The sequence below is a fragment of the Gossypium hirsutum genome, chromosome D08 (assembly GCF_007990345.1).
Source record: "Gossypium hirsutum isolate 1008001.06 chromosome D08, Gossypium_hirsutum_v2.1, whole genome shotgun sequence".
NCBI lineage: Eukaryota > Viridiplantae > Streptophyta > Magnoliopsida > Malvales > Malvaceae > Gossypium > Gossypium hirsutum.
The window spans coordinates 13,014,737-13,086,825 of record NC_053444.1 but is presented as its reverse complement, the minus strand read 5'-3'; the positions used below and the strand labels follow the sequence as shown (position 1 = coordinate 13,086,825).

The 72,089-nt window shown below is 34.6% G+C and overlaps 4 protein-coding genes and 1 long non-coding RNA gene across 7 annotated transcripts; 4 read left to right on the top strand and 1 right to left on the bottom strand.

Annotated features, from left to right (window-relative positions):
* Positions 1–6,851: 6,851 nt before the first annotated feature.
* On the top strand, positions 6,852–9,313 carry LOC107913820 (epoxide hydrolase A). The gene is made up of 3 exons (XM_016842469.2): positions 6,852–7,531; positions 8,535–8,773; positions 8,907–9,313. The coding sequence occupies exons 1-3, from the start codon at positions 7,067–7,069 to the stop codon at positions 9,151–9,153; spliced, it is 951 nt and encodes a 316-aa protein (XP_016697958.2). The 5' UTR covers positions 6,852–7,066; the 3' UTR covers positions 9,154–9,313.
* Positions 9,314–9,324: 11 nt separating this feature from the next.
* Positions 9,325–11,357, bottom strand: LOC107913831 (60S ribosomal protein L18-2). Its single transcript, XM_016842480.2, has 5 exons — positions 11,153–11,357; positions 10,971–11,060; positions 10,748–10,876; positions 10,462–10,644; positions 9,325–9,711 (listed from the first exon to the last, which is right to left on the bottom strand). The coding sequence occupies exons 1-5, from the start codon at positions 11,153–11,155 to the stop codon at positions 9,553–9,555; spliced, it is 564 nt and encodes a 187-aa protein (XP_016697969.1). The 5' UTR covers positions 11,156–11,357; the 3' UTR covers positions 9,325–9,552.
* Positions 11,358–44,530: 33,173 nt separating this feature from the next.
* LOC107913800 (uncharacterized) lies at positions 44,531–49,129 on the top strand. 3 transcript variants are annotated; one of them, XR_001688644.2, is made up of 4 exons: positions 44,531–44,678; positions 46,462–46,643; positions 48,596–48,654; positions 48,777–49,055. It is a non-coding gene; the product is annotated as an uncharacterized lncRNA (long non-coding RNA). The 3 variants fall into 3 exon arrangements; XR_005917519.1 differs by having other exon boundaries at positions 46,462–48,654; positions 48,777–49,129; XR_001688642.2 differs by lacking the exon at positions 48,596–48,654 and having other exon boundaries at positions 48,777–49,124.
* A 917-nt stretch (positions 49,130–50,046) lies between these two features.
* LOC107913791 (uncharacterized protein At5g01610) lies at positions 50,047–50,868 on the top strand. The gene has a single exon (XM_016842427.2). The coding sequence runs from the start codon at positions 50,235–50,237 to the stop codon at positions 50,709–50,711; it is 477 nt and encodes a 158-aa protein (XP_016697916.1). The 5' UTR covers positions 50,047–50,234; the 3' UTR covers positions 50,712–50,868.
* Positions 50,869–54,968: 4,100 nt separating this feature from the next.
* On the top strand, positions 54,969–56,477 carry LOC107913782 (uncharacterized). Its single transcript, XM_016842416.2, has one exon. It carries the CDS (start codon positions 55,807–55,809, stop codon positions 56,329–56,331), a length of 525 nt encoding a protein of 174 aa, XP_016697905.1. The 5' UTR covers positions 54,969–55,806; the 3' UTR covers positions 56,332–56,477.
* The last annotated feature ends 15,612 nt before the right edge of the window (positions 56,478–72,089 follow it).

Below are 72,089 nucleotides of genomic sequence, written 5' to 3'. Positions count from 1 at the left end.
GGCCTTGGTAGTTTTGTTGGCTTATCGAGCTCTTTCTCTCATAGCCCACTTATCCTTCCTTGTATTCTTGGACCTCAATTGGCATCCTACACACTTAAATAGCTCATTAGTCACTCACGAGGCCTGAGTCGACCTTATGAGTCATCGAAATAATAGAAAATGCTTGAAAATGTTTATGTTATTAATCTTTTATTCCTAACCTACTAATACCAAAAATGCAATAATTAATTATAAAATGCCTAGAAAAAAAGCTCGTTAAGTATAGAAATGACCTAAAATAACTATTACAAGTGATGTTAGGTCATTGATCTAAGAGGTGTTGATGCTCTTGTTGTTCTTGGAATTAGCATTACTTAGCCAAGAGTTGTTCTTCCATGTAATGCATTTTTTCCTATATCTCAAGAACATGGTGTTGACGCATTCACCCTTAAGCCTGAATGGTTGGTTCCGTTTGAGGTGGAACGAGTGGTCATGCTTAGTAAATCCATGCTGAATTAACAATGCCTCTTAGGTTGACACGTGTCCTCTTGGCTGAGGGATATAACAGTATTCTTAGTTCAAATATGAAACCAAATCTATTAATATAGTTAATTTTAGGATAAATTTTTATGTAATTGAAACCAATCCAATCCAAAAATATAAAACTTAATATATCTTTTTATAATATAAATGCTAAACATGGGCTAGTGTGTCTAGGGTTTTAATTTTGTTCAAGGTTAGGCGAAGGAAACAAAGAAAAAGATAAGCTTTTTTAGGGTTCATTCTCTATTATTGTTGCAGTTGCGATTGCGATTGCGATTGCGATTGCAGTTGGAAAGTCTTTTTTAGAAGTGCTTTTAAAAATTGTTGTGAAAAAGTGTGGTTTGTTAGTGTTCTCTATTGCTACCAAAAATTATGGTTGAAGATTAAAATATCCTTTTTAGAAATGATAGTAGAAAGTAAAAAATTAGTTAAGTTATATAATATTTGAATAATTTAATATAATGATAAATAAAATATAAAATTTAAATACCTTTTATGTAATTAATATAAATTATTTTTAAAATTAGTTATATATAAAATATTTTAAAAAAATAAAAAATGTTAAATAAAATTTAAATAATTTAATATAATTATACATGAAATAATTAAATAATTTAAGATAACGATATATAAAAGATAAATAAATCTAATTATTATATACTTTTTAAATAATTAATATAAATAAGGTTATTTTGATAATTTTCTCTCAAACGTAGAAGCCAAAAAGCACTTAAATCCACACCCTTTAATCTTTTTCAATCTAACTTGATATTTTCGTTGGTTTTAAAGGGTAAAAATTATTGAAATTACATAAAGGACAAATTTGTGTTAGACTAAAAATTACACTTGGATTTTAAGTTTACCTAAGAAAAATGTGGTATTAAGATTACCCTATATATTTTTATATAGGCATAACATTGTTAGGAATGTAAGTTCATCAACTTAGAGTAATTTTAATTTTAAATCTCAAAATAATACGAAATCATACATCATCCTTAAAAATGTGAGATTATTGAAACCAAACACTCTTTTAAAAAATAGGACAAAGCCTTTAACTTCGGGTAGATAGACAAATTTGTATGTAGGTTTATATTGTACCTGTCGAAACCATTTTTTGAAAAAAACAAAATTTTTAGGTTGTCGACTTTAAAAAATGAAAATTGGGAGTCGCCACCAATATTTTATTATGGTGTGATTGGATCACCTAAAATGATTTTGATCTACGAGTTTTAGAAAAACAGGTTCGGGAGTCAATTACATACGATGAAGGATTAGCACCCTCATAACGCCCAAAATTTGGTACCAAGTTGATTAATTAGTGTCTTAAGGTCGAAAAATTTTTAAAAATATAATCTTTAAAAAAACTTAATGCGTTGCGTATTAAGACCCTTCTCAATTTAGAGAAGCAAAAATGTCACACCCAATACGTTAGGGCACAACATTCTAATTTCCTCCAAAATGAATTGGGCCAAAATACTAGTGCAATAAAACTTTAAAAGAATATCCACTTATACAAGATTTAAGAAATCACACCCAATACGTTAGGGCACGATTCCTCTAAAATCCCAAACTTGGAATATTTCCTTTACTTTAAAAGAACATCCACTTATCCAAGATTTAAGAAATCACACCCAATACGTTAGGGCACGATTCCTCTAGAATCCCAAACTCGGAATATTTCCTTTATTATTTTTTAGAAAAAATCTTCATTTCGAGAAATCAATGCGTCACATCCAATACGTTAGAACACAACGTGTTGAATTCCCAATAATGAGTTCTTATTTTAGTTGGTTTAACGAGCAATCCTCGATCATTAGATTTTCAATAAAATCGGAACCCAATACGTTAGGGCTCAATTTCCTTAAGAAATCCTAAATAAAAGTATTATCTCTATTTTGAAAATTTTGATTTTAAGAAAATTGAGTAAAAAATGTAATGTTATGCCACTTTAAATATATAATGCAATAATAAATATTATGATAGCATAGAATTAATACAAATATATAAACAAATAAGTACAATAATGGCATGCAAAATATCAAATAAATGGACAAGATAATAAAAATATGTAAACCTAAATCAATGGACAAATAATTGAAATAAAAAATGTATACATATACACATAGAAATATATAGGTTTAAAATAATTAAATAATATCTACATTATCGAAGTTAATAAATAAAATAAATACATATACACATGAAAAAATATTAGTTGCAAAAATATATATATATAAAATATACATATATATAGGTTTTTTTTAGGAAAAAAAAGTAATATAAGGAAACATTATTATTAATTGATAAATAAAAAATAATGATAAAAAAACTAAATTGAATTGCAGTTTTAAAAAATGGGTAAAATCCGCAAATAGTAAAAATCAAAGGACTAAATTAAACGCGCGAATTACATAGAGGGGCTGGAAGGAAAATTTTCCCTTCTCCTCTAAAACGACGCCGTTCAGAGAGGACTAAATTAAAATTAAAAACAAATTAAAGATGAATTTTAGAAAAGCAAATAAACTTAATTGCAAACATATTAAAAGGCGGAGGGGCCAAAAGCGCAATTTACCCCTCCGCATGAAAAACGCGCGGATCCTTGGTCCGGGTCAGGTCGACACGCGGATCCTCCCCTCAAAACGGTGCTGTTTTCAATTGGTTATTTAAGCCAAAAATAAAACAAAATTTTTATTTCAAAATATTTAAAAAACAAACCAAATTCTTCTAAAAAAAACACTTTCAACCCTTCAGTCCTCCGACCCTCGGTCGGTCATCGGATAGTCCTTGGCCACCGTTCCGGCCGCCGTTCTCCGGCGTCGGCACCGCCGTATACTGTTACCGAAAAAAATTCTCAGATCTGGTTCCCTCTAGGCCTCTAAGCGTAAATCCAGGCACAAAACCCTCCAAATATTCGTGGAATCGCCTTAAAAGCCCGAGAGACTTTCTGATTTCTGACCATCTTTCCTCGGAGACGATTCCTCGGCCGTTCACGGCGGTTAGGGCTTCAAACCCAGGTTCTTTCTTTCCTCTTGTATTATTTATAAATAAGCGATAAAAATAAATACATATAACAGAAAAAAATGCAAGTAACAACCTTTGATTCGGTTTTTTTGGTTCTCTATATTGCGTAAGTAGAAGTCTTTTTTATTTCTAATTTCGAAATCGGCCCCCATTACAGTGTGTTCGATGTCCTCTTATAATCGAATGAAAATAAAACAATAATAGAAACAAGGAATCTGCTTGATTTGGATCTGATTTGATTTGATTTTCTTTCCTTTCTTGTGTTTGTAGGTGAAGATCACGGAGATTCGGGGCGAGGCTTGGTTTGCGGCGCTGTTGCCCCCTGGAAACCCTAGGGTTTCCTGAATCAGTTTTGGGCCCCTAAGCTTCGGGCCCCATTGCTGTATTTCGGGTTTTGGGCCTTGTGGCCTGTTATTTGTACCCGGGCAAAATCTGTTATTACAATAACTTCAATCTCGCCCAAACCCAACATGTAATGCACAAAATATTTTTTCGTTTTTCATTAAAATAAGTAGTTATTATTTAAGAATTTTAGCCACTGAAAACAACATTTTGGCAATGTTAAACACGACACGTGAAAACTAAAATATCAAACAAAATATGATGAATGCAAAAAATTAAATTAGCATAACTTTATCACACAAAGTGAAACTCTACTAAATACAATGATGTGAATCTCACATCCGTAAAACCAAGCAACAATAGTTGAGAATCAACCTCAAGATCATCCAAGATTAAGCTACAAATACATGAATTATTGACATGTTACTTATAAAGAAACAAAAATCAATAATTTCAATCTAAATAGAATATTGACTTGTTGAAGAATGAATAAAAAATTACTATTATTAATAGCTCAAAATTCACAAATATTCACCTTTGAAATTGTAAGAGTTCACTCAATATGAAAATTTGATAAACTCTCACAAATTTTTAACTCAGGTATTCTAATTCCATGATTACAAAAAAAGGGTTATACACCTATTTAAAAGAAAAACTAAAGTTTCTACTACAAGTCTAACTTCATAAAATACAAGCCTAATTAAATGTTCTAATTAAAAAAGTAGCAATGAAAATGTCATGGCATTAGAGCAAAGATCTTATTTTGGTCTACCTACAATTTAAAAGGTTGGTGACACTAGAGACAAAAAACCAGAATCATAAAAGATTGGAGTGAAAGGACTAGCTTTGATGAAGCATGCCCGATGAAAAATGGAAAAATATATATATGCTAGAGTTAAAGGACTGGTTCAGTGGAGCATGCCCTAAAAAGCATCTAACCTAAGATTCTTCATTGGAGCAACATAATGCTTTACGTTAAAAGCACGCGACCAAGATCATGAAAAAGATCTTTATGTCACAATATTCTTCCTTGAACTTGCAAGGTGTTGACCACTTTGGTTCCATGACCTAATTAATCCAAGTGACTTCGTCTCCAAAAATTTGTAACATCAAGCAAGAGATTGCTTTATGTATCTTCCTAACTTCTTTTGTATTTGAACATGTTGGTAGTACAAGTCTTTATCATTATCACTAAGCTTGGCTACATCCTCAAGCTCATTTGTATTGGGCTTTTGATCACTAGCGGGATTGTATCGATTTATATGGTGCTCACTCCTTTTGTTACTCATTGAAACATTGATTATTTACTTTCATTCCGTCATTAAAATTTTTAAAAATTTCAACCAAATGTTTGCTTTAAGATGCACTTCAACAACATAGATTAACTATTTTTTCCTTTTTACTACACCATTACAACATGATGGAAAATTTACAAAATTAATAAGCTAACAAACTCCAAAAGGATGTAGGTTTAAACCCTACCAAGCTAACAATGAATAAACCCCAATGGAATAAGAAATCAAATAAAAATTTGAAAACGATGTGCAAACCCCGTATACTTTCTATGAAGCCTAGAAACAATGATTGGAAATCAACCCTCACTTCATCTAATAACGAGTTACAAAGAGAGATTATTGACTCATTTTATCTAGAGAAGAATCAACAATATCAATTGAAACAAAATATTAAAAAATCATGACCCAATATTATCCAAGGATCAAAGTTGATAAGATTTCAGCCTTGGATAATTCAATATTATCCTAAGATGAATATAAGAAAATTATCTCTTTAATTCAATATTCAAAGTTTATAATTACAAAAAAGGGTTATATGCCTATCTAAAAGAAAATTTTGGGTTGTATTTTTTAGGAAAAAACTCCAATTCAAATCTTGAAGGTGACACTCTTGAGAGAGACAACTATGAACCTCGAATAAATTAGTCTTTATAAACTGTAAAACAGTCCTAGAAGATACATTGGTTAAAAAAAGTGAAAATACTTAAAGCTTACAAGCTTAACTTTAAAAAGTTTAAATCTAATTAAAAGTTTTAATTAAAAATAAAATAACAATTAAAATGTCATCACACTGGGGCAGACATCTTCTTCTAGATCCACCCACAGTTTAAATTGTTGGTGGCACTGGAGCGAAAAAATGGTACGATGGAGCGTGGTTGAATAACTTAAAAATCAGAAAAGATTTTGGTAGAGCAGAAGGATTGGTCTCAGTGAAGCATGTCCAGATCAAAGATAAGAAAAGATTTCAGTGATGTAAAAAGACTGGTTCAATGGAGCATGTTTTGAGAAGCATTTAAATCGAGCTTCTTTCGTTGAAGCATGCGACTAAGATCATGTATAAAATCTTTATGTGGCAATCTTCTCCTTCACCTCGATTCCATGACCCTATTCATCCAAATAACTCCATCTCTTAGAATTCCTAATATTAAGTAAGAAATTATTTATTGTATTTTTCTAGTTGATATATGTTTAACCCACGCACTCTTACATGAGTATTGCACTGGCTAATATTTATATATATGTTACAAACTTCTTAAAAATAAATATATATTTTTAATAAAATGATATCATAATTTAGCTCAAACATATTAAACTTAGGGAAAATATTTACTACATTGTTAGTGGAATTTTTAAACTCCACAAATAGAATGAGAGAATTGACAAACGTATTATAATAGTTTTAAAAAAAGTAAGCATTTAAAAAAACATATGACAAATTTTTAAAATTATTTGTGGAATAAAAAAATACGTGAATATTTTTTTGGTTAAATACCAAACATGACAAATAAGGTGATATCAATTTGTAATAAAGTTATTGCCCAAATTAACTTTTTTTTTTTGGTTGAATACCAAATTAACACATCAACTTAACAAATAAGGTATTACATTTAATTTGTAATAAAGTTTTTGTTTTGAAATAATAATAACAATTTTCAATCTTATCCTCATTTTGTAATTCTGTTTTTAGTGAAAGAGGTGTGAACACTACAATGTATCAAAATTTGGATTTTCCATCATCTTTCACTCTCTTTTTTACTTATTTTATATCCAAAGCGTAAATCATAAGTAACAGTCAAAATCCCAAAACCAAAAACTCTATCTGAAGTTAAAACACACACACCACTCCAACCTTTGAGGTCAAAGCTATATCGGATCTCCCATTCAACATGGAGAAGATAGAGCACACCACGGTGACCACCAACGGCATAAAGATGCATGTGGCATCCATCGGTTCCGGCCCAATAATCCTTTTCTTACACGGCTTCCCTGAGCTTTGGTACACCTGGCGCCACCAGCTTCTTTCGCTCTCATCCCTTGGCTACCGTTGCGTCGCTCCCGATCTCCGTGGCTACGGTGACAGCGACGCCCCTCCATCGCCCGAGTCATACACTGTTTTTCACATTGTGGGGGATCTCGTAGGCCTCCTCGACGCCCTTGGTGTTGACAAGGTGTTCTTGGTGGGGCATGATTGGGGTGCGATGATTGCTTGGAATTTTTGCTTGTTCAGGCCTGATAGAATCAAGGCTTTGGTCAACTTGAGCATTCCTTATCATCCTAGGAACCCCAAGGTGAAGACTGTGGATGCGTATAGAGCTTTGTTTGGTGACGATTTTTATATTTGCAGGTTTCAGGTGAATCACTTAACCTAGTTTATCATTTCTCTTCTATCTTCTGTATTGTCAATTTTTACAATGATGGGGAAGTGCAAAACTGCAACTATGTTCAAAAAAATTTTAATAACCATCATCACAAATTACAGCTATCCAATCTATTTCCCCCTCTTTTTTAAGCCATGTTTGATTGTTCTGCATGAGAGACTTGTTTTTGACTCACTTGGAATATGTACATTTTGGGATAGTTAAGAAGCATAGATTTTGTGATTTGGGAATTATTGTGGCCCCTTATCTCTATTTTTGTGTAATGGGTTTTTAGCATTTAAGTTTCCTGCCTCACCCTCTGCTGTTCCAATTAATTTGGTCTCAGCATTTTAAGTTCATTTTGTTTTTCTATGGTTTTTTTTTTTTTGGAATAATTGCTAATCGAATTTAACATGATATCAGAACTCTCGAGTTCAAATCTTAACAATATCCGGTGAATCTCGTTCATCATTCCTCCGACTTATATGTTAGGGGACTTGTTGAAACTTTTTTAATAACAAGTAGACATAGAGGTTGTCTAAGGATTGAACCCATGACTGGTTCACCGAGACTTGAACACAGATTCTTTGTCACTCCATCAATGCTTCATTCGACGGGGACTTGTTGCAACTTAAATATGATAGTTGGGTCTTTGTCTTAGCCTAAGCTTTTGGGAGCATTGATAACAAATTCTAGTGTCTTGTTATCTCATCTACTAATATATAAATAGACAAACTTCTGCCTTCTCCTATCCCTTTTCTGAGCTTTTATGATGAACAATTATTTCCCACAAATGGTTGGTGTGATTAATGAATGTAGCTATAGACTATACCGAACTCTGTTTGATCCAAAAATAAGATGATAGTGAAAGGAAGTTTGCATGATTGAGACCACCTTTAGTATACAATTTTTTCTTGTTACAGCAAATGGAATTGCTGTCATCTTCTTCCCCTTTCCTAACCTTCTATTCAATATGATTTTCATAAATATGCTGTAGGTACCAGGGGAGGCTGAAGCACATTTCGCGCAGATGGATACTGCCAAAGTTATGAAGAAATTTCTTACAACTCGAGATCCAAATCCTCCTTGTATACCTAAAGAAACCGGGTTGAAAGCATTACCTGATCCTCCAGCCTTACCCTCTTGGCTGTCCGAAGATGAAATCAATTACTTTGCCACCAAATTTAATCAGAAGGGATTCACTGGAGGACTCAACTATTATCGAGCTATGAATCTGTACGTGCAGGCTGTGATTGTTCAACTCTCATTTCCATTTCATTTTTCTGCCTAATTAAGTTCCACTTCTTTGTTTTTTCAATAATCTATCATTGAAGGTAGCCAAGATGATCTGATATGTTCTTGTTTGCAGAAACTGGGAACTGATGGCATCATGGACTGGATTACAAATCCAAGTACCGGTTAAGTTCATCGTGGGCGACCTGGACATTACCTACCACATCCCTGGTGTTAAGGAATACTTACAAAATGGTGGGTTCAAGAAAAATGTGCCTTTTTTGCAGGAACTAGTTGTCATGGAAGGAGTAGCCCATTTTATCAACCAAGAAAAACCTCAGGAGATTAGCATGCACATTTATGACTTCATTAAGAAATTCTAGGTTCTTGCCCTTCTCTTGTTTTCAACTCTTCCCTTGAAGCTTGTGACCCAATAATAAGGCCAGTTTTATACCATTGCAAGGCCATTTGCTTGGCTCTATTTAATGCTTTCCCTGTTTTATTTGAACTACTGGAATTAATATTTTTGCAGTGCTTTGTGTACGGTTATCAGCTTATGGAACTCAATGCTGTTCTGATTTATATATAAGAAATACAGACATCCAACAACGTTCTTCAATCACTCTAAAATCCTTTTCATTAAACAAATTATAAAAGATTCCAAATTACAATCATGGAAAAGAAAAAGAACAGGAAAGGTGGAAAGCACAAAAAGCAAAACTGAGCATTCCCATTATCATGATAGGTTGATAAGTTTTTTTTTTTCCAGGGCAATTGGAATCTCAAACCCTGAAGCCTTTGCTGTTCCTTCTTCCTCTAGCCCTCTCAAATTTCCTTCCTTTTGACCGCACATAGGGCTTGGTGTGGCTGTGTGGCACACCAGGAGCAGGTCCGAAGTGCTTCACAGCCTCACGAGCATTCTTTGGACCTCGGAGGAGAACCTGCATATTTTCAACGTAGAATTTAAGTCAATTTCACCATTGCAGTATGTAGATCAGTAATTGATAGCAATTCTTTTTGTCAAAACTGCAAATGAAACTTGTAGATCAGTAATTGATAGCAATTCTTTTTGTCAAAACTTCAAATGAAACTTGTTAAATCAATAGAGAAACAGGGAAATGATATGAAAGACATAATTCAAAGAGTATAATCTTTTGAAATGAAAGTAATTCACAAAGGTGGATTGCACAAAATAAGATATAATTTACTTTGTTAAGGCGAACCCACACCTGCACTTTAGAACTGCCATAATCATAGAGTGAAATACTCAATTGACCACTGCAGGAAGACAGAAGGAGAAACACTTTTATCTATACAACACAGAAGCCAAAAACTCAAAACATAGGATAGCTTTGGATGGGCGATTGAGTGCGGTGCGGTGCGTTTAGCTTACTTTTTGTCTCACGCTACAGTATCGCTACAGTATCTAATCTCACCGCTACCGCTATTTTTATACTAACCCACCCTTAATATGATTTCATCTATTAGAACTTCGCCCATTCATACAATTCAAACCAAGTTTTGTCATCAATCCTTCCTACCAAAAAATGAATAATATATGACATTCCAAAGCTAGCAAAAACAAGTCAGCAATTCCAACCAACAACCAGATAATTTCAGTTTCGAAATGACAAGTAAACAACTGCAGAATCCAGGCAACTGAAGTAAAAGATTTGTATGATAAAGCATACCGTGTTCTGTCCAAGAGGTGCTCGAAGAGCAAGTTGGTCAAATGTTAAACATTCCCCACCAGCCTTGTCAATTCTCGCCCTCGCTGTCTCAGTGAACCTTAGTGCAGTAACCTTCAGAGCGGGAACTTCATATACACGAATGTCATCGGTGACAGTTCCAACTACCACTGCAATCTTATCCTCCTACTCGATCAAACCAATAATAAGATCAATCACTCATCACACAATAATTTAAATAAAAAATTGGAAAAACCTTAGAAACAAATTCAAAAGAAAAATGAGTTACCTTGCCCTTCATGAATTCAATCAATCTGGATAGAGAGAGAGGAGGCTTGTTCACTTTGCTCATAAAAAGACGCTTCAAAATCACAGCATTGAATTTGCTGCCAGTCCTTCTTACCAGAAATCGGTAAAGCTGGTAATGGATGCAAACACATTTAAAAACATTCAAATTTCCTTCATTAAACCAAAAAAAAAGCACAATGAAATGACTGGAACAGAGCAGGAACCTTGACGATGAGTTTGAGGTAGATATCATCGGACTTGGGAGCAGTTCTCTTCGTCTTCTTGCTCTTGCCACCGGCGACCAAGTCGATACCCTGAAATTGCAATGAAAAGAGAAAGGTTCAAAAAAATATTAGAAAAATAAAGAAATGGCTTTGAGTGAGGGTTTGGGAGAGGAAAGAGATACCATGGCCGGTGAAGCTGATACGAGGGGGAAGGCAGTGCCGAGCGAGGGAAAATGGCCTTAATAGCAACTTAGTATGAGAGACCTAGGGTTTTAGAAATCATTCCTATTGAGATCCATTAATTCCAATGTCACCAGATTCTTTAATCCATTGATTTGATGAGTCCGGCTGCAGTTCTGACCTTATTGGGGCCAGAAACGGATGAAGAAATTTGAATTTGAAGTTCAAAAGCCCATGTTAAGTTCTCTAGCCCAAAGCATTGTTTGGCTAATATATACTATACCGCTTGCTTATTAATTGAATGGATCTGTCACTTAGGAAAAGATTCTGTGTAGAGTTTGCTTTGAGGAACAAATTAGTGTAGTCCAGCTTCTTTGTAAGCGTCATGTTCTCTGCAGGTATTTGCATCTACCCTTGTAATATTGTGTTATGTGCCTTAGCGTAGGATGTAGTCATATGTCTAGACGAGAAAGAGTTATTGCTTCGACCTATGATTACTCAAAAGGTAAATCCGTCCTTGACTAAACCCCCTCCTAAAATAACGCTTGTGGTAAAAATAAATTGCTTACTCTTTATTTCATATTGGCAGCCTTTTTATAAGATGTTAATAACAAAGGAAAGAGTCGAAATAAAATTCCTAATTTAGAGTTTATAAGGGAAATAAAAAAAACCCTAATATAATAGAGAGAATAAGTAAAACTAAAAATCTTAATAATCTGATATAATAATGAAATTAAATAAATCTAAAACTCTAATTTTTGTCGTTCCTTTTTTCTATTCCTTCTTTGATATTATTTCCCAATAAAAACATCTATATCATTACTCCCCCTATCGGAATTGAGCTTGTCCTCAAGCTCAAATTCAGGATAAGCTTCATGAAAACAATCAAATGGTTCTCAGGTGGTATCTTCTTGAGGACAACCTGCCCATTGCACTAATAGTTCCCGTCGACCTCGATTTAGCCTGCTACGACTAATAACTTGTGGAATAGGCAAGGCCTTGCCATCATACACTAAGGGCAAGTCTCCCACTACATCTGGTTGAGGTCCCTTGTATTCTTTAAGGAAAGAAACATGGAATACATCATGTATTTTGTTACCTGTAGGTAATTCAAATTGATAGGCCACTATTGCTATTTTGTTCAAGACCTTCAAAGGACCAAAATACTCTGGCAGCAGCTTGTGATGCTTCTGTTTAGTTATCGTGAATTACCGATATTGCTGAAGTCGTAACCAAACTCAATCTCCGACTTCAAAGTTCAACTCTCAGTGCCCCAAATCATAAGTGTTCTTTATTCGTTGTTGAGCTTGCAATAGTCTATTCCAAGCATTTTTGTGAAAGTGCATCCTTATCTTGTAGGGTCTTATCCACAACTTCAATCTTTGTAGAACCAACTAAATAAGAGAGAAGTCGAGGTGGATCCCCACCGTATACTAATTGGAAAGGGGTGGCCCTTATGGTACTGTGATAAGAGGTGTTGTAGCAATACTCAGCCCATGGAACCCAATTGACTTACTATCCTAGACGATCATTAGAGAGGCATTGCAGGTACATTTCTATTGTTCGATTAACTACCTCTAACTGGCCATTAGATTAAGGATGGCATGCTGAAGAAAAAGCGAGCTTAGAACCACTCTGACGAAATAATTCCTTCTAAAACAAGCTGAGGAAAACTTTATCACGATCCAAAACTATGGATTCCAACAAGCCATAAAGTCGGAATACCTTTGCGAAGAAGACAGTAGCAACAGATATAATAGTAAACGGATGGGCCAAGGGTAAAAAATGAGCATATTTTGATAGTCTATCCACAACCACCATAAGTACTGATTTCCCTTTTAACTTTTTCTAGACCTTCTACAATCTATAGAGATATCAACCCAAATTTGTTGAGGAATTGGAAGAAGCTGAAGTAAACCTGCGTGTTGTAAATTTTCCCATTTGTGGCATTGGCATAATAAACAATTTTGTAAAAATTCTGAGGTTACAAGCTTCATTCCTTTCCAAAAAAAAATCTTGACGAAGACGATGCAATGTTTTCGGTCCCCCTTGTGCCATAACATGTATAGAAGAAATAATAGTGGGAATAATTTTAGGTAGGTAGAAGGTACAACCTCCTTTTGAAGAAAATCAACCCATATTGTGCAACCCAATTTGACCCCAATTCTCATTGTAGAATTCTTTGCTGGAGTTGTAATCATTCTGGAGAAATTCTCGTTTCTTGTCTGATGACCTTAAGAATTTCAACTTGAGGGAAAGAAACAGTCATAAGGTGTGGTAAGTCTTCGTCTTCTCTAGATAAAGCATATGCAGCTCTATTCAACTTTCCTACTTTATATTCCACTCGAAAATCAAACCCCATCAGCATGCTGATCCAATGTTGTTGTGGGGATGTCGTAAGTTGCTAGTCTAACAAGTAATTAAGACTGAAGTGATCAGTACGGATTAGGAAGTGCCTTCCCCAAAGATAGGGTCTCCAATGAGTCACTGCCTTTTCTAAACCAATTAATCCTCGCTCGTAGGCAGCCAAATTAAAGTGTCGATTTGAAATCTTACAACTGATAAAGGCAATGGGGTGTACCTTTTGTTGTAGTACGACTCCAAATTGGCTGTCAAAAGCATCACATTCAACCATAAATTCCTCCTCAAAGTTGGATAATTACAAAATTGAGGCAGCTGAAAGAGAAATTTTTAATTAGGTGAAAGCAACATCAATTTCCTTAGTCCGGTTGAAGGCATTTTTCTTTAAAAAAGATGTTAAGGGTGCATCCACTTGCCCATAATTCTTAATGAATTTTCTGTAATATCCAGCCAACCTTAGAAAGCATCGTAGAGCCTCGATAGATTTAAGAGTTGGCCAATCAATGACATCTTTAATTTTAATGTGATTAGCCTTGACTCCATCACCATAGATGACATGACCAAGATAGGTTACCTTAGACTCTCCAAAGAATCACTTGGATTTCTTTAAGAACAACATGTTATCCCGCTAGAGTTCAAAAACTAGCCTTACATGATGCATAAGTTCAGTCTATGTTTTGCTATAAATTAATATGTTATCAAAGAAGACCAAAACAAACTTACGCAAGTAAGGGCGAAAAATGTCATTCATCAATCTTTGAAATGTGGAAGGGGCATTAGTAAGCCCGAATGACATGACAAGAAATTTGAAGTGTCCATGGTGGGTTTGGAAAGATGTCTTTTCCACATCTGTAGTTGCCATTCTAATTTGGAAATATCCCAATCGTAAATCCAACTTTGTAAAATGTTTTGCCCCATGAAGTTTATTCAACAATTCATCTACTATAAGAATCAAATATTTGTCTTTAACAGTGCAAGCATTAAACTCTCGATAATCAATGCAAAAGCGTCATGTCCTGTCATGCTTCTTTACCAAAAGTACTAGAGAAGAGAATGGTGATCTACTAGGTTGAATGATTCCTTGTTGTAACATTTGATCACACTGCTTCTCAATCTTATCTTTTTGAAAATGTGGGTATGGATAAGGCTTGACTACAATTGGTCCAAATCCTAGTTTAAGAGTTATTAGATGGTTACATTTGCGGTTAAGAGGTAACCCAGGCAGCTCTTGGAACAAATGCGCAAATTCTACCAATAGTTTATCCAAGACTATATTAGTAAAATCCTGTCATTGCATCAAACTAAGTTATGGAACTTTCTACCATTTCTGCCTGTGTCAATCTCTTGGTAAATGGTGCAGAAGAACTTATTTTTTTGTTATTCCCCATTGGTTTCGTTGTTTGTCCCCTACCTTTGCAAAGCTCTTAGTTGTTGGAATGATTGAATTGCTACCAGTGTTTTGAGAATTTGGTCAGTATACATTGGTTTGAGATAACATTTTGTAAGAGACCTTTTGTTTACACTCCAAAGCTCGAGCCATATTCACTGCAACTCTAAGGTTTCCTGGTTGTTGCATCTCAATATCAATTCTAATGTAACACCCCTAACTCATATCCGTCGTCGAAACAGGGTTACGAAGCATTACCGAAATGTACAGATCAAATACAGACATTTCATATTATTTAACGTTCATATCAGAAATCATTCATAAATTCCCTTATATGAGCCCTTAAGGCCCAAAACATGCATTAGAAACAAGTCGGGACTAAATCAGGTACTCAGAGAATTTTCGCAAAATGTCAAAATTTTTCCAAGATGTAGGGGACATACGACCGTATGGCCAGGCCGTGTGGCTCACACGGACAAGAGACACACCCGTGTCTCAGGCCACGTGGGCATTCAAATTAAGAACACACGGTCGTGTCCCAACCCATGTTTAGGGAGGCTACTGACTTGGGTCACACGGCAAAGCCACACGCCCGTGTACTAGGCCATGTGAAAATACCTGAGCATTCTGTTTTGAAATTTTGAAGATGCAGGGGACACATGGCCAAATCACACGCCCATGTACTAGGCCGTGTATCACACACGGCTAAAACACACGTCCGTGTCTGTGCCCGTGTGGATGAAATAGGGTCATTTCCAAGCCATATTTCTCACCAAAAATTACTTTCCACCTACACTATCACTTTAACAGATTCACAAGGCAATACAAAACATTCAAATCAAGCTATAACTAAGTCTTATGCATGACATATCAATTCATATGTTTAACTATCTAAACTTATCAAAATTAACCATACATACATATAGGAATATTTTATCCATTATTCCATCCCAAATCAATCACCAATATGCCTATATGATTTTTATCATTCATCCATTTCAAACATATATCAAACATGATATGGCCTCTTATATCACCATCAAAATATATCTAACATAAGTCATTCCAATTGCTAATCACAATCAATCACATACATGCCATCATTGACCACCTTTAGCTTATACATGTCATTATAACCTAAAATTTAATTTACTATTTATACCGAAACAAGTTGATGGATAGTGTGAGATATCTCCACCAAGCTTCCAACCCAACGAGCTTCTGAAGTACTATAAAACAGAGGTACTTATTAAGTTCGTATAACAAGAAATTAACTTACCATTTAATTCACATTTAAGGTAAGCTACTAAACATCCTCAAACCAATTTGGCCAAATGCCTAAACACATATCCTCATCAAGCATGTTAGTATTATATTTCACATGAATAACAAGAAACATATATGAGCTCATAGAATATCAAATTTTCATATTCATAAACTTTCCACATCTTGTGTTCATATATAAATTCCATGTATTTCAGGTATATACAGGTAGTGATTCACTTTTAAATTCATATATTTTCTCATGTCAGGATTGTACCCGTTGAATCATTTAAAATATCGATGGATATATGGGTAGTACACACGAAGTGTACAAATATGAAATTCATCAATTCATATTCAGGAATGCTCATACGAGCACATAAACGGGAAGCTCATGTGAGCCATGTAATGGGATACTCCGAACAGCCATTAACGAGAAGCTCATATAAGCCAATATCGGGAAGGTTCAAGCGAGGTAATATTGTGAAGCTCCGTAGAGAAATTAATTGGGAAGCTCATAAAAGAGCCTTTAATCGGGAAGCTCCGGAGAACCATATAACGGGACGCTCATAAGAGTTGTGGTGTGCCTAGAACATATGTAGGATCACAACTAATCGGGATGCTCCGAAGAGCTATTAACGGGAAGCTCGCAAGAACCATATAACGGGAAGCTCGTGAGAGCCAAATATCAGAATGCTCATGAGACCTAATAACTGGATGCTCTTTCGAGCTGTGGTGTGTCCGCAACACATGTAGGACCACAACCAATTCGGGAACCCTGTATCCATCGAATTTCATTCATTAAAACGGAACTTAATATTTGGCGGGCATTGTCAGATATGTGATCAATTTCGTATACATGACATTTATGCAATTAACATATATAACATTCAATTCAAACATATAAATATACACAATTTAGTTACACGAACTTACCTCGACAAGTGTTCACGTACACAAAAGTTTCTAATTCGACACTTTTTCTTTTCCTCAATCCAATTCCGTATTTGGTCTATCTGGATCTATACGATTAAATTTAGCTCAATTTAATACAACTCATATTCAATTCAATCTAATTCACATCTTAGGCAAAATTACTATTTTTCCCCTATACTTTTGATTAATTACAATTTTATCCCTAGGCTCGGAAAATGAAATTCATGCAATTTAATCCTTATTTCAAGCCTAGCCAATTTTTACATGAAACATTAACAGCCTATGTATTTCATAAAATTCAAAATTTTTCCATAAATTTTACATCTTTACAATTTAGTCCCTAAATCACAATTTCATCAAAATTCACCTTACAAAAGTTATTTATATATTAACAACCTTTCATTTTCCACCATAAAATTTCATAATTCATGCATATTAATCCATGGTAAAACCGTAATACTTTGATAACTTTACAAATTAATCCCTGCGATAGTTAGATTAAGCTATTACGATCTCAAAAATATAAAAATTATTACAAACAGGACAAGAATGCTTACCTAATTAAGCAAAATAAGTTGGCTTGAGGTTAGGTTTCCATGGCTAGGGTTACCATGTTTTAATTTTGGGAAAGATGATATAAAATGATGATATTTCTTATTTAATTAAAATATCATCTTTTATTATTTTATCCTTCCAATTTAGTCCTTTTCTTTATTTAATTTTCCATTGATGACTAAGCATACTTATCTACTAACTCCTCTTAATGGCCAATTTTCCATATAAGGACCTCCAATTTTGAATTCCATGGCTATTTGATAGCTATAGCTACTAGAACTCAACTTTTGCATTTTATGCAAGTTGGTCATTTTATCAATTAATAATGTAATCGGTAAAATTTTTCTTAACGAAATTTTCATACGATATTTCAATCATAATGCAAACTATGAAATAATATTAAAATAATTTTCCTTCTAAACTCAGATTTGTGGTCCCGAAACCACTGTTTCGATTTCACTAAAAATGGGCTATTACAATTCTCCCCCTTTAAAGAATTTCTGTCCTAGAAAATCTTACCAGTAAAGAGGTTTGGATATTGATTTCTCATAATTTCTTCCGGTTCCTAGGTAGCTTCTTCTATCCCGTGTCGTTGTTAGAGAACTTTTTCTAAAACTACCTTTTAATTTCTTAGTTTTTTTGTCTCACGTGCCAAAATTCTGATCAATTCCTCACTGTAAGTCATGTTAGGCTGAATCTCAACCTCTGTCAGGGAGATAACATGTGAAGGATCTAACTGATATCGTCGTAATATAGACACATAAAAGATATTGTGAATCTTTTATAGTTCGGGTGGTAAAGCCAATCGGTATGCGACAGATCTAATTCTTTCAATGATTTTATATTGCCCGATAAATCGTGGACTCAATTTTCCTTTGCAGTCAAACCGAAGAACTTTCTTTCAAGGTGAAACTTTCAAGAATACCTTGTCACCCATTTGAAATTCTATTTCTTTTCGTTTAAGATCCGCATAGGATTTCTATCAATCAGAAGCTGCTTTCAAGCTAACTCGGATCACTTTCACCTTTTCTTCGGTTTCACAAACCAAATCAACTCCATGTATCTTTTTCTCAGCGAGTTTAGTCCAATAAAACGAAGTTCTACATTTACGACTATATAGAGCTTCATACAGTACCATTTTAATGCTTGACTGATAGCTATTATTATATGCGAATTAGACTAAAGGTAGATATTTCTCCCAATTGCCTTCAAATTCTAGTACACAGCACCGGAGCATATCTTCAACAATATGAATCACCCACTCTGACGGGCCATCGATCTGAGGATGAAATGAGGTACTGAAATGTAATTGTATACCCAGAGCTTCTTATAACTTTTCCAGAATCGGGATGTGAATTACGGATCTCTATCAGAAATAATAGAAACTGGTGCACCATGTAATCTGACAATTACTAAAACATACAACTCTGCTAATCTGTCTAGGGAGAAATCCATACGCATCGAAATAAAGTGTGCAGACTTCGTCAAACGATCAACAATTACCGAAATGACATCTTTATTTTTTGGAGATATGGGTAACTCTGATACAAAATCCATGGTAATTCTATCCCACTTCCATTCCAGTATCGTGACTGGCTGTAGCAATCCTGAAGGTACCTGATGTTCAACTTTAACCTGTTGACATATCAAACATCTAGATACAAATTCAAAAATGTCACGTTTCATTCTCGGCCACCAATACATCTTTTTCAAATTATTATACATTTTATTACTCCCTAGATGAACTAACAAAGTACCATTATGAGCTTCATGCAAAATTCTTTGTACGAGTTCTGAATTCTTCGGTACACAGGCTCTACCCTTGAATCGGATCCAACCTGAAATTCTGAATCGGAAGTCAACTCACATTGTACTCGTTTAGCTTGTAACTCATCATCATTTTTCTGAGCTTCGCAAATCTGTTGTAAAAATGTCGGTTTAGCTTTTAACTCAACTAAAATTGAGCCATCATCAGACATTGACAATCGGGTATTCATTGTTTGCAAAGCAAACAGAGACTTTCTACTCAGAGCATCTGCAACTACATTTGCTTTTCGCGGATGATAAACGATAACCAGATCATAATCTTTCAACAATTCAAGCCACCTGTGCTGTCTCAAATTCAAATCTTTCTACGACATCAAATACTTTAAGCTTTAATGATCGGTGAATATATGATACTTTTCACTGAATAAAGAGTGTCGCCAAATTTTTAGCGCAAAAACAATAGCTGCTAATTCTAAATTAGGTATCGGGTAATTCTTTTCATGTGGCTTTAGTTGTCTTGAAGTAGGCTATCACTTTACCTTCTTGCTTCAAAACACAGCCTAAACCATTCAATGACGCATCACTGTAAATTAAAAATTCTTTACCCGATTCAGGCTAAACTAGAACTAGTGATTCAGTTAATAAGGTTTTTAATCGATCAAAACTTTGCTGACATTTGTCGGTCTATTCAAATTTCATATCTTTCTGTAGTAGCATTGTCATCGACAAAGCTATCATTGAAAACTCTTGTACAAATCTCTGATAGTAACCGACTAATTCCAGAAAAATTTTGACTTCAGACACATTTTTCGGTGGTTTCCAGTTAACAATTGCTGAAATTTTATTCGAACCAACTCTAATACCTTCAGCAGATACAATATGTCCAAGAAAACTGACTTCCCGAAGCCAAAATTTACATTTGCTAAATTTTGCATACAGTTGTTTTTCACGCAGAGTTTGTAGAACAATTCTCAAATGATTAGCATGCTCAGTTTCATCTTGAGGATATACCAGAATATCATCAATGAATACAACAAAAAATCTATCCAGATACGATCTAAAAATTCTATTCATTAAATCTATAAATACCGCAGGTGCATTAGTCAAGCCAAACGGCATCACAAGGAATTTATACTACCTGTACATGGTTTTAAAGGTTGTTTTTGGCAGATTCGAGTCTTTTACTCATAATTGATAATAACTAGAACGGAGATCAATCTTTGAAAACACGGTGGCAACTTTAAACTAATCAAATAGGTCATCAATGAGGGGCAGTGGATACTTATTCTTGATTGTGACTTTATTGAGCTGTCGATAATCAATACACAATCTCAATAATCTGTTTTTTTCTTAACAAACAAAACCGATGCACCCTATGGTGAAAAACTTGGTTAGGAAAACCCCTATCAGTCAGTTCTTGCAACTATGTTTTCAACTCTTTTACTTCTGTAGGGATCATTTTGTATGGTGCTAAAGATATCAGTGTTGTCCCCGGAATAAGATCTATAGAAAAATTCCACTTCTCTAACCGATGGTAATCTGGGTAACTCCTCTGGAAACACATCAGGATATTTACAAACTACTGGCATTGATTTAATATTCGATTCAGATGCTTTAGTGTCCAACACATAAGCAAGATAAGCATCATACCATTTTCTGACATATTTTTATGCTGACATGGCTGATATTACATTAGACAACCCATCTAATTTATCAGATTCAATACAGAGCAATTCACCATTCTAGTATTTCAATACAATATGCTTCTATTTACAATTTACTACGACATCATGCTGAGTTAACCAGTCCATACCCAGAATCGCATCAAATTCATCAAATGGTAATAACATCAAATCAGTCAGGAAATAGTAACCCCGTATCTTTAACAGACAATGCTTGCAAAATTTATCCACCATTACATACTGGCCTAGGGGGTTTGATACTTTAACCACAAATTCAGTGGACTTGACAAAATAAATTTTATTAGACACTAGATTCATGCAAATATATGAATAAGTTGAATCAGGATCAATCAAAGCAGTTATATCAGTATCAAGAAGAGAAAAAGTACCGATAATAACATCGGGTGTAGAAGCATCTTCACGTGCTCAAATAGCATGTGTTCTGGCGGGTACTCAAGCTTTAGATCTCACAGTTGAATCTTTTATCGTACCCCAGCTACCGCTCACATTCCCGGGATTACGAGGTGGTCTACCTCTGGTAGTTGTATTGCTCGGCTTTGAAGTTTGAACAGTATCTCTTTCAGGCTTTTTCGAGCAGTCTCTTAGATAGTGGTCAAAGGAACCACACCTAAAACAAGCTCCACTTTTCATGCGGCACTCTCCAAAATATATTTTATTATAGTGTTTGCATCTGGGTTTAGTATTTCTAATGCTACCCGCACTTACTACAGATGTAGCCTGAGATCTTGGACTGAAGTGTCGGGTAACTCTGTGTCTGCCTTAATATCCCACAGAGGTAACAGAATGGTCATGATATTTCTTTAATTTTTTTGAGGCCGACTTATATAAATTTCCCGTAAATCTTTTACTTGAAGTTCTGACTTTCATCTCAGCTTGTCTCTTTTCTTTACTCAGCTCTTCGACTTTATAAGTTCGATCGACCAGAACAACAAATTTTTTTAATTTAAGAATCCCAACTAATAACTTTATGTCTTCATTTAAATATTCTTCAAACCTTTTACACATGGCAATTTCAGTCGGGATACACTCTTTGGCATATTTATTCAGTCGAACAAATTCTCGTTCATACTCAGATACAATCATATGCCCCTGTTTAAGCTCTAGAAATTCTTTTCTTTTCTGATCAAGGAATCTCTAACTGATATATTTCTTTTTGAACTCAGCTTGGAAAAGTTCCCATGTGACCCTCTGTTTCGGTACAAAAGAAATCAGTGTATTCCACCATTGGTAAGTCGAATCTTTTAACAGAGTTACAACACAATTTAAACATTCAGCCAGTGTGCAGGATAATTCATCCAAAACCCTGATAGTGTTTTCTATCCAGAATTTAGCCCTTTCAAATCATCTTCAACGGTAGCTCTGAATTCTTCTGCCCCATATTTACGAACTTTATCTACAATATGCTTACCAATTCTAACAAGTTTTGTACCTTGAGGCATCTCGGGAACCGATTGAGAAATAAGAAGGGGTGGAGGTTGTTGTACAACTGGATTTGTTCTTACAAATTCTGTTAACCACTCACTCATCATTTGGAAGAAGGCTTCTTTTACCTCTCATCGCCCTCAGATACAGACCTTCTACTACTTGAGGCTGCTCTTTGCACAGAAGCTTGAGCATTACTTTCAGCTTCTTCGGATTCAGCTCGGTTGGACGACATTACTATATGAAAAACATGTTTTAAAATGGTCAGGAGATATCACACTATCACAGGTTATATAATGGCATGTATAGCTAGACTTGTACATACTATGTTAGTCTGAGAATCGGCTAAATCGTAGCTCTTGTAATCATTGAGTTTTGTCTGATTCAGATTTTGTGTTTTAATTACGAGTTTCGGACGATCTCATATGGGCCCAATGACTGGGCCTATTGCGGTTTGATAATTTGACTTGTTTGGGCTTTAGCCCATTAATTTTTTTGGTTTTTATGTTAATAATTATAGAATAATAATAAAAAAATAAAAAATACAAAAATCTAAAATTTATATTTTGACCTTTCAACTTTTTAAAATTTATATTTTGACCGCCCTAACTTTTTACTATTTATATTTTAGGCCTCAACTTTTCCTAAAATTATATTTTTACCCCAGAAGTTTTGCATCCTCTGCAATCTGGTCCTTCTGGCACAAAATCCCCAGTCGTTAGGCGCATTTCGCGCACCTGCCCTCCGTTTTTTTTGGCGGCAGGCCTAGGCATTCTGGCTCTCCAATTGCTCCCTAAAAAAAATCAACAGAATAAAAGGGACTTTCCCTTTGAAAAATCGGGAGAGGAAAAAAGAAAAAAAAAAGGCAGAACAAACCAAAGTAAAAATTTTTTAAAAATAGCCCAAAAAAGAAAAAAAATGACCCTACCCCACTGCCACCGTGACCACCATCGCACCAACTCTTTCCCTCTTCCACCACCGCCAAAACCCAAGCAAGCCAAGAGCCAAGCAAAAAAAAACCAAAGAAACAACAGCCAAGAACCAAAAAATTTTGGAAGAAAAGGAAACGTCTACCTTCAAACCGCCATGAACATTGAGGGCAGAGGGGAGCCGAGTGACGAGCGACTGACCGGAATGGGTGGCGATGCCTTTAACTTTGGGACTTTCGAAATAAAAGAGAATGAGAAAAGAGAAAGAGAAAGAAGAAGGAAAAAGAAAGCAGAAAGAGAGAAAGGGGGAGGATGCCGGCGGCCATCGCACTGCTGGACAAGGGAAGCGACGATGGCGGGCTAGGGTTTGTACTGAGGGAAGAAGAGAAAAAACAGAGAAAAAAAAGAAGAAAGAAGAAGAAAGAAAGAAAAAAAATATAAAAAAACATCGGGTCTGACCCGACTCGACCCGGTATCAGTCGACCCAACAAACAGCAGCACAACAACAACATTCGGTCCAGCAGCTCAGTAGCACAGCAGGTAAGTAGCCCAAACCTGTATGCCAATCCAGCAGCACTAGACTAAGCCCAACAACGGAGCAGGCCCAGCAGTAGCAGGCCTGTCCAGCAGCAGCCCAGACAGGTTCAGTAGGCCAGCAGGCCCAAAACCAACAGCAGACTCAGCAAGCCAGGCAGTAACGGCCCAATCCAAATAAAAAATAAAAAAATTGAAAAAAAAGAGAAAAAGAACTCGAATTGTGCAGCCCATAAATTTGGGCTTTTGGTAAACTCTTAGTCTTTTTTATTTTATCCATGTATTTAAATATTGTCTTATTTTAATTAAATTAGCATTTTTTAAATAGCTTTTTAGAAATATTTCATTTACAATATTTTTTTCAAATAATTTTAATACATAAGGCAACGAATCGATTTGAGATTAAGCTATTGATTTCATCACTATGTTGGGTGAATATCATTGGTTCGTGTTAAATACGGGACGCCTTTCTAAAAATTGATAAATTCAAAAAAAAATTCTCGCATTTTCAAATCAAATTTCTATTTTTGTAATCATTCGTAAATTATCAAATCATTTTTTAAAAATATATATAATATAATAATATGTAATTTATCAAAATTCTTAATCGGATCACAATTATATATTAAATTGAACTCGTATTTTTGAAAATTAAAATAACACGAGTTTAACGAGATACCAATTTTGGGCGTTGCGAGGGTGCTAATACCTTCCACGTGCGTAACCAACTTCCGGGCTCTAATTTTCTCTAGATTCCGACACAGACTTAAAATCAAATCTTTTTAAAGAAAATTTAAAAAAAATAAGTTTTTTTTAAAAGAGAATTTATTAGGTGTCCTGATCACACCTAGAAAAAAAGATCGGTGGCGACTCCCCTCTTTTTAATAAAATTGAGACTCTGTTTTCAAATTTCCAATAATCGCCTCGACTAGCGCTCATGCAAAATTTAGATCGCTGCAGTTGGCAACTCTACTGGGGGATAAAAGTAGAGTCGAGTCTGATGTTCAACGCGTGTTGTCAAAATTTTTAAAGTCCTTGTTCAAATTAATATTTTATCTTGATCGTTGAGTTTCATTTTTGAAAATTCATGCATTTGCATCATGTTGTAAATATCTTTCTAACGTGTTTTGTCTTTCTATTTTTCAGCTCTAAGCTTTACGGTTTTAGTTTTTAGTTCTTTTTAAAAAAGAAAAAAAAACAAGAAAAAGGTTTGTGAGTTTCTCCCCACACACCATGCACTTGCATTCTTGTATAACATAAGCTCTTTACCCGAGCTCTGTCCGTTTAAGTGGAAGCAAAACACTACGCCTTCGTGAGTTAACTCATCCCTCCGCACAGGCTAGTGAAATGCTTTCGAGTTACATAGGACTTATGCTTTCATGAGTTAACTTGTCCCTCCACATAGGCATAAGTAAATGTAATCTCTTGAATTGAGCTCGCGAGCCTGTGATAGGCGATAACCGAGGCTCCGTATTAGCCTTAGTACGTGACAGTATGGACAATTCGAGTACCTTTCTAAAACTAAAACCACATATAATGAATCGTACAAGTCACCCCATTAGAGCTATGTCGAACCTCCGTCCGTTGAATGGTCACCAAATAAGTACATGGGAGAGATGCCTCTTACCTTTTATTATCTTTATACTTGTTTTTGCAAGAGAATAAGGTCTATTTAATAAAGTTGACTCTGATAGATTATCTGGTAAATATGTGGTGTAGGTTTACTTCGTAAAACATGATTGGGTAAAAATGTGGGTTAGTTTCTCTAAAAATGCATGATTAAATAGCTTAATTTATTAGATTTACCATGGTTTTTTTTTCTCCGTTTATATTTGTTGTGATTACCAACCAAGGTTATTTGTCCTCATTTTATTTCTCATCATACATCATAGGCATCCTATTAGGAAGGTGTTGATTAGAGATTGGTTGCCAAAAAAGGGGTTTCTGATAGAGGAGTCAATTACGCAAGTAACCGAGAAAAATGTCTTAGTTCGAGATTGGTCTTTGAGGACCCAGAAAGTAAAAAGGGATAGTTTAAAGGAAGGATGTATCTCCAATCTTCCCGGGCATGTGACTTCGAATGCTCATTAGAATGACCTCGAAGACTTGACTAGGATCTGGAAACAATGGGACTCAGACACTAAGGGCATCTTCAATGAAAAGTACAAGGCTATAGCTCACTTAATAGCAATCAATGTAGATGAGCAAGTGATTCAATCCCTAGTTCGATTCTGGGACCCAGCCTACCAGTGTTTCACATTCAATCAAGAAGACATGACTCCGACCATAGAGGAGTATGCCTCCCTGCTTCGCATTGACAATGTACAACTCAACAAGATATATGTGAAGGAGCCTAAACCGAAAACTTTCATGAAAAATCTAATGAAATTGACAGGGATGACTGATACATGGGCTGAAAAATAGATAAGGAAGAATAATGAAGTCAGTTGTGTTCCGTGGTTTTCTCTTCGAGATTTAGTTTAGAATCATCGAAATATTTTGAATAGAGTAGATCTGTTTGCCTTGGCCATTTACGTACTAGTCGTCTTCCCAAAGGTTCTCTAACACATAGAAGCTTTGGTAGTGGATTTCTTCGAAAAGTTGAGACAGGGAATCCATACCGTCCCGACTATCTTGGCTGAGACTTTTAGATCACTAAGTAGTTGTAGGAGGAAAAAGGAAGGGCGTTTTATCAGATACGCTTTATTACTTAATGCTTGGATTTTTAGCCACTTTTGGAAAGTGGAGCACACACATTTCCATATGTTTTCAAAGATGTTTGCTCCATTGGAAACATACCTTGAAAATGATTGGCCAAAGGATGTCACTGAACAGCATTGGGTCTCAATTTTTTAGAACCTCCATGCCAAAGATAAACTTGTAGAGCACCTTGGATCCGTCCTTCTGTTATGTTATACAAGTGTAGAAACCAAGATTGGGTGCCTTTGCTAGGATTATGGGGTGTGGTTGGATATGCTCCATTGATGGTTCAAAGACAATTTGCTTCGTGACAATTCATACCAGCTACCGGTGGTTTGACACAATCTGAGTTTGCCTTTACAGGTGGGGGTTATATGAAAAAGGTCCAAGATACTGCAAATTCTTGGAAGGAAATCTACCTAATGGAGTTAGCTCTCTATGTTGATACTATCACTCTAGATTATGACATATGGAGACAACGACGAGTGAAGAATCAAATAACCCTGTCGACTGATTATGCTTTCCAGAATCCGTTCTCAGAAGAAGTGTTGTCCGAGCTGGAGATGGCAAGACATGAATTTGAACGTGAAAAAACCAAGCCATTACGATATATTAGTTCTCTTCAGAAGGAAAACTACCAGCTGAAGATTGATGTTCAAATTGAAAAATCTAAAACTGAGAAAGTCCAAAAAGAAGCTGAGATTATGAGAAAGGATTTAAGGGATCTTTATTTGGAAAATAAGAAATTACGAGGCACCATAAGAAATAGTGAGCTGGGCAAATCATCGGCAGAATAAAAGGAAGAAATAAGCAACATCAAAGGCGAATGGAGTTTTAGAAAGGGAAAGAAAAGAAAGAAGAGAAAAAGCTACATGTGTTACAATAGAGTTAAGGAAGAAGAATGTCAAATTCGAAATCGTGTCTACAGAATTAATGACTAGTCAGTCTGAGCGTCAAGAGCTAAAAGAAAAGATACGAGATTTGGAAAATACGCTGCAAGCTCATCAGCAACATTTGGATGACCTCCTAAGAGCTATAGAAGAGAAGAACGGTCAGCATGATAGCAATATTCGTGCCTACAAAATAGCTCTCCAAGAAAAGGATATGCATATCGGCAGTTTGGACAATGAAATTTACAAGAAGGCTATCCAAATAGTGTAATTATTGGATGAAGCAGAAGCCCTCAGTTGCCAATTCCCTCCAAGTCAAAAATCAAGCATGTTGGAGTTCCTAGAACGTGTAAAGAAACAAGTCGATGTGGCTAGGAAATTTGTGTAATTGTTAAATCAGAGATGGAAAAGGTTTTGTAATTGACTCTTTTGATTAATGAAACGCCTAAGTATGGGGCTATCTTGAAATCAACACCCATTTTTGCATATTTACGCATGATTAACATTCATTAGTCATTCATTCATTCATTGCATGTACATATCACCCTAATCATTCACTAAAGGTAAAGCGTAAACATGTATAGTTACAACACTACAAGTTTAGAATTACGTCATTCTTATAGAACGTATCTAAGAGCAAAAGTTATGGATGCTGAACTCAACGAAAGAATTTAAAGGATGGAAAGGACCCAAAGAGAGTTGCAAGAGCAGTTAGCTAAGTCATAGCAAGAGGCGAGAGATCAGATGGTGAGATCTCAAGAGGAATCACTCGAGCAAAGGGATCAAGTGGCCAAAATGATAAAAATGATGACAACTTTGGTCAAATGAAAGGGGCCCATGCAGAGCCCTGATATCATAGAGCCCCAGTCAAGAGCTAATCAGGATCCACTCTATCCCCCAGGATTCACACCACCTCATACACATACAACACAAAGGAGATATCCCCAAGGTGAACCTACAGTCTTGGAGCAACATCCTGCACCGCCTACTCATCTAGGGCAAGGGATATTCCTATCAAATCTCGGGGCTGATCCTTCGGATCTAATTGTTCCAGATCTGGATGATCTTGTAGAAATTGTAAGGTTGAAAATTGATGATCATGACGCTCAAGATAAGTATAGGATCTTGGAAGAAAGGCTCAAGGCGATAGAAGGTACTGAAGTCTTCTCTGCATTAAGTGCCAAAGAGCAAAATTTGGTGCCCTATTTGGTTCTATCCTCGAAATTCAAGGCGCCAGATTTTTTAAAAATATGATGGGACGAGATGTCCAAAGGCGCATCTTGCCATGTTTTGTCGGAAGATAACTGGCTACGCGAATGAGGATAAATTGTTGATACACTGCTTCCAAGATAGCTTGGTCAGATCGACTCTTCGATAGTATAATCAGCTCAGTAGAGAAAGGATCCGATCATGGAAAGACTTAGCATTAGCATTTTGTGAGCAATACAAGCATGTATCAGATATGGTACCTAATTGACTAACTTTGCAGATGGTGGAAAAAAAGCCAATGGAGACTTTTAAACAATATGCGCAAAGATGGAGGGATATCTCGACTCAAGTAGAACCCCCGTTAGCTAAAACTGAGATAACAGTTCTCTTCATCAACGCTCTAAAAGTGCTGTTTTACGATAAGTTGGTAGAAAGGACCACGAAGGACTTCATAGACATTGTAATATTTAGGGAGCTTATAGAAAACGCCATCAAGAGTTGGAGGATGGAAGGCCTCAAGAGTTCAAAAAGTGCAATACCCGTAAGGAAAAAGTAGGAAAAAACTCATATGGTCAGAATTGAAAACCACTATACCTCTAATCCATACCCAGCCCAATCACGACCTTGTTATCGCCCACCGTCAAACTTTTACTTTTCTCACCAAGGTCCTTATTTTCAAGCACCTCTTCCTTACCCCATCCACGCCATGAATAACCAAATATCGTTCACCATGTTCCCACCAAACACCTTGCCTATACAAAGCCAACCTAAAAATGAACAAAGACCAGCGAAACCCAGTTTTGAAAAACCTCAGTTCACCCCAATTCCTGTGTTATACGGAGAGTTATACCTGAAACTATTGGAGAATTAATTAATATCCCCATATTATATGGCACCCCTATAGCCCCCATACCCAAAATGGTATGATCCTAACGCTAGTTGCATGTATCACGCTGGAAATTAGGGGCATTTTACAGAAAATTACCTTGCTTTTAAAAGGAAAGTTCAAGGTCTCATCGATGCTGGCATTCTGCAATTTGATGGTGTTAGTAATGTGGTTGGAAACCCTCTTCCGAACTATACTAATGGAAATGTGAATGTGGTGACAAGTGAAGATGAATGGTGAGCCAAAAGTAATATTGGCAAAGTAAGGACGCCGTTGCAAAAGGTACGAAAGATGATAGTTAAAAAGGGTTTATTCTGACGCCTTTGTGGAAGGTATAAAAGATGATGGTTAAAAAGGGTTTATTCTGTCCATCCAACCGAATTTTCAAAGAAGAAAATAAAAAAGCTCAAAGTTTTTGTGACTTCTATGGCGTCGAAGGGCATGACATCCAATCTTGTGAGAAATTCAAAAAACTACTTCAAGACATGATAGATAACAAGGAGGTCAAGATCTTTGATAGAATGGAGAAAGCCAAATATGGGGAAATATGCGTCTCTGATAATCAACCATTAGCTATCTCTTATAGCATCGATTAGCCTTTGGTGATTTATTACGAGGCAAAAAAACATGAAGTTAACCCGAAGGTGATAATCGAAGTGTCATCTCCTTTCCCTTACAAGGACAATAGGGCAATACCATGGAAATATGACGTCAATATTATTGTACCTGAAGGTGAAAAGTCAAAGGCTACGAATGGAGGCGTTAGCGGAGTAGGACACTTTACCCGCAGTGGAAGGTCTTATTCACCCGAGATGGTTAAACCAAAGAAGAAAGTTACTGACTCGAACTAGAAAAGAAAAACACCAATGCATGAGGTTGAGGTCGATGTTGAAATGTCATCTGAGCAGGAAGTTAAAAGACCTGTTAAGGAGGAAGCACATGAATTCTTGAAGTTCATTAAGCACAGTGAATATAGTATCGTGGAGTAATTAAAAAAGTAGCTGACGTAAATCTCGGTATTATCTCTATTGTTGAACTCAAAGCCACATCGAAATGCATTGTTAAAAGTGTTAAATCAAGTTTATGTGACGAGCAATGTATCTGTAGAAAAGCTCGATAGGTGGGCAAATAACCTGAATCTGGATAATTTCATCTCTTTTAGTGATGACGAAATACCACCTAATGGCAAGGGCTCTGTAAAAGCATTACACATAACAACTAGTTGCAAGGGTTACATAGTACCGAATGTGCTCATCGACAACGATTCTGCACTCAATGTCATGCCTTTGGCCACACTTTCTAGGATGCCAGTTGATATGTCTTATCTAAAGCCTTGTTACTTCACAGTAAGGGCATTTGATGGAACACAACGAGAGGCTATGGGAAAGATCTAAATTCCTCTAGAGGTGGGCCCATATGCATATGATATCGAATTTCAAGTCATGGACATCACGCCTTCATACAATTTCTTTTTAAGGAGGCATTGGATTCATTTTGTTGGGGCAATTCCTTTATCTCTCCATCAAAAAATGAAGTTTATCATGGATAGTCTCTTGATTACTGTCGCTAGTGAGGAAGACATCGTCGCATCTATCTCTACTGATGCACCTTACATCGAAGTAAGCAAGGATGTCGTTGAATGTTCCTTTCGTTCCTTTGAATTTATCAATGCCATATTTATTGTTGAAGGGAATAAGATTCCTACACCCAAGTTGTCAAGGAATACCAATATGAGAATTAAGTTGATTGTGGGAAAAAGAGCTCGGGAGAAGAAAGGTTTGGGAAGATACTAGTAAGGGATAGCCAGAGCTTTGAAACCAATGTACCACAGGGCTCGATGCGGTTTAGGGTACGAGCCAAATATACGTCAGAGAAGAAAACAATTATAGAAAAATCAAGAACGAAGAATCGCAAGAGCCTCAGGTCGAGAATTGGAATGGGAGCCAATGGCGTATCCTCATTTGTCAGAAACCTTTACATCTGCAAGAATGATGTACCCAGGGCAAGACAATCCGTGAAACGCTTTATTATTGATTGAAAAGGGTCCTCAGAACATCAGCATAAATGTTGTTAATAACGAGGGTGATGCAATTGAGGATGTTTCAATGATACGCCCTTGTCCTCTAGGATATGTTTTGAATAATTGGACTACAGTGGACCTTCTTGTAGTTTCTAAGTCCTCTCTAGAGTAATGCTCAATGCTAATTCTCCATTTCTTGTATGTCCCTAAATAGTGAGATTTCTTTTGTGAGAGCTTATGTTTGCTCTTTATCATTTCAATGAATATTAATAAAGTTGCATATTGTCATGGTCTTTTCATTTCCATTAGCTTCGTAACTATTCCATCTTCTCAAAGTCTTTCCCTACATGTATCTCATATCATTTCATAACATTGTATTTGTTGATTCCAACGCTCTGATGCTCCTCTATAGTTTTCTTTTCCATTCACCTTTTAGGTGCTCAGATATCAATGGCATGAACAATCCTGTTACAAATCCTGAAATCGATTTCGAGAAGGCTGTTTGTTTAGGAGAATTTGAAGCTGAAGAAAATGCTGAATATTCTGTCTCGTCTCCTGAATTATTGAGAATGGTAAAACAAAAAGAGAAACAGATTCTACCCTATCAAGAACCTGTTGAGATAGTAAATTTGGGAAATGAAGAAAAGAAACAAGAAGTGAAGATTGGGACTTCCATTTCAGAGAGCACCAAATAGAATTTAATCGCCTTGCTCCGTGAGTACAAAGATGTATTTTCCTGGCCTTATCAGGACATGCCAGGGTTGAACGAGGATGTGGTGGTCCATAGGCTTCCACTGAAACCAGAATGCAAACTCGTTCAATAGAAGTTAAGAAGGATGAGACTTGAAATGCTGTTAAAGATAAAAAAAAAGAAGTCAAGAAACAATTTGATGCTGGCTTTCTAAAAGTCTCTAAATATCCAGAATGGGCAGCTAACATAGTTCCAGTACCGAAGAAAGACGGCAAGGTGTGAATGTACGTGGATTATCGCGATCTAAATCGAGCAAGTCTTAAGGATAATTTTCCTTTGCTACACATCGATACGTTGGTGGATAGTACGACAAAACATTCTTTGTTTTCATTCATGGATGGTTTCTCGAGTTACAATCAGATAAATATGGCTCCCGAAGTTATAGAGAAAACTACATTCGTGACAATATGGGAAACGTTCTACTATAAGGTGATGCCGTTCGGATTGAAGAATGCTGGGGCAACATATCAAAGAGCCATGGTGATGTTGTTCTATGACATGATGCACACAGAAATAGAAGTTTATGTCGATGATATGATTGCCAAATCCCAGGAAGAAAAAAAGCATGTTGGGAACCTCAGGAAGCTATTCGAAAGACTAAGAAAGATCCAGTTGAAGCTTAGCCCAGCCAAATGTACGTTTGGGGCTACCTCGAGAAAACTACTAGGTTTCATTGTCAGCGAGAGAGGTATTGAGGTTGATCCAGATAAGATAAAATCCATACAAGAACTGCCACCTCCGCGCACACAAAAAGAAGTCAAAGGATTTTTAGGAAGGTTAAATTACATTGCTCGATTCATTGCTCAACTTACCAACAAGTGCGACCCAATTTTTTGACTCCTTCGAAAACATAATCCGGAAGAATGGAACGAGGAGTGCCAAGTGGCCTTTGACAAGATAAAATAGTATTTGTCTAGCCCCTCGGTGCTAATACCGTCGACCCTTGGAAAACCTTTAATATTGTATCTGACAGTGTTTGAAAACTCAATAGGTTGCGTACTGGGGCAACATGATGAGTCGAGGAAAAGAGAACAGGCGATTTACTACCTCAGCAAAAAGTTCACAAAGTATGAGGCAAAGTACCCGTCAATTGAAAATTTTTGTTGTGCATTGGTTTGGGTAGTTTGAAGGCTCAGACAATACATGTTGTATTATACGACATGGTTAATTTCAAAGATGACCCAATAAAGTACATGATGGAATCACCTGCACTCTCAAGGAGAATGGCACGATGGCAAATCCTATTGTCTGAGTAAGACATCGCGTATGTGAACCAAAAGTCGATAAAGGGAAGCGCAATAGCTGACTTCTTGGCAAGTCGAGCAATGAAAGAGTACGAGTCTTTGAGATTTGATTTCCCAAATAAAAAATTAATGTGCATTTTCAAAAAATAAGGTGAATCATCAAAAGAGGAACCATGGAAAATGAACTTTGATGGTACATCAAACGAATTAGGGCACGGGATAGGAGCAGTCTTAGTGTCAGCGAAAGGGAACCATTACTCGCTCACTGCCAGATTAAATTTCTTCTATGCCAATAATATAGCGAAATATGAAGCTTGCATCATGGGACTTCGTGCAACTATCGAATGAAAAATCAAAATTTTGGAGGTGTACGGGGACTCAGCATTAGTGATTTATCAAATCCGTGGAGATTGGGAAGTGAGGGATTCGAAATTAGTCAAATATCACAATCTCATTGCGGAACTGGTCAAAGAGTTCAACAGAGTGACTTTTAACTACTTCCCAGGAGAAGAAAACCAATTGGCTGACGCCCTAGCCACCTTGGCTTCAATGTTCAAAGCAAACAGAGAAACTGAAATAATGTCTCTCCAAATGAGTGTATATGAGGTCCCTACACATTTTTTTAGCATTAAGAATAAGTCAGATGGACGACCATAGTTCCATGATATCTTGGAATATATCAAGAATCAAAGGTATCCTGAGCAAGCAAACGAGAATAACAAAAAACGATCAGGAGAATGGCGATTGGATTTGTTCTTGATGGGGATATCCTATACAAAAGAGGAAAAGATCAAATGCTCCTGAGATGCGTGGACGCTGTTGAAGCCAGAAGAATACTTAAAGATGTCCATGAAGGAATTTGTGGAATGCATGCTAATGGTTTCATTATGGCTAGGCAGATTGTGAGACTTGGTTATTATTAGCTGACGATGGAAAGGGATTGCATTAATTACGCACGAAAGTGCCACAAGTGTCAAATTTATGGTGATAATTCATACATCTCCTTCACCCATTCATGTCATGACTTCTCCGTGACCTTTTTCTATGTGGGGCATGGATGTTATAGGGCCAATTTCCCCAAAGGCTTCTAATGGACACTGATTCATCTTTGTAGTTATAGATTACTTCACAAAATGGGTAGAAGCCACTTCGTTTGCTAACGTGACAAAGACCGAAGTCTGCAGATTCCTAAAAAAGGAAATCATATGTCGATATGGTTTGCCTGAGAGAATCATTTCAGATAATGCTTTGAATTTGAACAACAAGATGATGAATGAAGTGTGTGAGCAATTTTAGATAAAGCATCATAATTCCTCACCCTATCATCTGAAAATGAACGGAGCAGTAGAAACGGCTAACAAAAACATTAAGAGGATTATCGGGAAGATGACTGAGATATATAAATATTGGCACAAGAAGCTACCATTCGCTTTATACGCATACTGCGCCTCTGTACGTACATCTACTGGAGCAACTCCTTTCTCTTTGGTTTACGGAATATAAGTCGTTTTGCCCATTTAGTTGAAATCCCCTCCCTACGTGTCTTGATGGAATCAAACCTAGAAGAATCAGAATGGGTTCGAGCTAGATATGATCAGCTAAACCTTATTGAAGGAAAACGATTGAAGGTAATTTGTCATGGACAGATGTACCAGAAGAGAATGATCAGGACCCATGATAAAAAGGTGCGGTCAAGAGGATTCCGTGAAAGAGAGCTCGTACTGAGAAAGATTCTCCCAATACAAAAGGACTTTCAAGGAAAATGGGCACCAAATTGGGAAGGGTCGTACGTTGTAAAAAAAGCCTTTTCGGTAGGGGCTCTGATTCTCACTGAGATGGATGAGAAAGAATTACTTAATCCAGTGAACTCAGATGCTGTGAAGAAATATTATGCCTAAAAAAATTAAGATAAAAACCCGAAAAAGGCGTCTTGATAAACAAAAGGGATTAGGATGAACAATCGAAAGAGCGTCCTAATGAAGTAGGTTCGAACTTAAAGAACCAGACGACTTGAACGGGGAGTCAAATGACGAAGTTACAACGTTTGAAGCATTCTCAGAAGCTCGAAATCTTCTACACAAAAAGCCATGCTTGAAAAGATCATTGACGAAGAAACGTGGAGAAGTTCATGCGTTGGATATCTAGAGCATTCGTGGTCATTAAATTCGTTTTTTTTTTCTTTGTGAAGTTTTCTTTTTTGAACTATTCCTTGTCATTTTTCTTTGTCTGTTGCTTTTGAAATAAAATATGAACGTGAGGTATTCCCTTCATGCCCACTTTGTCATTTTCAAGCATCTCATGTTTGGTTCATTTAAATAATAAATAGTAAAGTGACATACTCTAAACAAAAGGAATGTTAAGCATTATCCGGATGACAATTTGATAAGTACAAGGGCCTCGAAGCAATGACAAAGTTCAACAAGGGGCATGAGGGTGATATATGAAGAAATGTGGGATAATCACAAGAATTTGAGGAGAAGTACAAAACCTGAGAAAAAGTCAAGAATTGAGGCAATGAATGCGGGCCCTCACGAAAATCATGACGAAAAAAAAGGGGGCACGTGACAAACAGCCCAGGGTGTATGGCATGATCATGTAGGCATAAAAGCATTTAGGACAAACACGTGCATATCATAATAACATCATACATGACATATACAGGTATCCCAGTAGAACAATGAATTTTAGGAGGTAGCTGCACTGAATCAATGAAAAAGAAGGCTTCTGAGTTTCACCTGATGATCTTTTTCGAAATCATGATTCTTTCAAAAATCATTTTCAATTTTTGTTTTTCAAAAAATCAACTCATAATCCGAGAGGTGAGTTGAGCATCTGGTCGCACGCCGAGGTATATTATCAATTTCTATTTTCTCAAAAATTAACCCATAATCCGAGAGGTGAGTTGAGCTTCGGGTCGCACGCCGAGGTAAATTTTCTATTTCTATTTTTCAAAGATCAATTCACAATCCGAGAGATGAGTTGATTTTCGGGTCGCACGCCGAGGTATGATCAATTTTTATTTTTCAAAAAAATCAACATATAATCCGACAAGTGAGTTGAGCCTCAGTTCGCACACCGAGGTATTTTCAATTTCTATTTTTCAAAAAAAATAAAAAAAATCAACTCATAATTCGAAAGGTGAGTTGAGCCTCGGGTCGCAGGGCAGTTGTAATCACTAAATTTTATCAGGTTCAGATTTCGTGTTTTAATTACAGGTTTGGGCTGGTCTCATATGGGCCTAATGACTGGGCCTATTGCGATTTGATAAAAAAATTTCCATTTTACCACTTAACTTTTAAAAATTTATATTTTGACCCCTTAACTTTTTAAAATTTACATTTTGACCCTTAACTTTTTAATATTTACATTTTGGGCCAATTTTTCCTAAAATTACATTTTGACCCCTAACTTTTTACTATTTACATTTTGGCCTTTAATTTTTCCTAAAATTATATTTTTACCCTAGAAATTTTGTATCCTTTACAATCTGGTCCTTCTAGCACAAAATCCCTAACCGCCAGGTGCATTTTGCGCACCTACCCTCCGTTTTTTCCAGCGACCGGCCCAGGCATGATGGCTCTCCAACTACTTCTTGAAAAAATCAACAGATTAAAAGGGATTTTTCCTTTCAAAAATCAGGAGAGGAAGCAAGCAAAAAACAAAAAGAAAGAAAAAACCAAAGTAAAAATCAAAAAAATAGTAGCCAAAAAAGGAAAAAAATGATCGTGCCCCACCGCCACCGTGACCACCGTCCTACCACCTCTTTCCCTCTTCCTCCACCACTAAAACCCAAGCAAGCCAAGAGTTAAGCAAAAAAAACCAAAAAAAATCAAAGAAACAACAACCAAGAACTGAAAAATTTTGGAAGAAAAAGAAATGTTTACCTTCAAACCACCACGGCCACCGAGGGCAGAGGGGAACCGAGTGACGAGCAACTGACCGGAGTGGGATGCGGCGTCTTTAACTTCGAGGCTTTCGAAATAGAAGAGAATGAGAGGAGAAAAGAAGATAAGAGGAAAAAGAAAAGAGAAAGGGGAAGGACGTCGGCGGCCATCGAACCGCTAGAAAAGGAAGCAGTGACAGCGGGCTAGGGTTTGCATTGAGAGAAGAAGAGAAAAAAGAGAAAGAAAAATAAAGAAAGAAAAAAAGAAAAAATATATAAAAATCGCCGAGTCTGACTCGACCCGACTCGGTATCCGTCAACCCAGCAAACAGCAGCAACCCAAAAGCAACCGATCCAATAGCTCAGCAGCACAGTAGGCCAACAGCCCAATCCTGCAAGCCAGTCCAGCAGCATTAGACCAAGACCAATAGTGGAGTAGGCCCAGCAGTAGCAGGCCTGTCCAGCAGCAGCCCAAACAAGTTCAGCAGGCCCAAAACCAGCAGCAAACTTAGTAGGCCAGGCAACAACGGCCCAATCCAGAAAAAAATAAAATAAATAAAAGAAAAAAAGGACCCAAATTGTGTAGCCCATTGGATCAAGCCCATAACTTTGGGCTTTTGGTAAACTCTTGATCGTTTTTATTTTATCCATGTATTTAAATATTGCCTTATTTTAATTAAATTAGAATTTTTTAAATAGTTTTTTAGAAATATTTCATTTACAATATTTTTTAAATAATTTTAATACATAAGGCAACGAATCGATTTGACATTAAGCTATTAATTTCATCGCTATGTTGGGTGAATATCATTGGTTCGTGTTAAATACGGGACGCCCTTCTAAAAATTGATAAATTCAAAAAAAAATTCTTACATTTTCAAATCAAATTTCTATTTTTGTAATCATTCGTAAATTATCAAATCATTTTAAAATATATATAATATAAAAATATGTAATTTATCAAAATTCTTAATCGGATCACAATTACATATTAAATTGAACTCGTACTTTTGAAAATTAAAATAACACGCGTTTAACAATATACCAATTTTGGGCATCACAAGGGTGCTAATACTTTCCTCGTGCTTAATCGACTCTCGAACTCTCATTTTGGATTCTGACGCAGAATTAAGATAAAAAATTTTAAAGAAAATTTAAAAAAAATAAGTTTTCTTTTAAAAAGAGAATTTATTAGGTGTCCGATCACACCTAGAAAAAAAGATCAGTGGTGACTCCCCACTTTTTAATAAAATTGAGACTCTATTTTCAAAATTTCAATAATCGCCTCGACTAGCGCTCGTGCAAGGTTTAGGTCGCTATAGCTCTGATACCAATAAATGTAACACCCCTAATCCATATCCGTCTCCAAAACAGGGTTACGGAGCATTACCGAATTGTACAGATCAAATACATACATTTTATATTATTTAACATTCATGTCAGAAATTATTCATAAAGTCCATTATATGATCCTTTAAGGCCCAAAACATACATTAGAAACAAGTCGGGACTAAACCGGGTACTCAGAGAATTTTTCGCAAAATGCCAAAATTCTTTCAAGGTGTAGGGGACACAAGTCCGTGTGGCCAGGCCGTGTGGTTCACATGGTTAAGAGACACATCCGTGTGGCCAGGCCGTGTGGTTTACACGGTCAAGAGACATGCTCGTATCTCTGGTCGTGTGGGCATTCGAATTAGGGACACATGGCTGTGCCCCAACCTGTGTCCAAATTAAGGAGGTTATTGACTTGGGTCACACGGCCAAGCCACACGCCCGTGTGTTAGGACGTGTGAAAATACCTGAGCATTATGTTTTGAAAATATAAAGATGTAGGGGACACACGACAAAACCACATGCCCATGTGTTAGGTCGTGTGTCACAACGGCTGAGACACATGCCCGTGTCTCTGCCCATGTGGATGAAATAGCGTCATTTCCAAGCCATATTTCTCAACAAAAATTACCTTCCACCTACATTAACACTTTAACGCATTCACAAGGCAATACAAAACATTCAAATCAAACTATAACTAAGTCTTATGCATAACATATCAATTCATATGTTTAACTATCTAAACTTATCAAAACTAACCATACATACATATAGGCATATTTTATCCATTATTCCATCACAAATCAATCACCAATATGCCTATATGATTTTCATCATTCATCCATTTCAAACACATATCAAACATGATATGGCCTCTTATATAACCATTAAAATATGTCTAACATAAGTCATTCCAATGGCTAATCACAATCAATCACATACATGCCATCCTTGACCACCTTTAGCTTATACATGTCATTATAACGTAAAATTTAATTTACCATTTATACCGAAACGATTTGATGGATAGTGTGAGATATCTCCGCCAAGCTTCCAACCCAACGAGCTTCCGAAGTACTATAAAACAGAGGTGCTTAGTAAGTTCGTATAATAGGAAATTAACTTACCATTTAATTCACATTTAAGGAAAGCTAACTAAACATGCTCAAACCTATTTGGCCAAATGCCTAAGCACATATCCTCATCAAGTATGTTAGTAATGTATTTCACATGAATATCAAGAAACATGTATAAGCTCATCAAATATCAAATTTCCATATTTATAAACTTTCCACATCTTGTGTTCATATATAAATTCCATGTATTTCAAGTATATACGGGTAGTGATTGACTTTTAAATTCATATATTTTCTCATGTCAGGATTTTACTCGTTGAATCATTTAAAATATCGATGGATACACGGGTAGTACAAATGAAGTGTACAAATCTGAAATATGTCAATTCATATTCGGGAATGCTCATACGAGCACATAAACGGAAAGCTCATGTGAGCCATGTAACAGGAAGCTCCGGGGAGCCATTAATGGAAAGCTCATACAAGCCAATATCGGGAAGGTTTAAGCGAGCTGATATCGAGAAGCTCCGTAGAGCCATTAATCGGGAAGCTTATGAAAGAGCCTTTAATTGGGAAGCTCCGGAGATCCATATAACGGGACGCTTATAAGAGCTACGGTGGGTCCACAACACATGTAGGACTACAACCAATCGGGATGCTCCGAAGAGCTATTAACGGGAAGCTCGCAAGAACCATATAACGGGAAGCTCGTGAGAGACAAATATCAGGATGCTCATGAGAGCTAATAATCGGACGCTCTTTCGAGCCGTGGTGTGTTTGCAACACATGTAGGACCACAACCAATTCGGGAACCCTATATCTATCGAATTTCATTATCGAATATTTGTCAAGCATTATCGAATATGTGATCAATTTCGTATACATGGCATTTACACAATTCACATATATAACATTCAATTTAAACATATAAATATACACAATTTAGTTACACGAACTTACCTCAACAAGTGTCCATGTACACAAAAGTTACTAATCTGACACTTTGTCTTTTCCTCGATCCAATTCCGTATTTGGTATATCCAGATCTATACGAGTAAATTTAGCTCAATTTAATACAATTCATATTCGATTCAATCTAATTCACATATTAGTAAAAATTATCATTTTGCCCCTATACTTTTGATTAATTACAATTTTATCCCTAAGCTCGGAAAATGAAATTCATGCAATTTAATCCTTATTTCAAGCCTAGCTAATTTTTACATGTAACATTAATATCCCATGTATTTCCTAAAATTTAAAATTTTTCCATGAATTTTACATATTTACAATTTAGTCCCTAAATCACAATTTCATTAAATTCGCCTTACAAAAGTTGTTTATCTATCAACAACCTTTAATTTTTTAGAATAAAAATTCATAATTCATGCATATTCATCCATGGTAAAACCCTAATACTTTGATAACTTTACAAATTAATCCTTGAGATAGCTAGATTAAGCCATTACGATTTAGAAAATATAAAAATTATTAAAAAAAACACGACAAATAATGCTTACCTAATTAAGCAAAATAAGTTGGCTTGAGCTTAGGTTTCCATATCTAGGGTTTCTATGTTTTAATTTTGGGAAAGATGATATAAAATGATGATATTTCTTATTTAATTAAAATATCATCTTTTATTATTTCATCTTTCCAATTTAGTCTTTTTCTTTATTTAATTTTCCATTGATGACTAAACATACTTATCTACTAACTCCTCTTAATGGTCTATTTTCCATATATGGACCTCCAATTTTGAATATCATAGCTATTTGATAGCTATAGCTACTAGAACTCAACTTTTGCATTTTATGCAATTTGGTCCTTTTATCAATTAATCATGTAATCGGTAAAATTTTCTTAACGAAATTTTCATACGATATTTCAATCATAATGCAAACTATGAAATAATATTAAAATAATTTTCCTTCCGGACTCAAATTTGTGGTCTCGAAACCACTATTCCGATTTCACTTAAAACGGGCCGTTACATTTAAGCTCCTCTACCAATCTAACAGTAAAAAGGTTTACTCATTGTCGAGGTTTAAGATCAGTATTCCTAGCTAGTAGTGATTGAAATTGGTGTTGAGATTCTTCTACAGCCCTAGTTTGTCTCAAGTTTGCAAGTTCCCTTAAGGGGTTATTACTTATAGGTGACCCAAACCTTACATGACAACACTCTTTGAAGTATCCCTAATCAAGATTTGCCTCATCTTCTTCCATTTGATCAAACCACAGTTGCGCTTCTTTTGAGTGATGAAATGCGACTAAGCCTACTTTGTCTTCTTCGTTAGTACGTTGATTGCCAAAAAAAATTCACATCTTTTCAACCACCCTAAAGTATCTCTAACACCATCATAAGTGGGAAATTCCATCTTAAAGTATCGTGGTACCATGTACTCACCGTGTTGCGAGTCTGAATTCCTTCTCCTACCTTTGCTACTGTTCTAGTCTTTATTATTTTTCTCTAAATCCCCTTTTGTTATCTTTTAGACCGGAAGAGATAACATCGCCACCTACTCCTCTAATGTTTGTTGCCTTGTAGCCATTTGTTCCATGAAAGCCTTCAGCTTGGCTGTCAAGCTGACTCTGATACCAAGTTGTTATGCACCTTGGCATAGGATCTAGTCATAGGTTTAGACTAGAAAGAGTTCTTGCTTCGACCTATGGTTACTCAAAAGGTATATTCATCTTTGACTGAACCCTCTTCCAAAATAATGCTTGTGATAAAAATAAATTACTTACTCTTTATTTCATATTGCCAGCCTTTTTATAGGCTGCTAATAACAAAAGAAAGAGTCCTAATGGAATTCCTAATTTAGAGTTTATAAAGGAAATAAAAAACCTAATATAATAGGGAGAATAAGTAAAACTAAAACTCTTAATAAATATGATATAATAAAGAAATTAAATAAATCTAAAACTCTAATTTTTGTTGTTCCTATTTCTTATTCCTTCTCTAATATTGTTTCCCAATAAAAACATCCACATCATATTGACAATGTTATTTTCCATTCTGGCTGTTTTCTCAATATTGGACTGTTGGTTACTGCAAAGATGTCTGTGAAAGCTTTGGCTTAGGCATCATATATACTCAGAACTATATTATTATGGTATTTACATGACTTGTAGTGGCATGCCATGTTTTTGGCATATGGTGTGTAATATTTTCGTTTCTTATCAAAGGATGTGGAACTTGTTTTCTTTAATATTAATAATGTTGTTTCTTTCTCAGCACTTGCTATGAGAAGAGCAAAAGGTGTCCAATTTTCTGTGTTTCTATTGAAGAGCGATTGCTAGTCTATGATGTCTAGTCTCAAATTACTTGTAAAAAAGTTGGTTTCATTTTTTTCCAAACCGTTTTGAATTTGCTTGTGATTTTAGATGAAGCAAGCATTGAGAAGCTGGCCATTCTGGTTTCTCCAAATGTGATATAGTTGTATTTTGCCACTCAAGAGTTGTAAATGACTAGTTGCATTTTGAAATGAAATGAAATTATAGTGATTTTGACATGTTTTGTTATAAATCATAAGATCTTTTTCCTTTTTCGTTTATGAAATATAAAAAAGGATGGTGAAGCACTCTCTTGTGCACATGTATAGTTAATCTTGGATTTCTAAGAATTATATGTTACTTGGGAGAAAATGTTGGGACAGTGTGATTTGGTTAGGGTCAAACAGAGAATTAATCAGAGTTGTTGAGAGGAAGCAACCAAATGAATGCACATATAGTAATGCAATTGATATTGATGTGTTTTTTGTATGGTAAAATGTTGGAGAGGAAGATGAAGATTAATTTGGAAAGAAAGAGGGGATCAACGAAAATGAAGATGATGGAGAGAAACAATTCTTTTAATTTAATTTAATATAAAATATTGTTTTCAAATTTAGAAAAATATAAAATGAAGATATTTTAAATAATTTAATATAAAAATAAAAAATCTTTTAATATAATTTAATATAAAATATTATTTTGTACTAATAAATTGATGTAAAAATACATTAAAATGTTAAAAGGTATATCTGTCATTTGAGTTTTTTTTTTTGTTATTACATATTTATTTCTCTCAACTAAACATAAGAATAGTATTACAATATTCATTCCATTCATTCCAACCAAATCACTACTACATCTATTCAATTTCATTACTATCTTTTTTTATTCTCATAGAATTAGGGGTGTGCAAAATTCAGGTAAAACCGAAAAAATTCGGTTAACCGACTAAATTCAGTTAATCTGTCGGTTAACCGAATTTTTTCAGTCAGGGGTCGGTTAATTATTTTTTATTTTTCGGTTAACGGTTAATTCGATTCGAAACCGGTCGGTTAACTGAATTTTTTCGGTTTAACCGAAAAAATTAATAAATAAAATTATAATATATAAATAGGCCCACTATTCACCTAAACCCAATCCAAACCCAAGTATCCAACCCAACCCAATTACCCAACCCAACTCAATCATAAAAATTACAAATAATTTAATAAATAAAAATAAAATTCTAAAACTAAAACTAAAAGTAAAGTCTAACAGCTATAATAGGCTAATAGTCGTTTCTTGTTCTTGTTTTTCTCACAAATTTTTCTCTTCTTTTTCTCTTTTTCTCATCTTTTTCTCTAATTTTTCTTGTTCTTCTCTACAACTTTGTCAACCCTCAACTCCTTACAACTCTCCAAAAAGGTAATAAATTTCCATTTCTCTATTTTATTTGTTTGTTTTTGGACTTGGGTTTCTTGAGAAACTGACTAAAACCACTTCTATTTTTAGAGTACGCTAGATGGGTAAGTGATGATCTTTTTTATTAATCTGTAGATAGGATTTTGTTATTTTAACTTAATCATGATAATTGCATAACAGAAAGAGAAATGGGTTCGATTTATTTTATTTGGAAATGAATTTTCTTGTTGAAATTGATATTGTCTCACGTTATTGTCTTTTTTTTTCTTTGGAGGATCGCACTTTCATTATTCTTTTCTTACATTCAATTCTCCACTAGCTATAATTAAGTAAAAAGAAAGAAAGAAAAAATACAGACCTTCAATGAAAATATTGGTTCGGAAGATTTACATCTGAAGAATATGTATATGTTAGTAGTTAGTGACTTGATGAAGAGGTTTGTATCCATAGAGTTGTATCTGAAGAATATGTATATGTTAGTAGTTAGTGACTTGATGAAGAGGTTTGTATCCATAGAGTTGTATAAATTTTTATGTCATAAATTTATGTGAAATTGCAATTACTATCACTGAATTTGTACAATTAATTTATACCAAATGAGTTAGCTTTTGGTTTGCTTGTATTAATTAAGACAAATTTATACTAAATGTGGTTGAATTTATAAGCTGATTTCTTGCATAGTTTGGTTAGAGAAGCATGAACAATAGCAGTCTGAAACATAACATACCCATATGTTTCTTTAGCTTCAGTTGGAGAAAATGAGTTGAATTTGTATCAAGCTATGTAGGGTCCTTCACTGTAAAAATTTGCAAAGTTATTCTGCAAACCAACATGACAAACTTGAAAGAAAAAGTAGAATAGACTGCATTGAGTTAAATCCTAGAATGGGATTGTCTACTTTTGAAATAGAATGAAACCATCTCATGATCTTATTTGACAAAGATCCTGTTTGTTTGACATTTTTTTAAAAGCCATAAACTGCTTTTTTGAAAATTCAGTATATAAATTCCTTGATTTAAAAGCCATAAATTGCTCTTTTAAATGAACGGAAGTTTGGTTGACATTTTTTTTACAATTTGGCTACTGTTTATAAAGTTTATATGTTGACCAATTGCTGGAAAATTAGCATACATACTCCATTGTTTAAAAATCCTTGAGTTGTTGTTTATTGATTTTAATGTTATGTATTGTTACTGTTTGCATGTTGTCATAAATTGAATTAAAGCTGTTTTTTGAGTGTTTCAAATTGAGCATTTTCATACTATCTTAAATTGAATGAAGCTGTTGTTTTAGTGTTTCAAATTGAGCATTTTCATACTGTCATAAATTGAATTAAAGCTGGTGTTTTAGTGTATCAAATTGAGCATTTTCATGCTGTCTTAAATTAAATTAAGTTGATGTTTAATGTTTCAAATTGAGTATTATTATGCTATCCTAAATTAAATTAAAGTGTTGCTTCAATGTCTCAAGTAAGCATTATTATGCTATTGAAAATTTGTTAAGGATGCTACTTGAAAAGGATATTTCATTTCATTCCAAAATTTAAGTATATTTACTACCTTAATTAATGTCATATATTACTCATGTTATGTTGTTTAAAATGTGTAAATATTCTGTTTAACTGTGTTTTAAAGTGTGCAAATTGTGGCGATTATAAAGATTATATTAATCTCTCACATTTTTAACATAATCCAACTCAACTATGTTTTTTTCTAAAACTCAACATCAAAATATGTTTAATATTATAAATGTATTTTAATTTATTATATACTTTTTTTTCTTGCAGAATGTCAACCGAACCAACATCTATTGAGGGTAATGTTACACCTCCTACTTCGATAGATTCTGAAAATTTGGGAGTTGGAGCTTCAAGCCAAACAAAGGGGACTACCTGGAATAGAAAAGCCACTCCTCAAAAGTCAGAAGTTTGGTCTCACTTCACTAAGATTATTATTAGTGAGGATGCAAGTAAGGTTAAATGTAATTATTGTCAAAAGGAATTTTGTTGTGATATGAAAAGAAATGTTATAGGGTCATTGAAATATCATATTGGTTCATGTAAGAAAAATCCTAGTAATGTTGTTGACACTAGTCAAAGACAACTAGTTTTACCTAGAAAGGGAGTTGAAGGGGGGGAGGGAATCTTTCAACTTAGAGATTTGATCAAGAAGCATGTAGGAAAGGATTAGCACAAATGATTGTGATTGATGAATTACCTTTCAAGTTTGTAGAAAGTGAAGGTTTTAAGAAATTTATATTTGTGGCATATCCTAGGTTTCATATTCCTTCACGAACTAATATGATTAGGGATGTTTACCAATTGTATTTAGATGAAAGAGTCAAGATAAAACAACTTTTGAGAAGTTCTTGTTCTAGAATTTGCTTAACTATTGACACATGGACTTCTTTGCAAAGAGTTAATTATTTGTGCATCACTGCTCACTTTATTGATAACGATTGGAAATTGAATAAAAAGATTTTAAATTTTTTTCCAATTTCTAGTCATAAAGGTGAGTCCATTGGGATGGTGATTGAGAAATGCTTGTTGAATTGGGGGATTGATAAGTTGTTTACTATTACTGTTCATAATGCAAGTTCAAATGATGTTGCTATTGGTTATTTGAGAAAGAAATTTAACCCTCGAGGGGGTTTAGTTCAAAATGGTAAATATCTTCATATGAGATGCATGGCATACATTCTGAATTTGATTGTTGTTGAAGGCTTAAAGGAAATGAATAAATCTGTTGAACGTATTAGGGGGGCTGTTAGATATGTGAGACAATCTCCAGCTAGATTACAAAAGTTTAAGGAGTGTGTTGTGGCGGAAAAGATAAAGTGCAAGAAGATGTTGTGTCTTGATGTTTGTACTAGGTGGAACTTGACCTACTTAATGTTAAACACTGCTCAGAACTTTGAGAGAGCTTTTGAGATATTTGAAAAGCAAGATACAAACTTTAGGGCTGAACTTGAAAGGGAGAGGGTTGGCCTCGTGTGGATGATTGGGATAATGTTAGAAACTTAAGGGATTTCTTGGAACACTTTTATGAAGTCACTTTGCGTATATTTGGCACTTCATATGTCACGTCCAATAATTTTTTTGATGACCTTTCTAAAATTGATATTCTTTTATGAGATGCTTAGTTAAATAGTAATGTTGATTTCAATGTTATGGCCATCAAGATGAAAGAGAAGTATGATAAGTATTGGGGTGATTTTGATAAGATGAATTTGCTTATGTTTGTTGCTTGTGTTTTAGATCCTAGACAAAAACTAAAGTATCTTGAATTTGCATTTAGTGAAATGTCTAGTTCCGAAAAAGCTTGTGAAATGATGCAAAAATTGAAGGAATCTTTGTATGAATTGTTTGATGAGTATAAGCCTCCACTTCATAGTACTTGTAGCCAATCGAGTGTGCCAACATATGTTTCTCTCGGTGAACCACAACAAAAAATGAAAAGGCGAATGCAAGCTTTGTATAAAAAGCGTGAGTTGGAAATTTGTGGTGAGGATAAAACATCTGAGTTGGATAAATATCTAGCTGAGGCTAATGAGAAATTTGTTGAAGATTTTGATATTTTATTGTGGTGGAAAGTGAACAGCCCTAGATTTCTCACTCTTTCAAAAATGGCCAGAGATGTGTTAGCTATATCGGTTTCTACGATTGCTTCAGAGTCTGCATTTACCACCGGGGGACGTGTGCTTGATCAATATAGGAGTTCATTAACTCCTAAAATTGTACAAGCTCTTGTGTGTACTCAAGATTGGATTTGAAAATCAACATCACAAGAAGACATCAAAAAGATCGAAAAACAAATCCAAGAGTTTGACAAGATTGAAAATGTTATATTTATTGTTTTATTTTAATAGTTTCAATTTTTTTACCATATCACTCCTACTTATTTAATTGATTCAATGTTTAGACTTTTCTTGGAATGCATCAGAACCTACCTTAAATTCATGAGCTTTCATGAGTTGAAGGGTATGATTACTATCTTATTCTTGTTAACTTATAATCTATTCGTTTGTTTAAATTATTTGATTTTTTTAAATGCATATATTTCTATTATATGCCAAATTTTTGCACATGTTTTTTTTTTGTAGGTTTAATGCAAATGGAGATCTTTTGGAGAGAAGAAATGGATACAGATGGAGAATATTAAAGACTTGCATTTCAATTATGTGTTTATTTCAAGACTTATGTAATGTTTTTAATTATGTAACTTATGTAATGTTTTTAATTATGTAGTGATTCAATTCGGTTAATTCGAGTAATTCGGTTAATTCGGTTAATTCGGTTAATTTTTAACCAAAAATTAAAAAAACATATATTTTTCGGTTAATTTAGTTAACCGACCGAATTAACCGAAAAAATTTCTATTCGGTTAATTTTTTTGAAAAAATTTTGTTCGATTAACGATTAAAAATTTTAAAAGGTCGATTAATTCGATTAATGTTATTTCGAGTTGATTAACTAGTCGATTAACCGACTAAACACTCCTACATAAAATAAATATTCCATTAAAATACTATTCCATTTCATTCAAACTAAACTCTCTTAAAAATTATAAATCACATTTCTACTACTTTGCTAAGGTAGTAGTGATGGCTAGGAGAGTATGATATTGGAATCAAAAGCATGATGAAAACGTTTAATGGTGGTAGGTAGGTCCACGTGCCAGCTTCTGTTCCCTTTGTTTATTCCATAGAATTAAATACTCATAAATGCTGTTTTTTTTCTAAAAATTTACGTAAATAAATGAATTTTTAGAAAAATTATGGAATAAACCTATTTTATAAAAACGTTTTCAAGTGAAATGTAAAAAGATATTTTTAATTAGACGCATTCTTAATACATTCATAGAAAAATACTTCCAACAAAAAATACTTTTTGTCACATCATTATTAAAAGTGATAGTACTAATATCTTTTTTCTTTTTTTTTAGTATCATTTATTAATGTAAAAATAAAATTTATCAAATCGGTCTTTATATAGACTAAAGTCTCTTTTCTCTTATTTTCTTAAGCGATGTGAAATATGAGATATGAGTATATATAAATTCATAATCTATTTGTAGTTTGTTCCTAGATAATGTGAGGAATGAAACTTTGGGTCTATATAAATATTTGTTTCGTAACTTTTATTTCCATAGTAATAGGTGACAATAGGAAATAAAAAAATATTTATATTGTCACTTTTAATGCTGATGTAACATAAAGTGATTTTAGTTGGTAGTGTTTTTCTATCAATACATTAAAAACGCATTCAGTAGTAGTATTTTTCTGCATTTTCAGCTGGACCCGTCTTCGTAAAATCGGCCTATTCTCATAATTTTTCTAAAAATCGACTTACTCGTGTAAATTTTTTTATAAAAAATCGGCATTTATGAGTATTTAAGTAAAAAGAAAATGTCTTTGTCGCCCACCCCGCAACTCGACCGGACTCAATTTATGGTGCACTCAGCAGCAGCCACATCTGACTTTTTCACTCCCAATTTCCCTTATCCCCATTATAACAGAGATCTCCGCTCAATCGAATCCTGAAAACCAAAGAAATTTTCCATGCCTTGTCCAAGCGGAATCCTCCTCTTCCTCATCCTAATCTCCCTCCCAGCTTCTTCATTCGCCGTAGCCGATGACGACAATCTATCCGCGTACCAAGCTCTTCAACAGTACGACTTCCCAGTAGGCATCCTTCCCAATGGCGTGGTTGGGTACGAATTGAACAGGGAAACGGGCGAGTTTTCAGCTTATTTGAGTGGAACCTGCAAGTTTGACATTGATTCATACCAACTCAGTTACGAATCCACCATAAAAGGAGTGATCTCCCCAGGCAGGATAACAAATTTGAAGGGAGTGAGCGTTAAGATCCTCTTCTTCTGGCTTAACATCGGTGAAGTGATACATAATGGGGACCAGATGGAGTTCTCCGTTGGGATTGCGTCGGCTAACTTCCCTATTGACAACTTTTATGAATCTCCTCAGTGTGGGTGCGGATTCAACTGCAATGGCTTGAATGCTTTAGCGTCTTCTATTTAGGTAAGTTGTGATATAACTAATAGATGATTTATAATTGGTACTCGTTTAGGCACTGTTCGGGTATGTTTATCGGGAAATCTTTAGGGTATTTAACTTGGGCAGTTGGAATATGAATGCTTTCTATGATTTAAATCCTAGAATTTATTATTGGAATCAATCCTGTGACTTGTCTCCCTCTCCACTTTTACTTTTTAACCCTACTCTGTGCGTTCATTGGTTGGCATCTTTAAGCTTACTCGGGTTCGTCCAAATAAAATAGTAATTGCTTTTATACCGTGGAAAAACTAGGCTATCTTCCCATGTTTTACCCAACAAATTGAGGGGTTAAGGGCTCTAGGAAATATAGTCATTGAGAATTGATAGTTTCTCTCCTCATGTTATAGCTCAAGGGGCCATGAACATCTTTTAGCTACAAGAATATCCTAGTCTTTGATTTTTAACTTTTTAATTCCACCAACAACAATCGGGATTCATCGACAACTTATAAAAGAAGTTGTTGAACAATCGAACTTCATCATGGGTCATGGTCTCCTTTGGATGCTAGTGATTGTTGCATCTTTAGTCTTTGTCCATCGGCTCCTAGACCTATCCTAGGAGCTCGAATACAAGTCCACAATTAGTGGCGGCATATCCAAAGATAGTGTGACTCACGTCACTGATGATGCCAGAAAAGTTAAATCCAAGAGCATATGGTATGGTGTATTCTCTCCTCCGCTTATGCTTTCATTGACACTGTTTTTTTAAATTGCTTTAGGGTAAATATTGTATAAAACTGTAATTCTACGTCATTCATATTTTTTTTCTAATAAGAGAATAACAAATCAAACTTTTCCTCCTAATTTTTCGATTTTTTAGTTGGATTTGAAATTTTCAAGAGGAAAAATTTAATTCGTCATCCTCCTATTGAAAATGGATATGGATAACGTGAAATTATAGTTTTATACAATCATTTCTCTTTTTAATAGTTATATTTTAATGTTTAAATTACAATTTATATATTCCAATTGAATTTTGCAAATAATTAATATTAATTACTTAAAAATATTTAAAATTTGTATTTCATATATCAAAATATTAATAGTGAATAATAATAAATTATTTGTTATATTTTTTATTGCAATATTAACGATTTTGAATATTATTTAAATGATTTTTTACTTTACTATATCATATTTAAAATAGATATTTTATTTCTCAAAAATATTTTTTAATAATAATATTAAATATTTAAATCTTAAAATAAACTTTTAAAAAGTACTTATAAAAAATAATGCTAAACTACCCTTTAATCAAGTTTGTCTCCAAGTTTCTACCCCTCATCTCCTATAATCTTCTCATAACATTTTTTAATATTAGAACACACAAAAAGTTAAGTTTTTGTTTTTTTTTCTTAAAAATAAGGATAATAAATCATCTAATAAATTTTCCAGATAAATATTTTTATTGCATTGGACTAATATAATTATAGCTAGTAAATCTGAAAATAATTATAATCATATCTATACTTCAATTTCGTGCGATAAATCAAATCACACGAATTAGTATTTGGTATATTAACAATTTTTTTATTCCACAAATAATCTTAAAAAATTATCATGTGTTTTTTTTCTAAATATTTATTATTTTTAATATTTTATTATACTTTTATAATATACTTGTCAAAACCCCTTATCCCTACTGAAGCCTAAAAATCTTCACTAACACTATATCAAATATTATATATATAGTCCGCTATTTAATTGATCTTTTCTCTCTCTTAAAAGACAATCACTCCTTAAAAAAAATCTCCCCTTCCAAAAATCACATTTATCTTAAAATTTTGTTAATTCTTTTAGGCTTAAAAAAGGTTAATAATAAGTCATCTCTATTTTTAAAATTACTATTATCTTAAAAATATTATTTTTTAAATTTCACTCTCATAATTATGACATAATCTAGTACGGTATAATTTTGAATATTTATATTTACTTTTGAAAATTTTAACAAAATTATTAAGACGGCCTTATTTCTTTTAAGTAAACTTAATATTAAAAAAAAAAACAAATCGACCAAAATTAACGACTAACGAGGAGGAACACTAAGACCCAATCTAATAGGCTCACCCCATATCTTATTATCCAACATCCCTATTAGACAAAATAGGAACATTACTATCATTCAAAACATCTAAAAATGAAGACGATAAAGTAGACTGTTTAGTGTAATTGGCATGCAATAAGGCTACTTGAGAAAGCGAATGAGTTGTCTTATTAGCTGACTGACGTACCCAATTAAAGGATAAGTGCTAAAACGAATTACTTAGCATTAAACAATCTGAAATAAAACAGTCGAACTTTGAGTCATCAACAATGGATCGATCCAACGCATGCACCACTAACGCACAATCTGACCCAACGATGATGTGATTGTAATGATTAGATTTCAGCCACAGCAAGGCCTCCCGGATGGTGAAGGCCTCAGCTAACTGAGGCCTAAATGTCACCCTCTCAAATGTCGATAACCCTTTTTATCTAAACACTACGATTGTCTCAAAGAACTTATCCAACCTCAACAGTTGATTCATCTACAAAAAAAACGGCATCAACATTACATTTAAACAGCCCGAAGGAGGTGGTTTCCACCTTGTAGCCTCTGACAATCCCTCTCTCATCCCGACGTCACCCCCATCCTCCATCCCGAGGCAGTTAGGACTCAACTGTTGAATAATCAGCATTTTGTAAGTATCCGCTCTTGAATGAAACAATTGACGTTACAAAGGACCCGAGATGGTGGAAGCTCATGATGTTGCTATAAAGATAAGTTCCTATTCGACCAGATTTGCCACAACAACACAAGCCTTTGTCTCTGAACCTCATTGTTCGACATAGAGAGCAATCCCGACAAGAAATTCGACCAAGTAACCCCATCTATAGGTACCATTGTTGTAGTCCAAACAGCTTGTGCCTTACAACAGTGCAACAATGCATGCTCAATGTGCTCTTTCCTATCACCCTTCCTACAAATTTGCGTAACGGTAATACCCTTTCAAGAAGCCAACTTTTTAACCAGAAGAAAAGAATGTTAACAGTGGCAAAGAAACTCATTCACATGTGGAAGGATACGCAAATGCCATATCTATTGCCCCAGCCTATCCTAAATTAAAACATTCATGTTTGAATACAAGTTCATTGCTAATATATTACCCGACTTTACACTATATTGTCCATTAAGAGCAAAGAGCCATATAAGTTTATCTAGGTGATGATGATTGAGACTAACTAGGATCTATTATATCTGTTCACAATCACTTCACGAAAACACACATTCAATCAATGGTCTATTCCAAGAACACCCATCCACATTAAGCAAATCAAAAACTCAAATATCTTCTATACCAAGTAATAGAAGCGGATCAACATAAAAATATCATCATTAATAAGCCTCGAATCATGATAAACTCCAATATCACACCCATTACCAACTTTCCATTGAATTCCGTTATGTACAAGATGATGTGTAACCATTAAACTTTTTCGAATAAAAGATTAATTGGTAACGTCATCAGTTTCAAAAAGACTACAGCTTGAAAAATATTTAGCCTTAAGGAAACGACTAACTAAACTATTTGGATTTGAAACCAATCTCACAACTTGCTTTCCTAGTAACGCCAAGGTTAAACCATGAAAGTCTATAAATCCCATGCCACCCCACTTCATAGGGACGCATAAATGATCCGACGTCGCCCAGTGAACTCCTTTACGACAATTCCAACTAGAACCCCACCAGAACAAGTTCAACATTCTATGCAACTTAGCACATGAAGGCATAGGCAACAAAAACATACTCATGTTATACACGGGAACACATTGAGCAACATTCTTTATCAAGACCTTTTTACCTACCCAAGACAATAGCTTATTCTACCAATGAAAAATGCATTTACTAAGACGCTCCTTGATCAAAGCAAAGACTTGCCGCTTGTTATGACCCACCAACGAAAGAAGCTCGAGATAACGCCCATGATCAATAGGGCTATTAATGCCCAACATAGATTTAACCAAATCCTGAATGGTGCCACTAGTGTTTGAACTAAACATGATTCCTGACTTCACAAAGTTAATTGCTAGCCCCGACGTCGCCTCATAGAGTATCTCCTCAGCACTGTACATTTAGAATCAGTGGCCCGGAAGAACAAAAAATTGTCATTTGCAAAAAAAAAAGGTGAGAAATATTGAGACCTCGTCTACAACTAGTATATCATGCAATTCACCTCGTGATTTCGAAGATGGTGTTATTTTTCTCTCTAATAATTGATAAATAAATAAAATCTAAATCGACGAAATATAAATTATTTTGAAAAAAATGTTTTTAAGGGTTAATTCTATAAAAAGTTTTCAAACTATCATCCAAATTTTAAATGAATTCTTAAACTTTAAAATATTATAATTGAATCCTTAAAATATCAAGATTGTATCAATTAAATCTAAGTCTAATTATTAATTTATGTATTAAATGCTACAATGAAGCACATTTAAAACACAAATTAATTTCTGCTCATCTTATAAACAATTTGAATCCAAAATATGAAAAAAGGTGTATCATTAAAATTTAAAAGGATTTATTTTATTTTATTTCTCAAGATATCTACTAAAGCGAACCCAATAATTAGTCCTTCGTATTTTGTAAACCCGTTAAGGGGTAGATGCTAAAAATATTTGTTTTAACACATTAAATTATATAGTAATACATGTATTTAAAATTTAATCAATGTATTTTAAATGTAAAGTGGACTTAAAAATTTTGATTAATATAATATTGATTATTAAATGATTAATATAATTTAGCCAGTTAACCCTGTTAAGCGTACACAACAAAAATATAATAGCTTAGTCACCGCTTTAGATATCTGCGTCCCGATTTGTCTCATTTCCAGTTAACAACGTGCTCCACGACAGCCAAATACTATGTGGCTCTTTCCTCCCTTAAAGTCAATCATTACTCATCACTCATTAACCAAAGCGGCCAACCCCCCCCGACACGCACTCGGTAACAAGGCATCTCCTTTCCCCTCTTCTTCCTCCACTGTCCTCTTTCGCTGCCTAACCTAAACAAAGCAATGGCTTTCCTTCCGCCCATCACCACTTTCGCAGCCGCCCTCCTCCTCTTCCTCCACACCCCACTCGCCACGTCATCCCCCCTCAACCTTACTGGCGACTCCCTTTCACCCTACGAAGTCCTCCAAGGCTACAACTTCCCCGTTGGGCTTCTCCCACAAGGCGTCTTAAAGTACGATTTAGATGAATCCACCGGTCGGTTCCATGCCTACTTAGAGGGTTCGTGTAGCTTCTCACTGGAAGGGTCTTATCAACTCAAATACAAATCCACGATCAGCGGGATCATCTCCAACAACAGGCTCAAAAACCTGAGTGGAATCAGTGTCAAGGTCCTGTTTTTATGGCTCAACATCGTGGAGGTTGTTAGAGATGAAGATGAGCTGGAATTTTCGGTGGGGATTGCATCTGCTAGCTTTCCTATTGACAATTTTTACGAGTGCCCACAGTGCGGCTGCGGATTGGAGTGCGTTGATAGTAAGGGGCAAGTAAGCAAACTTAGAAATAAGTCTTCTTTTTCTTCAATTTAGAGGAATTTGTGGGGGTAGAATAAATTAACTGCGGAGGTTCATGAAAACGATTTGGATGAACCTTGGGTTAAATTGAATTGGGTTTTTAGTTAATATATCGAAATTGATGGACTCAACTTTTTTAATGGGTTTAGACCTTGAACTCATATTTATTTGTTGCTGTTTTTGTGGTTGGTATTGGTTTCATCCTTTAAATGCTTGGTTTAGGGAAGAACTGATCAACCACACGTTAGTGATATGAGCAAGATAATTTAGAATAGGTTAAAACATTAGTGCGACATTTCTTAATGCTATGAGCCAGATAGTTTAGAATGCTAAGACCATGTTAAACAGATCCCCATCCTGTTATTCTGCATTTTACCATGGAAGTTATTCACAAGATCATGTACTCTAAACAATTTCGGAAGACTGAATTCCTGTAACTATTAAGCTATGTTGATCAGATTCGTGGCTAAGCATCAAATTTCGGGTATGAGTACAACACAGGCAGGCTGATGTTTTTCTAGCCTTTTTTCAGATATATATACTTCTAGGTTGATCTTAGTATTCGTATGTATCTGATATTTCAAGAAAAATGAAGAGTTGGAATGAGGTAAAGAGGGCAGAATGGAGGACTACAGCAGAGATCGCAATAGCAAATGTTGTGGGAACTGAAGTAGTAATTGAGGACTAGGGATTAAGTAATATGTGGAAGTGAGAATTGTAATCAGAGCTTAGAATCACTATCCAAACTCGTTAAAACTTTTGAAGTGCTATTTTGAGACTATCTATATGAACTTCACACTATGGAACTATAGGAAAGATCTTTGTTACGCAGAAAACTTCAATGGGAAAAATTGTCTTTTAAGTTGCTTGCTATGAAGTTTTTTATTGCCTAGAAAATTCTCTTAGCTTCAATATCTATAGAAGACTGCAGATCTTAAGTAGTGATAGTTATATAATGGTCTGCTTATGTGATCAGGGTACTGATCACTTGATTGTTAAAGCTTTGCCAGGTTCGAAATATATAACTGGTTGAGGTGAGCCCTATTGGGAGTTGTGTTACTTGCTGCATTCAAGTGAAAATGAGTGGTAGGATGTCATTTTATGAGCATTTGAAGCTGTCAAACCTGGTGCAGTAATTGACGATGGTCTTTGTTCGTATAAAGCTACTCTTGGGTTTAGGATTGTCGATGTTGAGGTTCAATTCAGTAGATGCCCCAGAAACCATGTCCAGGCTATTTGTGTGTTGACACTTGATGTCTTTCTCCATTTTCAACCAGCTCTGAGAGAGGATTGTAGGTGACAGGGTCAATGCCTCTCTGTGCCTAAGCTTCCTCTTTAAGCAAGAGTTCCCATTAGATTTTTAATTTCATTGTCGGTTGTTGGCAATTATATAGCTGCCTGCATATCATCAATGGCCCACTTCACCAGGCCCAAAGCTTGCCGGAATCTAACGTCAGGGGAGCAGAAGAGCAACAAGGGTTAGTTGAATTGGAAGAAAAAAAATTAAAAAAATAAATAAAGATATTACGTAATAAGAAAATTTTTTTAAAACAAAACTGAATCATAATTTAAATGTGGCATTTGGAAAAAACCAAAAAAAAAACCTTTAATTTTTAAATGAGATTTTGGTGATAATTTTTCATTTAAACCTTAAAAAGTCTTATTTAGATGTAATAGGGAAAGATGAGTAAATAATGGGAGGTCGCTGACTGGAGATTGTCATCTTGAATTATTTTATAACTACAAAATATCTCACATTATCATTGTGATAATGCTGCCTTGAAAGTGGAGGTTCAATTTTTATCCATTTCAAAGTATTGGATTTTATTCAGCATATCCAAATTGGATATAAGATCTAAGGCGGAATATTAGAAATTAATGAGTTTAACAAGTATGCTATGCCAAAAATAGGGTCTTCTTCCTTGGCCGCAAAAACAGACACTGCCTTTTAGCTGTTAAACCATTAACTCCGAATACTTCCTTAAATCCAATATCAATTAGTACTCCTAGTCTAAGTTTAATTTCTATTGTGCAGGATCAATGTATGGCAAGCACAGAACATACTTTTAAACTCACGGGGGATTTTTTTTTAAAGATTGACCTATGTTGATCAGAAAGAGAACATGAAATATTTAGAAAGACTCTTTAAAACACACTGGTATTTTTATTTAGAAGCTATTTGATTTTTACAACTGAAAATTGCTTTCCCTTACATATAGGAAAAATCTGGAGGAGTTTTCCAAGACTTATCCCTTAGACACATTTACAGACAAACATGATAAGGAGGAATCTCCTTTACATAACAAACAAATTTATTTTTATGACTCATATAACAAACAAACTTACTTTTTTAACTCGTACCTTTTTATAACAAAAAAAACTTACTTTTATGACTCATATAACAAACAAACTTACTTTTATGACTCATACAAAATAGTGAAACATCTAATCACTTTCATAGTCTATACTAACATCAGAAGTGAGGTTCAGTTCTTCTATTATATTTGCTTTTTCTTCTTTAGCTCTGTAGCACTTTATCTCCATCGGTTCAATCTTTTGTTCAAGACCATCACGCGAGCTGTCAAGATTGTTTTCTAATTCCATAGGTGATGTCTTTTCCTGCGAATTAGTCCAAGTTGGCGTGTTTTCTCTTGCACTGCTAGAAAACCATGGATAGTCTGGTGACCATTCTTTTAGATATGGCATATTTGACTGGTAGTCTTCTAATGCCTTCTTCAACTGTTCTTGATAAGGTGTCGGTGGTTTAATCCTTATGTCCCATGGTGCTAATGTATCTCTTGGAGGCCATATATCTGTTGGAATAAATCTATTTACCTGACACAAACATTTTTGTAAATCCTTATAATTATAAGGATTTGAACTAACTTCTGAAAAATATATTTTATGTATCCAAGCATTAGAAAATGACCCTAATTGTGTTGTTGAACCATTCTACATAAAGTACTAAGGTTTGTAAAAGATAATCAATATATATTGTGCCCTGGTATCTTTGAGCTGCTCTTTCATGAAAGGATAAAACCATTTAAAAAATGGCTAAATTTTTCATCTCCGGACTAATTTCATCTTGGGCAGCCATAGTCGGAAAATATATATATTCAATGAAGAATTTTATCCCAATATGAAACAGGTGTGTCAAATACCATATCATCCATTTTAATTCATCAGGGAATTCAGTGAATTGAATTTTAAGTGGATGAATGAATGGATATTTTGGGTGAAGTCCCAATGGTTTGAGAATCAATCTGCCAAAATCTCGAAAGATACTAAGCTGATAAGAAAGCATCATATTTCTGGCCTCTTTGTGGAATTTTTTTTTCATGATTAAATTCAACACTTCTGTAGGATGTTCTGGATGAGAATTTGAAAGTTAAGGTGTAGAAAAAGAAGAAGGTGGGGGTTGAGTTTTTTTGGATTTTGATGATGAATATTTTATTATGAAATTTTCAAATGGTCTTGATAGAATATCAGCAAGAAAATTAGTTTTCCCTTTAATGTGTTTAACATCAAAAGAATATTTGGAAAACCATTCTGACCATCTGAGCAGTTGAGGATGGGGTATATCCTTTTGTTTGAATTTTAACATTTTAGGAAATGAGGACATGTCCATTTCAACAAGAAAGTGAGTTTCTATAAGATGAAATTTAAATTTAGATATACCTTTATTTACTGTAAGGATTTTTTTGAAAGTGGAGTGGTAATAAATTTCAGCATTGGTGAATCTTCCACTTTTATACCCATACAATTGTTTTTTACCATTTCTTTCTTCAAAAGTACAGCTCCCCAATATTTATCACTTGCGTCTGTCTATAAGATTTTTTTGCCATCTGATGGAATTTGCAAAGGTGGCAAATTTTGTAGTTCTTCTTTCAACTTTTTGACCGCTTGGGTTTGTCTAGCATTTCATGGAGGAGAATTTTTTTTAACATTTTTCTTAAAGGATTTGTAAACTTAGAGATTTTTAGAATAAAATTTCTGAGGTAATTTATAATTCCTAAGAATTGTCGAACTTGTTTCTTGGATAGATTTTCATCTGGAAATTTTATTCAATTCTTTTGCAATGTGTTTACCAGGATGATATTTTCCATCTTTAAGGTTCATACCAATAAATTCTATTTCTTCTCTATCGATCTGCATTTTTCTTTCTGAGAGCATGATTTCATATTGGAAGACTATCTACTTGAATTGAGCCAAAAGATTGGCATATTGTTCTTGATCTGGGCTGTAAAGCAGGATGTCATCTATATAAATCATGGCTTGATCCATAATAGGCTGAAAGATCTTTATCATGGCCTTCTAAAATAGTGATGGAGCAGTTTTAAGCCCAAAAGGCATTACTGTCTACTAAAAATGTTTATTTGAGATGTAGAAACCTGTCTTAGACCTGTCTTCTGGGTCGATACCTAGTTGCCAAAATCCTACTTTCAGATCAAACTTGGAGAAAACTTTTGCCTTTGCTAGACTGAAGAATAATGAATTTCTGTTGGGCAAAGGAAACTTATCGTCTTGAACGAAATGATTAAGAGGCTGGTAATTAATTACTAGTCTCAATTTTCCTCTTACTTGTTCTGATCTCTTGTTGACATAAAAAGCTTCACATGACCATTGTGAATTTGAGACTTCAATCAATCCTTGTTGTTGTAACTGCTGACATTCTTCCTCTGCTAGTTTTTGATGTTCTGGATTCATTCCAGTATGACTAGCTCTGGTAGGATTGATATCTTTGTTCCTTTTAAAATGAAGTTTGATAAAAAAATTCATAATTTTTCCACAATAGATTTTCACATTTCTGAAGAAATTCTTCAGGCAAAATTCTTAATTGTTTATACCTTAGTCCTTCAGGCAAAATTCTTAATTGTTTGTCTTTTGTATAGAGATCAAAACAACAACAAGATTTTTACCTAGGAGTTTTGACACTAAAATTGTTGTAGTAACAACACATCTTGGGAAAAACTGGATTTTAATGGGTTTGCTCATCAAGTGTGTTGTAAAATATTGTGTCTGCTGTAAAGTTGAAGTAACGAAGGTGTGGTTTCCACCATTTTTGTGGCAAAATTTCTGGATTCATGATTGTTTCTAGTGCTCTAGTATCAATAAAAGCAGTAACAGTAATAGGCTTATTGTATTTATCAAGATAGATTGAAACTGGAATATAAGAAACATAAATCTAGGTTGTTGAAAGTATTTGAGTCTACATCATGTATATCTCACTTGATGAAAATTCAGAGTCACTATATTCAAAACTGTGAATTGCACATAGTGATTGCTCATTTGGCTCCTCATCAATAGAAAATAGAGACTCAAGATTATCATCTTTGTCGATCTTTATTTCAGATTCTTGTCGTATCTGCTGTATCATTTTTGCTCTTTTTTCTATTACTGGGGCATGATTTTGCAAAATGTTCTTTTTGATTGCAGATATAACAACAGATTGATTTAGTTCCTTTGGAAGACCTTTTTTTCTTTAAAAATCTATATTTGGATTTTTTCTTTCTGAATGATTTTGGAGATTTAAAGATATTTTTTTCTAAAATGCTTCTTTTTTCTAGTGAGGCAGTAGCAAGATCTATCTTTTCCACACTTGATTTTGAGATAAAAATCATCACAGGCTTTGTCTAATATTCTGTCACCATGAAGATAATCCTTAAAGACTTTTCTTCTATTGCACAAGTTTTCAAGAGTTATATATATTTCTTGCTGAATTTCTTTCGTGCTTAAATTAAGAATATTTTTACCCTGCCTGTGTAAATTCTGATTAACTGCAACTTGAAGCGAATCAGGAATAGATGCAAGGACTGCTTGTTTGAGGCTTTGATCCAATTCGAGCGTACAAAAGCGTTTAGTCATTGCATAAAAATGCCTTGACAAATCTCTTTTGCTATATGAACATCTTCTGTTGAAGAATTCTCTTCTTTTTAGAGTTAACAGATCTTCAGGACTTCCAATAAAGTGATTATGAATAATTTTGATTCCTTGCGATAGATCTGTTATCACTAAAAATTACATTTGATCCCCTTGTCTTATGGAATTCCACCAGTCTCTTAACATCTTAGTAAATTTAGAGACAAACTCTACTAGGATGTTGTAATTACTTTCTTTAGTTAACTTTCTGGTTTCCAACCAAGCATGGAATTCCTGTAGTCTTTCTGGTCATCTATTTGCTGGAATGTCATCTAATGTAAATATTATTTTTCCACCTGAAATGTGAAGTGGAGGTTTTGTGTTTGAAGATTATGACGCTGCTTCATTCATTTCTTCATCTAACATTTCAATCTTTACTTCTGATTGTGTTGTGGCCATTACTTGTAGAACAATATCAGAAATATCATTTGAAGATTCAAAATCTTTTGAAATAGATTCTGATGAAGATGATTCTTCAATAAGAGATTCTTCAATAGGAGATTCTTCAAATTCTTGTAAAACAGATATTTTTGGAAGCATTTTTTGGTTGTAATCCTTCAAAAAATTTGATAAAGGATTATTATCAGAAAAGTTTTCTTTCTAAATCATCAATGATTTTGACACGTCAGGGTGGAAAGGATATTTTTTTGTATTTTCTTCTTCAACAAGTTTTTTCCCCAAAGCCTTTTCTTTTTATTTTTTTCTTTCTTCTGCCTCCTTTATTTCTACTTCTTTTTTAGCCTTGATCTGTAAAAACAGATCATAAGTACTGAGTTTATTCTTTTCTTCAAGAAGAGGGAAAATTATTCTTTGGTTTTTGGATGATAGAAGAGTATCCAATTGTCTTATTGAAGGAAATAGTTCAGTACCATTCTCAGAAGGACTAGGAGGTGGTATTTTTCCTTTTTTTGCAATATCCGAATCTGATCTTTAAGATTTTATATTTCATTCTCTCTGTGCAAGGTAAGAGAAAAAATCTCGACCTGGCGCTGAAGGTTCACTGGAAACTTCTTTTAGTCTTTTTTGGAAAAGCTGAATAAGATCTTTTATCATCTTTGAATTTTCATCAACTTTGGAGATTTTTGAATCAATTTGATTAACTTTCAAGTCTATTTTTCTTAAAACAGAATTTTGAGCCAAAGCATTTTCTGTCTGCCACTTAAGAGTAGCTTCTGCTGCCACTATTTTGGTTGGTTTTCCTTTTGGATCTGCTTGTAACTTAGAAAAAAATTTTGGACCATAAATATACTTCTTGTTAGAAAATTCTACAAGAAGAGGAAAGTCTTGATCATAGGATGATGCTGGCTGATACATGAATACTTCTTGACGTATCTGAGATAGAATTTAAGTTTGGACTTGTTGGGAAGAAGATTGGATCTGATTTTTTTAACCCATTTATTGATCTTTTTATAACATGGCTACTTTAAAGGTTTGACCAACCATTTTTGTTGGTCTTGAAGATCTTTCTTTGGTGGTGGAGCTGGTGAGGGAGACTGTTGTTTAGCTTCTGGCGATTTTTTCAGCTTATCTACAAAATAATCAACAAGATAAACAAATTTTCCATTATCCTCTCCCAGAGGACCAATATTTGGATCACCATTTATCCACTTTTTGTAAAACTCAAACTATGTTGATTTCTTGTGAGATTTTTTTCTTGTGGGGCTTGTAAGCTTCATTATCCATGCTTGCAACCCATTCTTCAAAGTTTAGCTCATGGCATAATTCACAGGAACACATAAGATCCCATAGACAATGTCTTATACTAAGATCTTTAAAAAAATATAGAGGTTTTCTATCTGTTTGAAAACTCTCTATAAGAGCTGACTCTAGTCCTAAAATTTTAAATTGAAAAGGTTGTATCATCAACTGTGTTAGGAAAATTGGTGGTGTAGGCTAAGATCGTAGATAACTGTGATCAAATCGAACTTCATTTGTTCTATCTAATTTAGTGATGATCAGACTTTTAGTTGATCTGATAGGTTAATCATTATCATGTTGGTGGATTTACTCATAGTTTGTTACCCACTTTTCTGGAAAAGTTTTAACAACTCTTGCTTAGGTATTTGTTGTGGTACATACACACAGTGATGCTCTTCTCTGGTATTAACAGAAATGAGAAGAGAATCTTCAAAACCATGATTTGATAGCTTATAGGCATGCTCTTGAACCCTGTACACTATCTGATAGTGAAGGGTAGCTGTAACTGCCGATTCAACCATTTCGGCACCAATAACCTGGATCTGAACTTTTAAGGCATCCAACAAGTTTGTATCTTGAAGGGACATGGCAAAGTTAATAAATAAAGTTACCATCGCCATTCCTGAACTCAGAGTGGCTTCAACTGTCCCAATACAGACGCCTTGATATCTTTTATACATGTAATCTAACAGAACAATCCTAGAAACAAATAGTTTCCCAGATGTTACATGATAATTGAGAGCTAATCTGACTGCACCAAAATGGATATGTGAATATCCATGTTGAATCCAATCCTGTGGGACATTTGAAGGAATCTCAAGAGTGACAAATTGTTCTTCTTGACCTCCATAAATCAGATACTTGTCAAACTTTGAGGACTTGACATCATCTCGAACATTCTTATGACTGGTACTGATTAATGACTTTATACTCTTTATTAGGAAAAACTAGGTTTTTGATAGGTAGAGTATGGATTTACAAGTGGCAAGTCCGTGGCTTGAACTTTTTCTTCCTCTGTGAAGTAGGTTACCTCATACAATGAGGATATTTTCTTCACAGAATGAGATTTTAAAGGGAAAGAAGGTAAGGAAATTGGTGCTTTTGAAGTAGAAAGTCTAGAATTCATTTCTTTCAGGCTCTATTTTTTACATAGCATACTTATTAAACTCATTAAATTCTAATATTTCAGCCTTAAATTTTGAATCCAATTTGGTATCTGAGCCAGTTCTCCAAGATTTTCTTTTATTGAAAATCCTAGTTGAAAAGGAAGAGATTTCTTACACTAATGAATTCTAGACTTTCTACTTCAAAAGCACCAATTTCCTTACCTTCTTTCCCTTTAAAATCTTATTCTGCGAAGAAAATATCCTAATTGTATAAGGTAACTTACTTCATAGAGGAAGAAAAAGTTTAAGCCACAGACTTGCCACTTGTAAATCCATACTCTACCTATCGAAAACCTAGTTTTTCCCCAATAAAGAGTTTAAAGTCATTAATCAGTACCAGTCGTAAGAATGTTTGAGAGTATGTCCAATCCTCAAAGTTTGACAAGCATCTGATTTATGGAGGTTAGGAAGAACAATTTGTCACTCTTGAGGTTCCTTCAAAGTTCCACAAGATTAGATTTAACATGGATATTCACATATCCATTTTGGTGCAGTCAGATTAGCTCTCAATTATCATGGAACATCTGGAAAACTAGTTGTTTCCAGGATTGCTCTTTTAGATTCCAAGTATAAAAGATATCAGGACGCCTGTATTGGGACAGTTGAAGCCACTCTGAGTTCAGGAATAGCAATGGTAAATTTATTTCCTAACTTTACCATGTCCCTTCAAGATCCAAGCTTGTTGGATGCCTTAAAAGTTCAAATCCAGATTATTGGTGCTGAAATGGTTGAATCAGCAATTACAACAACCCTACAGTATCAGATAGTATACAGGGTTCAAGATTATGCCTTTAAGCTATCAAATCATGGTTCTGAAGATTCTCTTCTCATTTCTGTTAATACCAAAGAAGAGCCTCACTATGTGCATGCACCAAAACAAATATCCAAGCAAGAGTTGAAACTTTTGCCAGAAAAGTGCGTAACAAACTATGAGCAAATCCACCAACATGGTCATAATCAACCTATTAGATCAAATAAAAGTCAGATCATCACTAAATCAGGTGGAACAAGTGAAGTTCGATTTCATCGCAGTCATCTGCGATCTCAGCCTACACCGCAAATTTTCCCAACACAGTTGATGATGCAACGTTTTCAATTTAAAAGTCCAGGACCAGAGTCAGCTCTTATAGAGAGTTTTCAAATAGATGGAAAACCTCTATATTATCTTAAAGATCCTATTACAGGACATTGTTCGTGGGATCTTATGTGTTCTTGTGAATTATGCCATGAGCTAAACTTTGAGGAATAGGTTACAAGCATGGATAATGAAGCTTACAAGCCCCACAAGAAAAAATCTAACAAGAAATCAACAAGTCTGAGTTTTACAAACGGTGGATAAATGGTGATCCAAATATTGGTCCTCTGGGAGAGGATAATGGAAAATTTGTTTATATTGCTGATTATTCTATAGATAAGCTGAAAAAATCGCCAGAAGTTGAACAACAGTTTTCCTCACCAGCTCCACCACCAAAGAAAGATCCTCAAGACCAACAAAAATGGTTGGTCAAGCCTTTAAAGCAGCCATGTTATAAAAAGATCAATAAATGGGTTCAAAATCAGATCTAATCTTGTTCCCAACAAGTGCAGACTTCAATTCCATCTCAGATAAGTCAAAAAGTATGCATGTATCAGCCAGCATCTTCCTATGATCAAGACTTTCCTTCTCTTGCAGAATTTTCTAACAAGGAGTATATTCATGCTTCAAAAATTCCTATAAAGTTATAAGCAGATCCAGAAGGAAAACAAACTATAATGGCGGCAGGAGATGTAACACTCTTAACCTGTATCTATCGTCGAATTAGGGTTACGAGGTATTACCGAACAAAACATAGTTCATCACGATCATTTATTAAAATTCATGCACAAAAATTATTATGATTTCTTTACAATAGTTATCGAATTCAATTAGCAACCATACACTCATTCATATAAGTTAAGTTCATATATATATATATATTTAAAGCACATAACCAATTAATTCAAACATGCATTACTAATCATATTACAAATACGAACCATGCAATAAAGTCATACTACACGTGCTTTATAAATCCAACAGCTGAATCATATGATCAACTATCAAGGCATTTGAATAATCAAATTTTTAATAAGCTTATTGCATTGCGTTTTCATATACCAGGTATATAAATATAAATATCACAACACTTAATAGTATACATTTACCTCATTGGCTAAATATCACACATCTCAATTTAAGAGCTTTTGCACATGCTCATATTTATCAAAATAAAACATAATACACGGCCTAATATTCATTCACATATAAAACATTAGATAACATTACAACATAGTCAAACATTACTTTTAATGCTACCATATCATGCGTATATCTCCCTAAAACATTTTAAATGGCATTTTCGAACAAGAACATTTTCTTTCAACTATCTTATTAATGCAGCACATTAATTTTCCAATTTCATTCTTCAGCAACTTAATTTGGCATCAATTCAGACATCATTAATTCACAAATATTCAGACAGTAGTAACAACATTTGGACAACATTGATTTGTACAAAAATGGACAGTAATTAAGCACCAATTTGGACAGCATTGATTTGTACAAAAATAGACAACAATTAAGCACCAATTTGGACAACATTAATAAGCTAAAAAATGGACAGCACCTTATCATCACACAAACCGAATTGCCACAATCCATCACACAAAATATACCATATAACATACTTCCAAAATGAGTTAATTATACGGCCTAATATACACAAACATTAACATCATTATCAAGCCATTTTCGCACGGGTACCTATATACATATCAAAATAAACCATATCAAAACTAGCTTATACATGCCATAAGTCGAAAGTACAAACTATTAAAGTACCGAAATAACAATCGATAGTGTGACGATGTTTCTAGATGATCCCTTCCATAAGCTTATTCATATACTTATAAGCAAAGCCTTAACCTTTTCTTTTTGAACTTCCTACTTACATGTACATACCTGTACAAATTTATAACGAACTCATACCTTCTTGTAACACTATCGAATACTCAATATTTCACACTGTAACACCCCAAATCCGGCCTAGACGTTATGATCGAATCTAACGACATCACAAGGTAGTGCCTTTTGAAAAATATGTCGTCGCTAAATCCCCTTTTCTATTTAACCATTTTTTCATTATCTTATGTTAATTTCAAATCGTTTCGTTCGTTTCCAAAACATTATTCATTTACAGATCGGTATTCAATTTCAAAAAAAATTCTTATTGCAGAAGCTTTTAAACAGTTTGCATATTCGTGGTATTTTTGATAAAACATTAATTTCATTTGAAAATCTAAGTTTTACCTAACACTAGCAAATTTAAATCATAAAACCGTATAAAATCCAAATTTTAAACCAAAATTCGTAAATGCCATAATTACAGCAAATTACTCCCAAATAAAAGTAAAATCATAAATATGTAGTAAACAGTGTAAAAGAATTCGTGTGGCCACCACTGAGTCCTCCGCTGCACCGATCTGCCTATATCTTGGGATTACCTATAGAGATTAAACAGAATGGGTGAGTTTACGTAAACTCAGTGTGTAATCCTCATACAAATGAACAGACAGTAAACAAATAATCACAGTTTGGGCTTAAGCCCTTTTCAGTATTAGTATCAGTCCAGTTTGGGCCTTAGCCTATCTCAGAACAAAAATAGTCATGCAGTAGGGATTTAGCCCATCACAGTATCAGTAGTAGTAATACATATGCAAACACAAAATTTCTACCCATCCAGCCTCTACACACCATTTCCGTCCAACCCTACACTCCATGTGGGGATATAACCAACCCACCCATCCCTACACTTCAAGTAGTACCGAATGCGGCACTAGACAGTAGTTTGCAACTGAGCTGCCAGTAAATGAGGCTCGAGGCGTTTCAGTACACTTCCTCCGAACATTATAATCCCCTAACCCAATGCAAAACAATATACAGATATGACATGCTATAACATAATATCATGCATGTAAACAGGGCATCAAATCAGTGGGACATCATCAGGCTTAATCATATCAGTCATACAGTCATTTCAGTAAATTAGGGGTCTAGGTAAACTTACCGATGCTGCAGTAGGTTCATAGTCGACTTGGGCAACTCGTACAACCTTATCAGTCAAACAATAAAAATGGGGCTACAAACCCATGATGTTCGCCCGTGTGGGCTCACAAGCCTGCGTGACCCACATGACCCAAATTGTCCTTGGCCTCGTGATCCATTTTAATGTAACCCATGTTAGATAATTATTGATATGTGTTTCCACTATTTACTTATATGATCCTTCAAAGCTATCTACAAGGGTCACTATTACTAAATTATTTGTATCTTAAGCTACAGAATTCTGAATTAAGATCTGTAAATTTTCCCTGAAACTAGACACACATATCTTCTTACCATAAAATTTTTAGAATTTTTGGCTTAGCTAATAAGTACAGTTTTTTCTTTAAAGTTTCCCTTGTTCTGCTGTCTGATAGTTTTGACCTTTTTGCACTAAAAATTAATTATCTCCTCGTACATAATTCGAATGATGTTCTTGTTTGTTTCTATTGAAAACAGGCTCATTTAGGATTTTCAACATATAAATTATAACCCATAATTATTTTTATACAATTTTTAATAATTTTCCAAATTCAGGACAGGTGATTTCAAAATCATTCTGACATTGTCTCACTAAAATTCAAATATCTCATAATATGAAATTCTTTCACCTACTTCGTTTCTTCTATTAGAAGCTAGACTCAAATAACTTTAATCCTATATTTTTTCATCCTCTAATTCGATTTCCACAATTTATGGTGATTTTTCAAAGTTAGTCCATTGCTGCTGCCCAAACAGCAAGCAATTTCGACTTTTCGCTGAATCTCTTATTTTATGTTTTAGGTACACACTTGATTTTGTTTGATGCTAAAATAGTCCCCGAGCACTCCAAAGCCTATAATTGAAAAAATAACACCATAATCAGTCTTACCTCACGATTAATCAAAACCCCGAAACTAAAATACTTACCCATAAAAAGATGAACACTTACCGCAAAATTTCCAAATCGGTACTTTTACGAAAATCACAATGAGAGCCTTAATCCTAGCGAAATGCTGCTGCCAACACCCTGAAATTAGACTATTGAACACAAAATAATCTCTTAAAATAGTCTCTTAAGATGGAGAGAAAACGACTCTCTCTTTTTCGAAAAAGGAAAAAGTGATCAGATTTTGGATATTCTCCCCATAATCCCCTAATTCACTCCTAAAATCGCTCCATCACTCAGAAACCCAGCTTAGCACAACTCTTGCCGAAATTAGGAGAAAAAATACAACCTTTGTCGTCCTAAAGATTCGAACCCATTACCTCTTTCACACCAACACTCCACTTATCCACCAGACGAGTAGGTCCATTCTGTTAATTATTTGCCAACTTACTTAAAAGCCTACTGACCAAAGATACGGCTTATTCATAAAAATATCAAAATTTACCTAAGTTCTGGCTTGAAATTGGAACCTCCCACACACACCCAGAGCACTTAGCCATTGAAGCAGACAAGTACTTATGTTACATAAACACAAAAACAAGAATTAAAAATGTTGGGGAGTTACACACACATTAATTGCCATCGCATAGTTGAAACTATTATAATCCCGCACACTAAGTGCCATAAATAGCTGAAGTTATCTCGAATCACACACTAAGTGCTAAACATAGTCGATTTATCATCGAACCTGACCATATTCTCATGTATACAATTTATTCAATATCAAAGCATTAAAAGCATAATTGTAACAATGTTTATCACGTATGAACTTACCTGGGATACCAAAACGGCGAATTGAGTCATTTAGTCGATAACTTTAGTTTTCCCCCGATCTAAGCTCGAATTTCCCCTTTTCTTGATCTATATAATATCAAATTCAGCTTATTTTATCACTATTTTATTAAATTTAATTCAAAACACACATTTGGGCATGTTTACACTTTTGCCCCCAAAGTTTCACATATTTACAATTTAGTCCCTATTTCACAAATACACAAAATTCATGCAATTTAATACCTTCCTAAGCTAGCCGAATTTTCCTAGTACACATATCAGCCCATATTTATCATTTATTCACACATTTAACCACACATTTTCACATTTTCACAAATAAATCCTTATTTGACATTTTTGTCAAAAATCACTTAATAAAATATATTAATCTATCAACAAATATTTATTTTTCATCAGAAAAAAAAGCATAAATATTCATCAATGGAATTTCACAAAATCATCATCAAATTCAAAAATTAAAGCATGGGCTATCTAGAATACGAAGCAACGATCTCAAAAACGTAAAAATTATCAAAAATCGAGCTCAAACTATACCTTAATCAAGCTAGATATGTGCCAAAACCTAAGTGTTCTTCAATGGGATTTTTCTCCTTCAACATTCGGCCAAGGAAGAAAGATGAACAAAATTTTGCCTTTTGTTTTATTTATTTTACCTTTAATTTACTTAATTACTATTTTACTAGTAAAAAAATTAGTAATTACACCAAATGCCACTCCACTATCATCCACTAACTCATAAATGGCCTATTTACAACTTAAGGACATTTACTTTAATGTTCTATAGCTATTAAACACCTTTAGCTTATAGAACACAAGTTTTACACTTTACGCGATTTAGTCCTTTTTACCGAATTAAGCATTCAAACAGTAAAATTTTTTTACGAAACTTTCACACATATATACTCATATGTTTTAAATACTAAAAATAATATTAAAATAATTTTTTAACCTCGAATTTGTGGTTCCAAAACCACTGTTCCGATTTAACTAAAATCGGATTTTATAGCAGAAGCTACTCTCAACTGGCAGACAGAAAATGCTTTGGCTCAAAATTCTATTTTGAGAAAAATAGACTTGAAATTCTATAAAATTGATTAAAAAATCTACAAAGTTCAAACCAAAGTTGATGAAAATTCAAATATGATAA

What these genes read in the sequence shown, in the direction of transcription:
- LOC107913791 (XM_016842427.2), top strand. Translation starts at nt 50,235, where the DNA reads ATGCCTTGTCCAAGCGGAATCCTCCTCTTCCTCATCCTAATCTCCCTC.
- LOC107913831 (XM_016842480.2), bottom strand. An exon ending in TTGAATTCATGAAGGGCAAG is followed by an intron (nt 10,645 to 10,747) that starts GTAACTCATTTT and finishes TTGATCGAGTAG; the next exon opens with GAGGATAAGATTGCAGTGGT. An exon ending in CACCTCTTGGACAGAACACG is followed by an intron (nt 9,712 to 10,461) that starts GTATGCTTTATC and finishes GAAAATATGCAG; the next exon opens with GTTCTCCTCCGAGGTCCAAA.
- LOC107913820 (XM_016842469.2), top strand. Translation starts at nt 7,067, where the DNA reads ATGGAGAAGATAGAGCACACCACGGTGACCACCAACGGCATAAAGATG. An exon ending in TTTATATTTGCAGGTTTCAG is followed by an intron (nt 7,532 to 8,534) that starts GTGAATCACTTA and finishes AATATGCTGTAG; the next exon opens with GTACCAGGGGAGGCTGAAGC. An exon ending in TATTATCGAGCTATGAATCT is followed by an intron (nt 8,774 to 8,906) that starts GTACGTGCAGGC and finishes TCTTGTTTGCAG; the next exon opens with AAACTGGGAACTGATGGCAT.
- LOC107913782 (XM_016842416.2), top strand. Translation starts at nt 55,807, where the DNA reads ATGGCTTTCCTTCCGCCCATCACCACTTTCGCAGCCGCCCTCCTCCTC.